We start from the raw sequence: 61,868 nt of genomic DNA, 5'->3' as shown, positions 1-61,868 counted from the left end.
CTATATTAGAAAAAGTAGAAGAAAAATATAGAAAAAATGTCTGTGTATATTTAAATTATATAAAATAATATAATATAAAAGGATATTTATAAATGTTAAAAATGTCCGAAATACAATTTTTTTTATATTTAGGATAAGTTTGCCGCATCTCCGACGAACCTCATTATTTTTAAAAAGTTCGCCTTATCTCATAGCGAACTTTAACTCGAATCCTCCATAAATACCCAGAATAAAAAGAAAGACAATAGAAAATTCATAGAGAGTACACAGAAAGAAATTAAAGAAGATAAGTAGTGGCTTTTTGAACCAACTTAGATTGGTCGAGTGGTCAGCTCACTCGTATGCTTAAGCAAGTGTCCTTGTACATGCTGGGAGACCGTTTTGTCTTTTCTATCATTTTACAACTACTTTATTTTAGGTTTTGTAAAAAAAAAATTATGTATTTATGTTATAATTTCTAAAAGCTAAATATGTTTTAAGAGTATTTTAAAGTTGTGTTATACTTATTAAAATGTCAAATATAATTTAAATTTATTTTTATATTTATGTCCGTTATTTTTATAGTAAAAAAAGGAAAAAAAAGTAATAGATAATGTGGGATGTGAGTCTTCTTATTATCTTCTTCCATTCTTTTTATGTATTCTTTATTTACTGTCTTTTTTTTCTCTTGGATATTTACTGAGGATTTGTGTTAAAATTTGATGTAGAATAGGACGAACATCTTAACAGAGATGCAATAAACTTATCTTAAATATTAAAAAAATGTTGGATCAATCATACAAGTCTAGCTCTCTAATCTTTGATTATCCATCGTAACACTAGATGAAGTGAAGAATATAATGGTGTGTTTCAACGAAGACAAATTTACATCAGACTCGACAATAATAAAGATATGTCTACTTTTTTTTTTTTTTTTGCTTTTCTCAAAAGAAAAAGGTGAAAAAGAGTATCAGCTGGCGTGGAAAACATTGTAGGGATTGAAGCACTTGCCTTTAGACAGAGGTCGATACGAAACGAGACTTTGACATGTATAACTTAGAATCAATAATGGCCTCTTTCACCATATATACTGTGTGACAAATGCATCTCATGATCTCTTTCTTTTTAGCTTTGAATCATTCTCGTTTATTTGTAGCATATTTAGTTATACAAATTTAATTTATTTTTAATATATATTTTTTATTAGTGACTGACTTTAATAACTAATTTTGATATACATATAACATAATCATTAATTATTTATCTTTGATTTTAACATAAGAGAATAAAAATAGGTACATTATTAATTAATTAATTTGTCTAAATTATTGGCCTTGGCAAACGATAATATTGTTTATTAGAATTTAACCTCTGAATAATTTAAAAAATTAATAATGTTTGAGTGATAAAAAAATTAGTGAAAAATCCAAATTTATTTTATTTAATAAATATTAAATAAAATAAATTTAAATTATTTTTTATTTTTTTAATATTATTGTTATAAAAAAAAGAGAGAGATAAGTGTGATGAGTACTAGTAGGCCATTACAAGTAGTGCGGGAAAATGGATGATTGATAATGTGGCAAATAATTATAAAAAAATTAACCTACAAAAAAAATTATAAAAAAAAATGAGTACTAGTATCCATGTGAATTAATTATAAAAAAATAATTTTCTAATAATCTAATGTGGTAAATAATAATATGCAATGCTAACGAGTTATAGCTCAAAATGACATAGTCTCTTTATCTTCACCTAAAAGTCTTGAGTTTGAATCGGAAATGGATCCTCTCCAGTTTTTTCAACACTTGACAAAATACAGTGCAATCTCTCACCTTTAATTTTAATAGTGGGACCAGAAATAAATAAGAGAGAATGTGGTGAATGGTTAGATTAAACACTGCACACCATCCAGTTTTTTATTCACTGGAGAGGATCCACTCCCAGTCCTAACTTTTAAAAATAATAATAATAATAATATGTAGCATTAATCAATACTACCATAAGTCCATAAGTACCTACAAAAATTCTTAAGATGACACATTAGTAGAAACATAATTTTAAACAGAATTATCTATTGTAACGATTTTAAAATAGAAAATGTAATCACCATCATCATATGATAACACTGATTTTGTTAGTGAATTATTTTGTTTTCAATTTACTAAAGCAATAGATGAGCAAATATCAACGTGAAGGAACGAAAATTTTTAAAGGAAAAAAAACGTACTAATTGGTAGTTGAAAAAAGTTTATTTTCAATAATCACAAATATCACAAAATATAATTAATAAGTCATAAACCATATAATAAAGATTAAAACCAAGGTTTAGGTTTAGCAGGAAGTATGATGCATTTTATTTTCTCCACAACTACCCATGCAACTTCGTCAGTGAATAAATGATTAATATGAGAGCCACCCTGCTTCTTCTCTTCCTCCTGTGTTCTCCATGCACTTTAAATGCGTTTTCAGGAAATGATGTTTTGAAAGCTGGGGAGAACATTACTGGAACTACAAGCTTTCTTGCTTCAGCTTCAAAGAAATTCATACTAGGCTTCTTTTCTCCACAGTCAAGGCCTAATGACAGTTACCTCGGGATATGGTATAACACATCACAGTTCCCTGGATCACAACTAACACTGGTATGGGTTGCCAACAGAAACCGACCTGTAGGTTCCAATAACAATGGAGTCTTTCAAATTGCACAAGATGGAAACCTTGTAGTAACAGATTCTTCAGGGGAAACATATTGGTCCTCAGAACTTGGAAACTCCTCTTCCACAAACATGACAGTGAAACTAATGGATTCTGGGAACCTTATGCTGTTACAATATGATCAAACGGGGAAGACTACTACTATGTATTAGAGCTTCGATCACCCCACCGATACGTTTCTTCCGGGAATGAACATGGACTTGGATTTGAAGCTAACTTCTTGGAGGAGTGACAATGATCCTCAAAGTGGAAGCTACGCCTTCATGATGGCTTCAGATGGAGACAACCCTTATGTGATTTGGAAGAACAACCAGCTTTACTGGGAAAGAGGAATAAAGAATCCGAGTCCAGGGTCTATGTTTGGAACCGTAGTTTTCTTGTTGAACAAAACAAGCACAGACGAAGACCCTTCTTCTGCAACAAACACTCCCCCCTACAAAAACATTGGTAACAGATTTGGCAAAAAACAATCGCCGATTACGCGTGTTCCCGTTGATGAATTTAACAAGACGAGGCTAGTGATGAAGTGCAATGGGGAGCTTCAGTTTCTAACATGGGATGGTATCCAACAAGATTGGATCGTTCGTTGGAAGGCCCCAGATAGCTCCTGCGACAAGTATAATTTCTGTGGCAACTTCGCAAGCTGTGATTATAATCTGATTAATCTCAACATCAAGGAGTGCAAGTGTTTACCGGGATTCAGCAGTGTTATTGGTGGAGTCAGGGGATGTACAAGAAATTCATGGTCATGCAGTGGAGACACTACAGCGTTCTTGAATTTAGTGAAGGTGAAAGCAAGAGAACCACCTGATGAACAACACCCTGCAGCTAGTGAAACAGAATGCAAACAAATTTGTCTTAACAAGTGTCCTGAGTGCCAGGCCTATTCGTATGATGCAAAGGCTGCAACTTCTGAAAGTGGTGATGATAATGATAGTGCCCAGAAAAGTTGTCGGATCTGGACAGAGGAATTAGTTACACTTCAAGAAGGCTTCCATGGTGATGATACTGATAATAATGAAGATAATGATGCTCATAGTTTCTATGTTCGAGTAGACATATCAGACATAGGTACTTTCATTTTTTTTTTCTTGATAAATTATTGAAACACTTAAAGCAGAACAGATAAGCAAGTAACAAAACAGCTAAGCCTTCTTAGTGTGAAAAATCTGAGCACAATTTGATATCCATAAAAAAATTTGGTTAATTCGACAAAACTACCTAAAAGACAGTTTTTTTTTTGGATGGTTTTGTCGCACTAATCTAATTTTTTATTGGTTTTTGAACTAGTTTATATTTTCATAGTTAGAATGATGAGCGTTCAAAGTTTTTGCAATTAAAAATATTTTTCTCATAAATCCAGCCTCGTAAAAAGTTAAAACCTTGGTGTTGGAATTGCATTGCAGAACCAACTCCAAGAACTTGTGAACCATGTGGGACAAACATGGTGCCTTATCCATTGAGCACTAGTTCGAACTGTGGTGACCCTATGTACTTCAACTTCAGCTGTAACCCCTCAACAGGCCAGCTTAGCTTCATTTCTAGAACTTCCAATTCCAATGCAACTTATCAGAAAGTTGCTATAGTGTATTCAGAATCCAGAAAGTTTGTCATGCAGGTTCATCCATCAAATACTCACTGCGAAGATGAGAGACCTGAAAGTGATGAAACTATGCAGATACACTCTCCGTTTTCTGTTGCGTATGATTGTTTTGATAAAGCCAAAGTAGAGGTTACTTGGGAACCACCACATGAACCTGTTTGTTCTGAGCCTAAAGACTGCGTAGGTTGGAACCATTCAAGTTGTAAAGTAGCCAGTGGTGGAAAGAGGTGTCTTTGTGATAAAAATTATCATTGGGATGGGATTGCTCTAGCGTGTACTATAGCAGATGAAGGAAAATCCAAAAGTCAAATTTCTTTGATTCTTGGGATAACTCTTGGAAGTTTGATTATTCTGGCATGTGCAATAACTTTTGCTTATCTATGGAGAAGGAAAATAACTCCAAAGATAGGTACTTTTGTTTATATATATATATACACATTGGAATTTTGAATTTGCCTTAGAATCTTATGTCTACATTAGTGAGAAATCAATAATGTTGTTATTCTATGCATTTATTCAGGCAAGGAAAGCAATGTGAAACAACGAAAACGCTTCATTGATAGTATAAGACATGTGAAAGATTTGATTGAGGATGGGGGATTAGAAGAACAGGACAATGAAGGCATAGAGGTACCTTATTTTGATTTTGAGAGCATAGTAGTAGCTACAGATAACTTCTCTGATGCAAATAAACTTGGACGCGGTGGTTATGGACCGGTTTACAAGGTGATTGAAGCACAGCTTCATCTTTATTTAGTTATTCTCTTGTCAACCAATAATTATTTTTAGATAATGTAGTTTGATGATTTTTGCTTTCAGGGTAAGCTTCAAAGTGGTGAAATTGTTGCAGTAAAGAGGCTTTCTAATGTCTCATCACAAGGCTTGCAGGAATTTAAGAATGAGGTTGTTTTGATAGCCAAACTTCAACATCGAAATCTTGTTAGATTAAGGGGCTACTGCATCAAAGGAGATGAAAAGATTCTACTATATGAATACATGCCTAACAAGAGCTTGGACTCATTTATATTCGGTTAGTTTCAAAATATATTTATCACTATGTTTACTGCATTTTAAATGTTTTATGTATGCTAAGACGTGTTGTTTGACTTGTTTCTAATGGCAAATGGAAATCTTGAAAGATCCCACACAAAACATACTTTTGGATTGGGAAATGCGATTTAACATAATCCGAGGAATTGCACAGGGTTTACTTTATCTTCACCAAGACATCAGGTTAAGAGTAATTCATAGAGATTTAAAGACCAGTAACATTCTTCTTGACGAGGAAATGCAACCAAAAATTTCAGATTTTGGATTGGCAAAAATAGTGGCAGGCAAAGAATCTGAGGCAAATACTGAAAGAGTTGTAGGAACCTAGTAAGTTAACTTGATGTTTGCAATAAAATGTTGATAGCTGTCCTAAGGTGTAGCAATAAAATGTTAATAATTCTTCTTTTTTGTAGCAGATATATGTCTCCTGAGTATGCATTAGAAGGACTTTTCTCAACAAAATCTGATATTTTCAGCTTTGGTGTAGTGCTTCTTGAGATTCTTAGTGGAAAAAAGAACACCGGATTTTATCAATCTGACCAATTTACAAGCCTTTTGACTTATGTATGTTTCAGCTGATGAACTCGTTTCCCTTTTTTCCCTTCAACCTTAAATAGTAATCTACATGTCTTATTATCATAGTTTTTGTTTTAAATCTATTCCAGGCATGGAGACTATGGACAGAGAATAGGATGATAGATTTAATGGACATGTGCCTCAGTGAAAGTTGCATTGCAAATCAATTTATTAAGTGTGCACACATTGGACTCTTGTGTGTACAAGATGATCCAAGTGATAGACCAACCGTGTCAACTGTTTTGACATTACTTGATGGTGAGATTGCAAGCATTTCAAGCCCAAAACAACCAACCTTTTCTGGGAGCAGAGGCCAATCTAGCACAACTTCTTCCACTAGACCGGAAATAAGTCTTCACTTTGAAAGCAACACTCAAGAAGGTAGATAGGGTACGGCAATATAATGTCAGAATTGTAAATAAATTAGATTTCCTTTTTATTAAGGTATGAGATTTGGTGATACTCTAATAAAAATTTTATAATTATTTTTATATGAAAATATCTTTTTTTATTCTTTGATGATGAATTGTAAGATTAGATTTTGATATGATATAAAAATATTATTTTCATTTAAAGTGTGACTAAATAAATAAAGATATCAAAATTCCTATACATTTAGTTTTCGATAAGAGAAAGTCTAAGGGGCCAGTACCTTTATTAAAATCTGGTCAGCACTTAACCATCAAAAGAAAAGTGACTAATCTATATCTTATACCATTGGATGTAATCTCACACCATTAAAAACACTAATAATAACTAATTAATGGGTACAAATCACAAAATTTATTGGTCCTAATACTCCTCTTTCGATAAAGCTATGATTTCTGTTACTAGTTTTATCAACATTATTGCCTATGCTTTGTTCCGTGTGCAGGCCTCTTTTTAATTGTGACAATTTTCAAATTATGATTTTGATTACATAAGTATAAAATAATTAAGCCAACCAAATATATATGAATGGGTTTGCTCTTTTTACAAGTAGTTTGTGTGTGAATGGTCAAAAGTAACCTCCTAGTCCGTCGGCTGAGAGGGCTCAGTGAAAGTAACTTAGTAGGTAGAAAAAAGAAATGCAAGAGAATTCATACTGATATGTTGAAAAAGGTAAGCAACTCTATATTAGATTATAAGTTTATAAATTATAACAGCCATGATTTGCAATATTGGTGAAGTGCTTTTTAGCTGATTGATGATTTCTCAAGCACATCATAGATACAAATCGAAGCAACCCTCTTTGATAAAAGTAATTTTGTTATTATTGCTGCTATCCAACTTTTGGTTGATGGTCAACTTTTTGTGTGGGACAACAAAGGCAAGTCACACCAAAAAATAAAGAAATAATGCTTTTTCTTTTCATAAAAGAAACAAAGTGAAATGAAAAAGAAAATGATCAGTTGCGTGGAAAACATTTCTGGGATGGACAAACATGGTGCTTCTACAGCAATTGAGGTACTAATTTTTTATTTTTTGGGTTAAGTATGGTTTTGGTCCCAAAAGTTTTTTGCCAGAATCGAAATCGTCCATCTTTTAATTTTCGATTTAAAATCATCCTTAATGTTGCATTTGTATTTAACATCGTCCTTTATATTTTTTTCGGACATAAATGCCCTTTTCATCGTTAGGGTAGTTAGAACAATAGTTTATAAAAAAAGGAAAAGCATTATAAATATATATGTAAACGAAAAAAAAGAAGGGTAAGTTGTGTGAATCTCGAACTGCTGCAGATACCACCGTCGCGCACGTCGTGGAGAGAGAACGTCATGGCTGTCGAAAGTTCAATGTCGTCTCGAAGTAAATCTTCCTCGCATGGTAGGTTGCTGCTTTGTTCCCATGGTGAGGAGGCTGGTGCTGCGAACTTCGGGGACGAAGGAGAACTACGTGCGCAGATTTTGAGGCTGTGTTTACTATGAGGTTTGTTTTTCTTTTCTTTTCTTCTGAATTGAGCTATTTGGGTTGAGGATTGGAGAGTGAAGACGGTGATTCTGTGTAGGTGCATGAAGGCTGCAACTTCTTTCGTTGGGCAGAGCCAGAGACAGAGGTGGAAAACCCATAAATTGCAAGAATGAAGAAGAAGGTTGCCTCCCTGAAATCAAGGACGAAAGCGGCAGAGTGGAAGTTAATGGTCGTTGCTGTGTTAGGGTTTTTTGGGTGGGTTGGGTTCCTGTATCTGCTGTTGCAGAATTTTTCTATGTCTAGGCCTAAGTGTGTAATTCCATTGAACCTGGTATGAAAAGGGTGTTTGGGTATGATGCTGTTGTTGTTGTTGGTAAACTGTGTTAGGATTGGTTTTGTTGAATGTGTTTTGTTCAAATGTGTTTTGTTGGTGAATTATTAGGTGACAATTATGAACCTGGTATGAATGAGATCTGTTGAAATGGTTTTCAACATGTATAAATGACAATTATGTAAGCATGGTTGGTTGTTGTAATGTGAGTTTGATTTCTGGTTGGTAAATACCTATTTTCCATTACTGAGTAATTCCCTAACAATATCACAAACTTGAATCAAAGACAAGCTCAACTGGATATGGTAAATGTCATAGTAACATACATAATAAAAAGTGTTTTACACCCAGAGGTAATTCCAAAAGGGTTGGCTGGTCCAATCCAACAATTAAGTACAACACATAGATGCTCATAGGTAAAATATCACCAAAAAAAAAGGAGCTAACAAGTCACACTGACATTACCAGAAAGTTAACACAAACATAACCCAAAATAAGACAACATGCACAAAAAACAATCATGACAATAGGATGCTAAGTTTTTCATTTCCTTAAAGCATTCCCCATTTTCTTAGAGGCAACTTTGCCATTAACTTCAGTTTCTTTGGAGAAATGTGAGGTGCTCCAGAAAGCCTGGCAGAGAAGTGCCTAACAGGTTGGCTTGAAGATGTGGTAAGGGTAGGCTGAGATGAAGGAAGAGTTCTGGTGGCTGGCTGTGATGAGGATGAAGAAGGTGCTGAACTTGTTGGACTGGCAACCTTGTTGGGCTGTAGATCATGTTGGGTTGAGCAGTTGGGCTTAGTAGTTTCCTTGGGCCTGCCTCTAGGACTTTTTGGCTGTGCTGCATTGTTGGATTGAGTTGAAGATGGTGGCTGTGTTGCTGAAACAGCTTTCCTCTTGACAGATTGCTTGGGAATGGGCTGGGAAGAGGCAGTCTTTCTTCCTTCCTTGGCAGCTAGATGGTTTGATTTGGTGCTTTCCTTCTGCTGCTTTTCTTTGTTCTTTGACTGCTGGGCCACACAAACATATACAAATTTATAATGGGAATATTATGCTTATGACAGACCATTTAATAGAAGGAAGGCATATAAAAAATTATACCAAGTCCTCAATAGGTTTAGGGCATCTACTTTTGTTGTGCCCAACAGATCCACACAGAGAGCACCTTTGTTTCTCTCTCTTCCTTGATAAGTGAGTGCGGCTGCTCTGTTCTTCATCTCCAGCAACTGCTCTCCTCTTTTTCATTGGCCTGTGACTAGGCCTTCGATAGGAGAGGGCATAACATCAGGGTGTGCTGTTCTCTCCCAAAGATCTACTCCATTCAAGGGCTGTATGATTGAGTCATAGCACCTCATGTACGCTTCTTTCTTATAACACCCATCCACAAAAGGTTCTAAGTCTAGTCCCTTGAACTTGATGCAACTAATAGCATGGACACAAGGTATGCCACTCATCTTCCACATTCTACATGAACATTCATGGGAGCCTAAGTCTACCGCAAACTTGTCTAAACCGTTCACAACTTCATACTTCTGAGCTGTAGACCAGTATGGCCGCCACTCCCCAGCTGACCTAGATCTCTTCTCCAACCTCAATCTAATCCTAGGTAAGATTGTCCCTGAATAATTCTGTGCAAGTTTCCTATTTTCTGCCCACCTCGTCATTAGTTTAACCCTGATTTTCTCTAACATCGTAACTATAGGCTTCTCTCTAGCATCAACTATGGTAGAATTAAAGCTCTCAAACATATTATTAACCAATGTATCTACTTTAGAGTTATAGGTGAACATAGATCTAGACCAATACCTAGGAGGGATAGCAATTAGGTACCTATAGGCTTCCTGATTCACAGATTCAACTCGGCCATGTGCCTCTCCCAATCCCTCCAGTGAGTCACCTTAGCACACTTCCACATCAGTTTCTTCAATTGTAACCCTGGAAACCTTTTCCTGAAGTTGTTGTACAAGTGCCTAACACATAACCGATTATCCACTCCTGTTATAACCTCTTCATATGCTGGCAACAAACCCTGCACTCATGAAATCAAGGAGCTTGTAATTAGGGAGAATTGAATAGTTGTAATTCATGTTCTACAATTAGTGAAGTATGCTTACTTTCTGTTGGTCAGACATGAAGGTAGCTCTTCCCATCTTCTCAAGCCCAACATCAGATGCAAGATGACTTAGAAACCAAGTCCATGAGTCCTTCGTCTCGGCCTCCACAACCGCATATGCAATCGGCAGGATTTGATCATTGGAATCCCAACCAATTGCAGTGAGCAATTGTCCTCCCAGGGGTGTCTTCAAAAAGCAGCCATCTAGGCCAATGAAATCCCTGCAATGCTGGAAGCTCTGCTTGCATGCTTCCAAGCACACATAGATCCTCTGAAAGATACAGTAACTGGTCCTGGATGATGCTGGTGCTTCAATATCAAGATCTGGGGACCTCTGCACTTGTATGCGAACTGAGGATCCTGGATTTGCCCTCATCAGCTCCTGTCCATAGTCATAAATCCTTTTATACTGCTCTCGGAAGGTTCTCTGAATTTGATCAAGTGCAATCTGCTTGGTCTTACTTGCCAATGACTTAGTGACAGTCAAGTTCCACTTTTTCTGTGCCTTCGAAACCAACTCCCTTATTTTCACCTTCAGATTAGCTTCAACCTTCTTCTTAAACGCCTTGCCGCCACTTCGAATGTAAAATCCCCACCCTGTGTGATTGTGTGTATGTGTGTGTCAAGTTCATGTTGTGTAGCTGCCAAGTTTCCTCACCTCTGATTTTTGCAGCATAAACCCAAAAAGGACAATCACCCGAACAAACAGCCCTAACCCTCTGCAAATCACACTTCCTAAACCTGATTGCCCTTGCGGTATGCACAACATAAGCAATTACAGTGTCCTTGAACTCCTCCCGAGATGCATACACTGTGCCAACTTCCCATTTGTATTGTCCCATATCTTTTTGAAGCTTGTGAACTGGAAACCTCAAACCGTCATGCTCCGAATCAAACCCATCAGCCCCAACCTGGTGATCCTCCTCTAAGTCATCACTGTTTTCTCCCTCATCATCTTCAAAGTCCTCATTTCCTACAGCATTCTTTTTCACAACCCTGGGTTCACATGTTGAAATCCACTTCCCTCAGGATCAAGCTCATCATCACTATCAGTAAAGTGCACATCATCTTCACTATCATCCTCTTCTCCAGATGGTTTATACTCTGAATCGAGACTGTCACTGTCACTAGAGTTACCATACTCAACTTCATTGTCGTCCTCTGCCCCAGAGTAAGCAGCAACTGGTTCAGATTGGTTTTGCCCCTCATCTACTCCACCATACAGAACCAGCTCTTGCCCCTCACTAATGTCACCCATCCCATCTTTCTCCCTAACATCAATGTAGCCAGCATCAGGAAACACCTCTTCGTCCTGAACCTTATGGACAACATACAACTCTACATGGTCTCTCAACTCTGCTATTCGACACATGTCAATGGAATCTGCATCAGTTTTAAATAATTTCAGATTTTTCTCCATGTCTTCATCTGCTAGATCCTTGAACCACAACGATGGGATATTCTCCTCGACGTAACCAAGTTGCTTTAGCTCAGCATAGGCTTCAAATACAGACCACCAATCACCATCAATCTCTTCTATCACTGTTGTTTCTCCACCCATGTACTCTAATGGACCGTTCTTATAAGTAAACCATCCTCCATGGTAGACCTTCACTTTAAAATAACCCATCGTATTCTACAACACCCTGAAACAGAATACAACAACACATAGAAATTAATTTAAAAGATGAAACACACGGACCTTCTTATTTCACAGCGATGCTAATCCCTAGTCTCCACACACATTGCCTCATTCCAACCATAAACAGACCACCAAACCCTAAACAATCTAACCCGATACTAACCACTGCAACGAGAGCTACCATATTGAAAAGAAGGACGAAAATCATACCTACGCAAACCCTATCAGTAATGCTTCAGTGACTTTTCACGTCCCTTCCTTCTAGTTCCTCGATCTCACCTCCTCTCTTCAGTTTCAGTCCATCAACATCTACGGTCCTTTGTGATTCTGGGTTAGGGCACAATGAAATCGGTTTGGTTTACGAAGCGTTGTGAATAAAGGGTGTTGTAATAAACGTTAAGGGTTTTCATCCAATTGAACACATCAAGTGTTTCACGCGAAACACTAACGTTGAAAAGGGTAGATTCGTCATTAAAAAAAATTATTAGAAAGGACGATGTTAAATACAAATGCAACATTAAGGACAATTTTAAATCGAAAATTAGAAGAGGGACGATTTCAATTCTGGCAAAAAACTTTTGGGACCAAAAGTCCAAAAACCATACTTAACCCTTTATTTTTCAATGCATAACAATAATGTAAAAAATTCTCAGACATGAATTTCATGATGAACTAAGTTGTCTTCGGAAACTACTCAGGTAAAGATGTCAAAAACTTTTTTTAAGATATTTTTTAATAATTAAAATTCAACACATATAATCGATTAAACTGTGTTATTTTTATTAAAATTAGATCAGTTTAAACGAAAAACTAATAAATTAAATTTTAAACCGATCTAAATTAATATTTTTTTATAGAAAATGATTACAATATCCCTATTATAAAAATATAATAACTAAAATACCTATATATATATATATATATATATATATATATATATATATATATATATATATATATATAATAGGAGTATTTTGGTCATTTTCTATAATAATGGTATTGTAGTTATTTTTTATAAAAAATAATATTAATTTAAACTAGTTCAATATTTGATTCACCATTTTTTGGTCAAATTAATTTATTTGGCCTAATTTTGACAAAAATAATACGATTTAATCGATTATATGTGTTAAATTTTAATTACTAAAAATATTTAAAAAAAAACACTTCAGACGACTTTATCTGAGTGACTCCCTTATTATTATTGGATCGTATTATTCATTTATTTGATTTTCTAATTACTCTATTTGCTTACGGTCAAATTGAGATTTTATTTAGAATTAAAAAATTAAACCATGTTAGAGAATCATTAGAATCATTTTAAATCAGTTAGTATCATTTATATTTATATAGTATATCTGTGTATTAATTGTAGGATTCTATACCTTTATTACTTTAATTCTTCTGGTACCTATATATACCCCTTGTACATTGTACTTTTGATCAACCTGAATAACATACAAAACACTTTTCTTAGATTTCTCTCTTGTTTCTATCATGGTATCAAGAGCTTAGGTTGTTTTTTTTTTTTCAGAAACAATTGGTTTCTAGTTCATTTATCTTGTTTCACCGATAGTACTTTGTCCTCAGCTTTCGACTTCTTCCCGACAACTTGGTTCGTTACCGCCGCCACCCTCGCCTTCTCCTCTTTGCAAGCTTTCCAACGAGCTCCGCCACGTCGTCTGGAACCCTCTCACGCGCCTCCACGTGCCGCCACAACGTCGCTGGCCACTCCCATTCTTTCCCTGCCCAGAAGCTTCAGCAGCCGTTAGATCTTTGCACAGATCGCACGCTCCGCAGGCCTCCACGTGTCACACCGCAGGACTCCCAGCGACCCGCCCCACGTGCTACCCGGTCCGACCCGCAACTTCGACCCGCGTCCAGCTTAGCGCCCACGTGTCTCCTCCCTCCAGGACCTTCTGTCAATACTGCTAATGGTTTCCTCTTGCACGCAACACATAAGGATTCTATCTCCCAGTCGACTCTTAATCTTCCTGATACTTATTTTATTCCCAATTTAAACTTTAATCTTATTTCTGTTGGTCAACTTGTTGATCTGGATTTTGATGTCACTTTTTCTATCTCTGGTTGTCGTGTATAGGATCGTTAGACGGGACAAGTCATCGGGACTGGACGTAAGGTTGGAAGGTTGTTTGAAGTCGAGAATCTTTATATTCCTCATGTACCAAATCTCTGTGCTGCTTCTTCTCCATCTACCCTTCACTTATGGCATCAACGTCTTGCCCACAGCTCCTTAGGAAAATTGCGTCCTCTTGTGTCTCAAGGTGTTTTGGGTCAGGTTTCTAATGAATCTTTTGATTGTATTTCTTGTCAAACTGCCAAATAACCTGCTTTATCTTTTCACAATAATTCCTCTCTTGCAAGCTCTCCCTTTAATCTAATTCACTCTGATGTTTGGGGTCCCGCTCCCACCGCTTCTATGGGAGGAGCTCGATACTTTGTTGTTTTTATTGATGATTATTCACGCTTTACTTGGGTTTATTTGATGACCAATCGCCATGAGTTACCTCAGATTTATATTAACTTTGCCACTATGATTAAAACTCAGTTTTCCAAGGTCATTAAGGTTTTTCACCGTGATAATGCTATGAAATACCGTGATTCCAAACTCTTAACCTTTCTTGCAGAACAGGGTACCTTGTCTGAGTTCTCTTGCCCTGGTACGTCTCAACAAAATGGCCGAGCTGAACGCAAACACAATCACATTCTTGACTCTGTTCGTGCAATGCTTCTTTCTTCTTCTTATCCTGAGCGTACTTGGGGTGAAGCTGTTCTTACTGCTGTTCATGTTATCAATAGACTCCCTTCTTCTGTTCTTGGTAATGTTACTCCCTTTGAGCGTCTTTATCGTACCTCCCCAGATTATAGTTCTCTTCGAGTTTTTGGTTGTGTCTATTTTGTTCTAATTCAGCCTCATGGACATAGTAAACCTGAACCTCGGGCTCGTATGTGTTGTTTCTTTGGTTATGGCACTGAACACAAGGGTTATCATTGTTGGGATCCTCTCTCTAAACGTATTTGTATATCTCGTCATGTTGTCTTCTGGGAGCATCACATGTTTTCTCGGTTCTCCTCCTTTGAGTCTATTCCTCCTACTCAGTCACCTTTTTTCACAAACCCCAATATTGATCTTTTTCTTAGTGATGATTCTATAGGTTCTATCTCGAGTCATCCTCCATAGCCTCCTGTTCCTCCGCCTTCTCCATCTCCCGATGATTCCGGACCGGACGACGCTCCTACTCCTACCGTCATTCCTCCTCCTTCCACTCGCTATTCCAGGGTGAGAAATCCACCTCCTCATCTTCTTGATTATCATTGTTTTTCTACTATTCTTCATCAACATGAACCTAAGTCATTCAGAGAAGCCTCCATAAATCCAAATTGACAACAAGCAATGCAGGAAGAAATACAAGCACTTGAAAAAGCACACACTTGGGACTTGGTTAATTCTCCTTCTAATCAGGAAATTGTGGGAAGCAGATGGGTATACAAGATCAAGACTCGCTCTGATGGTTCTATTGACCATTATAAGGCACGATTGGTTGCTCAGGGTTGTACTCAAGAGTATGGTATTGACTATGAAGAGACTTTTGCTCCTGTTGCTCGTCTCACATCTGTTCGAGCTCTTCTTGCCATTGCTGCGGTCAAAAGATGGTCTCTCAGTCAGATGGATGTGAAAAATCCATTTCTTAATGGAGATTTGAAACAGAAGGTCTATATGAAACTCCCTCCGGGTTATCCTTGTCCTTCTGGCAAAGTTTGTCTACTTCGCAAGGCACTCTATGGGCTTAAGCAAGCTCCTCGTGAATGGTTTGACAAGTTCAGCACTACCATATGCGGTCTTGGTTTCACTTGCAGTCCTCATGAGAATGCTCTCTTTATTCGTAAAAGTGAACGTGGAGTTGTTCTTCTACTTCTATATGTTGATGACATGATCATTACTGGAGATGATGCTGATGGTATCTCTGATCTCAAGGCGTCCCTTCAACATACTTTTGAGATGAAAGATCTTGGTTCTCTCAGCTATTTTTTTGGTCTAGAAGTCATATCCACCGATGATGGCATCTATCTCTCTCAAGCTAAATATGCTTCAGATCTTCTTGCTCGAGCCGGAATTACAGATAGTCACACTGAGTCTACTCCTCTTGAGCCTAATGTTCGATTTACTCCTATGGATGGCACTATTTTGGATAATCCTACTCTCTATCGACAGCTAGTTGGAGGACTCGTCTACTTAACTGTCACCCGACCAGACATTGCCTATACAGTTCATGTACTTAGTCAGTTCTTGTCAGCTCCTCGTACTACTCACTATGTGGCAGTTCTTCGCATTCTTCGCTACATCAAAGGCACTTTATTTCATGGCCTTTATTTTTCTGCCCATTCCTCTTTGTCCCTTTAGACATACTCTGATGCTGATTGGGCTGGTGATCCCACTGATCGTCGTTCTACTATTGGTTACTGTTTGTTTCTTGGCGACACTCTCATTTCTTGGCGTGTTAAGAAGCAAACATTCACTGCTCGATCAAGCACAGAAGCTGAGTACCGTGCCCTCGCTGACACCACTGCTGAGGTTATCTCGATTCGTTGGCTTCTCGAAGATTTGGGTGCTACTCAGTCGTCTCCTACTGATATTTTTTGTGACAACCGCAGTGCTATTCAGATTGCCCATAATGATGTCTTTCATGAATGCACCAAACACATTGAGATTGATTGTCACTTTGTTAGGCAACGTATCCTTATTGATGTTGTTCGTCTCATTGCTGTTGGAACACTGGATCAGACTACTGATATCTTCACGAAAGATTGAAAACTCATCACCCGATTCATTTCTGGACTTTGTTATCCAAACTCAAGTTGGTATCCTTAGCTCCCACTTGAGTTTGAGAGGGATGTTAGAGAATCATTAGAATCATTTTAGATCAGTTAGTATTGTTTATATTTATATAGTATATCTGTGTATTAATTGTATGATTCTATACCTTTATTACTTTAATTCTTCTGACACCTATATATACCCCTTGTACATTGTACTTTTGATTAACCTGAATAACATACAAAACACTTTTCTCAGATTTCTCTTTTGTTTCTATCAAACCAAATGCCAAAAACATAAAATATAATAGAAATTAAATTTTAAAATTGTCTAATTCAATAAAAATATTTTTGAATTATTTATACGTTTAAAAATTTTAAAAGGGGACAAATTTTCTATAGTTTGACTTTTACATGCTGAAAAGCGGTCAACGCCTTCAGTCCCGTGATGCTTGAATGGTTGAGGAGGTATTGAGGTAGGTTGCTTACCCATTTTCATCGCACTAGGTTTAATCCTTAAGCTGAAAGTCGTATTCTCCTAAAGTAGTATTAAGATGTTCAAATTCAATACTTATGCTTGAACATCATATCATTATTTTGCTTTTAATTAGTTAACTCCTCCTCAATTTCAAATTAAATCATGTTGTACGTACCCAACCAAACTACATTTACATGTCTATTTCCATAAAGCTCTCGTTTTAAACATTCCGGCACACCCACGATGACATTTTCCTTTTAACTAAATAAATATTGCTTTAATTTAATAATAAGCAACTAACTAGAGATCGAAAAGATGGGTGACATGCATTGGTTCGTTTCACAAATCTGAATAGAATCATACAGATGCAGTGCGTGTTACTTTTCCTGCTAGGAAACTTAAGCGGTGTTTCCAGTGCTAGAAAATATAATAAAATAAAAAAATCTACCGAACCCAACAAAAGACCGCACGAGTAACCCCTTGTGAACAATGACGTCATCAATCTTTTATTGGTCTTCTTTTGACAACAATAATCTCCTTCATCCCAATTGATGAAAGTCAATTATTTAATTTTGACCTTTTCTAAACTGAAAGCTGTAGAAAGCTAATCATGTTCATAATGAATCCGTGTGGGTGTGGCTGCACAGATCACATACGAATTACCTGCGTAAAAGCAGTGGTCATGTCTTTGTCAAAGCCTTTATGTTGACAAACACAAGTGGTGTATAATGACACAAATGCCCCCCAACCAGCTTCTAGGAAGCATGGAAGCAACTACGTCCCATTCTGAATAATAATCAAAATTGCTGTCATCTATCCCATCCCTTGAGCCTTGAGCCTTCATCAATCAATATATATACATAAACAGTTCAACAGAATCAATCATCCACCACCATTAACATACTCACATATAAAGTGATGATGGCTGCAAGTGCAGGTGCAAATGCAGAGAGAGGAAAAGGGGCTGTGGATTTCGAGGACTTACTGCCGGTGATAGCGAAGAAGCTGGGCGGGGAGGGTCTCATGAGGGAGCTGGAGAAAGGATTTGAGCTTCTGATGGACAAGGAGAAAAGGGTGATCACGTTGGAGAGCCTGAGGAGGAACAGTGCCCTGTTGGGTCTGCATGATCTGAAGGAGGACGAGATTGTGAGCATGGTCAGAGAAGGTGATATTGATGGCGATGGCGCGCTTAACATCATGGAGTTTTGCGTCCTCATGTTCAGATTGAGTCCACAGTTGATGGAGGACTCTTGTTTCTTACTTCAACAGGCTCTGCAACATGAATTACAGGCATCAACAGCATTCTATTGATTAGAGGGAATAGGGAACCAATCTTAAGTTTTCATCCTTTCTTCTTCATTACATTTCACCGGAGAAAAAACACATGTACTAAACACACTATAATTATTGAAGCTTATGCGTGCTTTCAATAAATTCTTCTTCTTTTTTTTATTTTGGACGAAATGGGATGGGGTAATGTATATATAGTTACTACTGGGCACTTCATCATTGCATTTGTTACGTTATTTGGCTTCTTTTTCTTTTACTCCCCTTTTTTAAATCTATGAATAAATAGTGCTGCACATAAATCAGAAGCTTATTCATTTTCATTGAAGCCATTGGTTTTTCAGTAGTGTAATTCCCTGCAACCAAGCTGCTATGGTGTATGAATGCTTATAATAGTATGACATGATGTATTGGGAATAAGAAATATGAAATCAATGAATTATTGTGGATTCAATCAAATCTAAACCAATTCCTTAGCTTTCTCTTCTTTTCTTTTTTTTTCCCTTTCACACGGAAAGTTATTGATCATTAATAAGAAACTTTTAAAATATGAATTGGATCTCAAACACTACAAAGTAAGAAGAGATATGGATTATTCATTCATGAAGGTTTCTTCGTAGGACTTTCCTAGACGGAAGCAAGCGAAAACATGGGTAGTCGGTGGAAATTTCCTAAAGTTATTATATTATCCATTTATAATTTGCATGATGTGTCAAATTGCATACCACCTTCTTTGATCTTCAAGTTGAAGAAGGTGTAAACCACTTCCAGATTTTCGATACCTTACGTAAGCAGTGATTAATGAAAAAAGTTCCTAACACGAAGAAATTCATGTCAAATATTTTTTATAAAATTTAGCTAATATATATTCTCAAGAAAATTTCTAATCCTTTATTTTAATAAATAAAAATGAAGTAAATTAAAAACTTAAATTTATATTTTATAAAAACATATTTAATTGATAGTTTTGAAATTTTAGATTCCATTAATATTTGTCAAAATGCTTTAATAACATTTTGAGTATGTCTTTTTCTACACACATAAGAGGTCCAATGGGCCATAAGAGAAATTATAAAATAAAGGACGAAGCCCAATGAGGAAACAAGGCCCAATCCCTCACAAGTGACTACCCTCTGTATAGTTACAGTAGCTGACCCCTGTAAGTAACCCAGCGAAAGATCTTCATCTGCAATTCTGCATCCTATCATAGTTTTGATCTATGAACGAAGCAGATTGAAAACTATTCTGCATCCTATCATAGCTCTACCACATATCATATCAGAGAGGCCTTAAATCATTCAATTTTAAAAAAGTTACGGAATACGGTATCTAATGTTATTTGCACATGTGAAACATCCTTTCTAATTTCATCATAGATATACAAAGCTAAATTTCTGATATAGGAATAGAAATAGAGAAAGAAGTTTAGCGTTACAAACAATAAGAAACAGAGGCAACTATACAAAATAAAAAAGAAAAATCAAAAGTTACATGAATCATATAAGTATGGACGAACCATATTGAAATTGAAACTCAAGCAGTAAGCTCAGGCATCTTAAAAGGTCTAGAAATGCCATGAACGACGAATCCATCAGAAGTTAACATGTCAGGTGCTACAATCTCAACGCCACTGATAACAACACCTGGCAGGAACCCTAGAACCCCATCGATTTCAAGCTCATCATCAGGCATCAGAGTCCTCAACAAGCTCCTTACCGGCAACAACGTCAGCTCCTGATACGTCAGCCTCTTCGGCAGAATGTGAAGCCTCACCGCCCTATCAAGCAACGTCGAAGGGTACCCCAGAAGCGCCATATCAGGAGGCGCGAAGATCGTAGCAGACGTCAAACCCACCGAGTCCTTCGAAATCCCTTCAAGAACCGAATGCAGGGCTATTGAAAACGACGAGTAACCTTTTGAACCCAGCAACTGCACGATCCTGTTCCACTCAATAGCGCTCTGGTTGTTCGAAGAACTACTATAGCCATTAGAGGCTTGAGCCGGAGGGTTTCTTCTTGTGTTCATGTTCACGCGACAAGTTGGTGGCTGAGCGTCGTCCAAGCCCCACGACTGGGGATCTTGACGGCGAAGAGAAGCGAAGGGTGAAAGAACGCCGTGAACGGCGAGCTGAGAATCGAGGTAGATGTCGGGGTTTGAGATAAGGACGCGGTTGATCTCGATTGTTCTTAGGTTGGGATCGATTTTGGTGACCGAGAGCTTCTTCTGGCGGAAGAGGGTGGTAAGGCAAGAGCCTAGGGTGGTGTTGTTGAGGAGGTCTTGCATGGTGTAGATGGAGGTGGCCGTGTGGTAGAGGAGGAGGTTCTTGAGGAGCCATGGGGGGAGGGAGGAGTTGTCTGTGATGGCGGAGTCTTTGATGGCGAAGATGGTGGAGTTGTTGGGGGGATGAAAGAAGGGAGGCTTGTGGTGGAGGAGGTCGGCGATGACGGTGAAGCCGGCACGGCGGAGGGCTTCGGAGGCGTTGAGGGAGACGTCATTGGGTATTGGGGGTGTGACTTCTTGGGAGGAGTTCTTGGAGCTGGAATGCACGGCGGAGGAGATTGCGATGACTCCCAGTGTCACCGATACCAAGAAGTACACTGGGAACCAGCACGAACAGCGAGGTGCCATTGTTGTAGGGAATGAAGAAGAACCAAGAAGAAGAAGAAGAAGACTGTGACTGCTTCTTTTGGAGGGAAAAGAGAGTCAACAGTGTTATGATTTCAAAGAATCTTTGAAATAACTCTTCTCTTTAGTGCTCCTTGATTCTTATTTGTGAATTTCGCTTCAAATAAAACACAATTCTCTAACAATAACTATATATACGGTACATATGTATGCATACTTCTCTACTATTAGCTACTAGCGTAAAGAATTTATTTACGTTACATATACAAAGTTCAGCTAATATGATGTATCAAAGTTGATGGGAAAATGTTATTTTTATGTTAGCACCTAAGTGAATACTAATCACTATATTACTATGTAAGTGACATGTAATTATGGAAAATTTGTTTAAAAAAAGACAAAAATTGTAGGGAAAAAAAAACGAAGTTGACACTCTCTAAGTTGACGATGTCTGGTTTGAGCATTAATTTTGAGAAGTCCAACTTGATACCAGTGAATTGCAGACAGGAGTGGGCTACCCGAATGTGTCAGCTATTGGGTTGCCAGGAGGCGACCTTGCCGGTGAAGTATCTTGGCATCAGTCTAGGAGCGAACTCGAGGCTGGTAAAGACTTGGAAGCCGGTCATAGACAAGGTGGAAGAGAAACTCAACTTGTGGAAAGCAAAAGTCCTTAGTAAGGTTGGGAAGATGGTATTCATCAAGTCGGTAATCAATAGCCTGCCAATTTATTACCCGAGTTTGTATAAGATGCCAAATGCGGTTGCAAGGAAAATTATCTCGTTGTAGAGGAGGTTCTTCTGGGGGAAGGATGATGGGCGACCAGGCATGACTCTTGTGAAGTGGGAGTTGATCCAAGCCCCAAAGAAGTTAGGAAGATTGGGGGTGGGTGATGCAGCGGTACGCAATGCTGCACTACTGTTTAAATGGTGGTGGCGGTTCTCAAAGGAGGAATGTCCTCTATGGAAGAAGATTGTGTGCTCCTGTAATAATGTGAACCTAAACCTCTTGCTATCAACTCAGAAATTACCAGAAAGAGGTGGAGCGTGGAGGGACATATGTCAAGTGCCAATAAAGGAGCAACATGTAAGGCAGAAGATGATTGATGACCTTGCTATAGAAGTAGGGAATGGTAGATCCACCAGATTTTGGGAGGATACGTGGCTTCAAGTGGGAAACTTGAAAAACTCCTTTCCGAGACTCTTCTCGATTTCAAACCAAAAAGGATCAGTGATTGGGGACTGTGGGTTCTGGGATGGGATAGAGTGGGTTTGGCACTTTTAATGGAGAAGGGAACTACGTCAATGGGAAATAGAGACCTTAGATCAGCTGCTTCAAGTCTTGCAATCTGTTAGATTGATAGCAGAAGTGCAAGATAGAGTGGTGTGAAAATTTGATAAGGAAGGCGTTTATTCTACTAACTCATTTCTGTAGGTTATGCAGGAAGAGACTTTGGACGAGGAGTTTCTGAGCTATAGGTTTACAAAAGAAATTTGGAAAGGACTAGTTCTGCCTCGACTAGAGTTGTTCACTTGGTTTGTTCTGGTAGGCCAGGTCAATACAAAGGATCAGCTATGTAGGCTGAAAATTCTACAACAGAATGATAATCTGTGCGTCTTGTGTAACAAACAAGTAGAAAGTTTACAACACTTATTTATTACTTGTGAATTCTCTTGGCAAGTATGGTGTGCATGGATCTCAAAGTTTGGACATAAGTGGACTGCACCTGGTACTTTGAAAGATCACTTTGAGAGTTGGAGATTGATGCCGTTGAGAAAAGAATTGCGCAGGAGTTGGATGGTTGGGTTTTTCTCAGTTATGTGGAACATTTGGTTACGACGGAATGACGTTATTTTTCAGAGTAAGACAACAGGAGTTGGAGACTGTGTGGCTCAAACATTTTCATGTGCTACAGAATGATGTGGTCAATAACTCAAGTTGTTGATAGCTATGTCGGAGATGACATAGGAGTTATTTTCATTGTTTTATTTTTCCTGTCTTGTTTTACTCCATTTCGATGTTGAGCTTCCTCTTTAAAAAAAATTGTAATTTCAAACATCTAAGTTAATATTTAATTTCGTTCTTAAAATTTTAAGTTGAATTCAAATTGATCTTAGAATTTTAATTAGCTCAAATTGACCTCTTAAATTTATAATCGTAACTCACGTTAATTTTTGAGTTAATCTTTGTTAATGGATGGTTGATTTGGTACGTTAATTTGTCACAATTTAAATTTTTCACTCAAGTTCTATACGATCGAAACTTATTAGAACTCGTAGAACTTAGAAGCTTGATAGACGCTCTCATATTCCCAAATTTTACAAATTGAATTTGTTATTACTATTTTTGTGAGGATGTTGGAAAGCCAATTAAGCTTTTAGGCATTCTAATAGGTCTCAATCACATAAAACCTAGGAGAAAAGTCTAAATCGTGGCAAATTAATGTGCAAAATCGGTATGACATTAACGGAAATCAGTTCAGAGGCTAATACGAGTTATTATTGTAAATTTTAGGATTCAAATTAAATCAATTATAACTTTAAGAATTATTTTAAATCTAACCTCAAATTTCAGGGGTCAAATTAGGGGTGGCAACGGGGCGGGTAGGGGCGGATTTTTGCTCTACCCGACCCCGCCCGCCATACAATAACCTGCATAGAACTCGTCCTGCTTCTATCCGCAGGTAGTGAAATATTGAACCCTAACCCGCCCCTGCGGGTATCCGCCTCGCCCCTACCCGCCCCTATAATTATTAAAATCCAATAAATTAAATTAAATTTCAAAATTTATATAACTATCATCACATACATAATATAAATTAAAGTAAAAATTTAAATATAATACAATATTATTAATCATTTACTAATTATTTTACATATATTATACATATTATATATTAAAATCATATATATTATATATATAGCAGGGCGGGTAGGGGCGGATATTACCTAAACCCGACCCCGCCTTGCCCCTCTCAAAAAACCCGCCCCGCTAAAAACCCGCCCCGATACGGGGCGAGTAATTACCCGCTCCGAGTGGGTAGAGGCGGGGTGGGTACCCACGAGTTCGAGTGGCATTGCCATCCCTAGGTCAAATTAAGTATTAACTCCACAAATATTTTAATTTATTAAATATTTTTTTCACCTTTCCGTTTTAAAATTTAAAAAAATAAATAAATAATCTCCATTTGAAAAAAGTAATCTCATTTTTTCTTCTCATTTGTTTTCATCATTTTTTCTTTTTTTTGTCAAGATGTGTATGTAGGTTTTTTTTATCTTGTTATTGATTTTTGGATTTTTTTTCCCCTTTCTTTCTACTTTTGTTTGATTGGATCTTTTTGTTTTTTCATGTATTTTGATTATAAAATAAAAACAAAGTTTAAGCATGTTAGAATATAATTAGGATCAATTAGAATCAATTAGAATTATTTAATATATCTGAATATTTATTATAGAATATTATGTCTTTATTATTACGATTCTTTTAGTACCTATAAATACCCTTTTATATTGTATCATTCTACACAATTTGAATAGACAACTTGATTACACTTAATAATACACAAATCCTTCCTCCAGTTTAGTCTCTTGTTTCTAACATGGTATCAGAGCCATGGTATCCTCCTTGAAGAGGATAGGTTGTTTTCCTTGCGGTGAAATCACCGTAGTTTTTGCATTTTTTTTTTCTATGTCATTCTTCTTTTCCTTTTGTCACTCCTTTGATACTTTTTTACCTCACCGACTAGCCTATTTTCTCTGTCTTGTGTTTTTTTCGAGTCGAATGATCAAACACCATTGTCATCCATTGCTTACCTATTCTCATGAAGAAATTATATAGTTTTCGCTCTCTTTCGACAGTTCCGTCTGCGTTCTCTCGTGGCAGTTCCGTCTACATTTTCTCGTGGCAGTTTTGTCTGCGTTTTCTCGTGGCAGTTCCGTCAGCGTTTCGTCTGTGTTTCCTTGTGGCAGTTTTGTCTGCGTTTCTTTCCGGCAGTTTCATCTGCACTTCCTTCAGATAGCGGCAGTTCTGTCTGCGCTTCCTTCAGACTAGCGGCAGTTCCCTCTGCGCTTCCTTCCGGCAGTTCCCTCTGCGCTTCCTTCCGGCAGTTCCATCTGCACTTCCTTCAGGCGTCAGTTTCATCTACGCTTCCTTCCGGCAGTTCCGTCTGCACCCGCGACAGTTTCATCTGTGCTTTCTTCCGATAGTTCTGTCTGCATCCGTTCTATTAGTTTATGTATTTTTTTTATTTCGTTATAAATTTCGAACTCAAGTTGTCACTTGAGTTTGAGGGGGATGTTAGAATATAATTAGGATCAATTATGATCAATTATAATTATTTAGTATATCTGAATATTTATTATAGAATATTATATCTTTATTATTACGATTCTCTTAGTACCTATAAATACCATTTTATATTGTATCATTCTACACAACTTGAATAGACAACTCGATTACACTCAATAATACACAAATTCTTCCTCCAGTTTAATCTCTTGTTTCTAACAAAGCATATGCTGATGATTAAAATTAAAGTGGTGATGAAAAAAATTAAATTCAATAACATTTAGACCAAATGAGATATGATTTTTATTTGAACATTCGAGAGGTAAAATAACTAGCTGAAAAGAAAAAAGTAAAAATAATATAATCAACTTGAGTTGGTTAAACAGTCAACTCACTAATCTATATAAGTAAATATCAGAGGTTTAAATTATATCTTATACATGCAGTAATTCATCGATAAACGACAAACTCTTAAATAGAATTCAAATTCCCAGATTAATTATTATTCTAGTGAGCTAAAGAATGACGTGGATAACCCAAAAAAATATATAATTAATATATATAAAAAGATTTGCATGGAACTAATAAGTTAGTCCACACTAAACTAGTGAAGTGAAGCAGTGATACACAACTCAGAAGCAGCTGGCTAGCTGGCTTTATAATCTGTTGCAAGCAAGCTGGAAGCTGCACTACCTAATTCCTAGTCTATTCCTTTTCTAGACTTTTGGCACCTATTCTCCTCTCTCTTTGACTCCTAATAACTAGTATTTCTTTGATCCTAAATTTGTTTAATTATTTTAAGAGTATAGTTAACATATTAGGTTATTTAATCGAAAACATTTTCATAGAAAATATATACATTAAGATAAATATTAACTAAATCCTTACTTTAAAGATGCATATTAGACATGGGGATCTCCCAACAAAGATCATGGAGGCACCGCCCTTTTTGTGGAAAGTAGAATTGCTTAAGATTTATACTTACCAATTACCACCCACCATCTTGGACAACTTAAACAAATTTATTTTACAGAATTATTTCAACATTTATCTTTTTGTTTGATTTTTTTATTGACGATTAAACTTATGCATACTCACCAATCAAAGTATAATTGTTTAAGACTTGGCTTGCTTAAAGGTTTGAAGAATTAAAAAAGCGTAAGAGTTGAATTATATATGCTAGTGCACATACAAATGACTCTTTTAGGATTGCAGAGGATTCTCCTTGTTCCTTTTTTTTTTTTTTGAACAAAATTGGTAAAGGGCACAGTATACACATAATCAGATACTATCATGTCCTAAATCAATATTATACTGTTGTTGTTCTAGAAAAAGAAAATTATTTGTATGATTCAATAAGACACAATGCCATAATCTCAAGCTCAACGAATGTACTGGGTCATCAGAATCTCTCAGCCACTTTTGTGCTTTCATAAGCAAAAGAAAGTGACACAATATGATTCTAACAAGGAAACGGGACACAGAACAAGTCAACAAAGAAAATTATAGTACAGAAATCTTAATCAAATTATATGGTATTCACAACAAAAACAGCTTATAAAACAACATAACACATAATCTATTGTTACAAAGCTACAATTATAATGAATGCCTACACTAACCCTTTAAAAACAAAATGGAAAATGATTGAACAAGAGATAGAAGACAGAGCTCAGTAAGAAGAAGCAGGAGCAGTGTCCCTTCTCCTTGTAACACGGATGTAGCAAAAGACAGCAGCAAAAGTGGCAGTAACAAGACCGCCAAGAATGACACCACCACCCGCCACTGACTTGTCTGTTGTGGAATGATGCTTTCCCAGCCGTCTGATATTATCGATAGGAGCCTCTGCTGCCTCTGCTTTTCCATCATCAGTTACTGGTCCTTCTGCCTTTCTTTCATCCTTCAAAGGTGGTTTCAATGGAGCCTCAGAAGTTTGTTGTGCCATAGCTTCTTGAAGTAGCAACATCTGTGTAGTAATAGCTACAAGAAAAGTAAACACAAGAAGCATGTTGCTCATTCTGAAGAAACTCAAGTAAGCTAAGTGTGTGAGGTGTTGTTCTGAAGAAGAGTTTGAAGTGATTCGATTTTTATGGAATAATGAATGCAACACCGGGGGGTAGGAGGGGTTTTTAAAGAGAGGGAGAGGAGCGGAAACAATGAATGAAGGGCCAAGATCTTTTGGTGGAGGGTTCATCTGTATGTGTAGTTATGAGAGTTTGGTTTAGGAAATAGTAGGAATGATAATAATAAAAAGGTGTAGCTAATAATGCTATTAATGTTATTAATTTCAAAAACTTTATAAAAAAAATTAATTTTATAATATATTTATTGTGTATTTATCAAAATAACATATTTTATTTTTTTTAATAGTAACTTAAATATATGCAATTTCAACATATGTTCTTACGAGATATGTTAGTCTAAATTCTAATAATAATAATAATGAAAAGGATGAGGTTAATGCCTTCCTCCTAATTCAATTTCAATCTTTTAAGCTTGCTAAATGGTCCATCATAGCTAATAGCTAAGGCCAGCTTCACAACTCCCTACCACTCAATCCCCCTCTCAACCGGAAGATTTAAATACTATTTTATCATCTCTTTTTTACCCTTTACAGTTATAGTAGGGTTGATCTTTTTTTATTTTCCTTTTTCTTTTTTCCATTTAGAGTGAAAGTTGGTACAAGTAATAAAATCTAAAGGACCAGGCTAAATAGTGTCACAAGAACACCACAAAATCAGTCATCTATCATTTAATTTATTGCAAATGATTTTATTATAATATAAACCTTTTTTTTTTCACGGTATCTTCAAGCATGGCATACCAATAACTAATTTGTTGCAATTTGGAATTTGTTACTGACCAATGAATTGCTGCATGCATAAAATGGGATTCGAACTCCCAACAATTAAACGAACTAGTGGGCTATCTAACTAATACTCATATTAAATCCATAATGAAAAAGTTCTCTTGGTATTTCTTTTATTGTTATGTTATATACACTACTTTTACATACATAAATAGTGATACACTTCCTTATTTTGATAATAAAAGTTATTGGTGGGTACTCCCATGAAGATATTATAATTATCTTCATGTGATGATTTTTCTTTTTGACCCTTAGATGATGGAGTGTAGGGTTAGATTTTGATATGTTATAAAAGTGTTGTTTTTATTTAAAGTGTGGCCAAATCAATAAATCACACTTTTATACAAAGCATCTTCATAAAAAGATGTTTTTTGCATCTTCATTTGAGTAGCTCCCAAAGTTATTACTTATTAAGTTATTTAATGTTTTCAAAAAATAGTTTTTAATTAGAAAAAGGATATACACCACATTACCACTCTTGGTGTAAACTAGAGTGATGCATAATTATTTATTTTAATCACACTTACATAAGTCCCTATCTGCCGAATCTAATGAAATCTCATCAGTTTATTTATTTTCTAACTAAAACATACTACACATATAAGTTATATATATCTCAATCTAGGAATCATGATATCAACACATCCAACATAATCACATATAAAGAATGTTAGAAAATCATTAGATTAATTAATCATTAATATTTAAAAATATAAAATAACGTATGTTTTATTGGATTATTAGATTAAAAAAACTAAACTAAAGGAATTAAGTTGATGACTAATTGATAACAAAAAATAATAAATTCTAATAGCTTCCAACATTTCTCATCTTATATTTTTGGAATAACGTGAAATGTGTTGGAGTTGAACATTTTAGGAAGTATTCATCTTGAAAGCAAAATATATAGTTTTCTTAAATTTTCCTTTTGCCCACAAATTGTATTATCAGCGTTTGCATGCATGGAGATTGAAACTAAATGACGCATTGCATTTAATTTCCCAAACTAATTAGAGAATAGTTATGCACATATTGAACACACAATCCCTATTCCTAATTTTTCTCATCATATATGGTGTTCCAAAGATATATATGTGGAAGAAAACAGTTGGCAACCATGTGTAGCTGGAAATTAGTAGATAGCAGGTCAATGTGCATTCATCTCATGTATCACTTTCATCATTGAAATAATCGATTCCAACTTTTGGGCATAACCAACTATAATAAGATAGAGGACTCTCTACCTATATAATCACCATGGCCATTGTACTATGTAAAGCTTGTAACTTCAACTGTTTCCTCACCTCATAATTAACCATTATTCCACGACTTAGTCAAGGGTATTTATAATCCCATTACTAAGTCATCAAATTAAATTTTCAGAAAGGAACCGCGTAAAATAAAGCATGTAGTTTTTAATTTATTATTACTATTATTATTTGGATCATATTATAACAGATTACACAAGTTTAATTTGTACGAAAAGCTTCGTTAAAATTAAAAGGTATTAAAAAGTCAACAATGCTAGGGAACAAGAAGGTACCAGCCAAAAATCAGCCAAATGCCTCTAGATGAATCCAAAACCTCTACGTGTATAGTACTTATTATGTTAAACATTATTCAGAATGTTTCTTTTTTCATACTAAATGAATGTTCTTTTATATATTTTATAAATTTTTTTATATATTAAAAATCAGGATTGTTGGAAGTTCCCTAATCCCGCCCTTATTTCTCTAACGTATCATTCAGAATTTTAATTTGGAATGAGAAACAATTAATATCAAATATTATAAATTAAAAATAAATAAAATTAATTAATATAATTATAAATTAATTAAGTTGTTTACTTTTTAGCTGATGTCCTCTTGTTTCATATACTTTTCCTTAAGTCGGTTAGTAGCTACTAGCTAGCCAGCAGGAGCCAAAATGATATGATTATTCATGTGTTACAATTAACATATTATAGGAGCGTTAAAATGATATGTCAATCGTACCAAAATAGAAACAGAAATGTGCCCCCCAATCTTCGGGTAGTTAATTAAGCTATCAAAGGAAGTTGAGATTAAGCAAATAATAAGCACCGAAATAGTTGGAGGCTACATATAGCATACAAAAATCTTATTACATACTAAAATTAATTATTAAAATTAATTATTATATATATAATTTAATTTATTTTTAATATATATTTTATATTCTAATATATATTCTATCTCAACGCTGAATCTCTTCAATTTTACATCCAGTAATATAGGAGTATCAATTCAACAGTAGTATTAAAGGGTCAATATAATTGTACAACCAATCTAATTACACATACGTATCTTAGATAAAAATGGAGAAAATAGATGAGTAAATAACATGTTAAATAGGTTGCACAATTAATTTAAGGAGACCACTTACATAAAGACACAAAAAATGTCTTTATTTAAAGACGTTTATAGGTGTCATAGTATGATTGGACATCTCTATTAAACCGGTTAATAAGCTATTTTTTAATAATTCATAATAAAATCGGTTTATTAAAGAAAAATAATAAACCTAATTGTCCATATTATAATGATTAGATTCGGTTTGTTCCGATCAATTTACACAATATAAACCGAGTTATATTTAAATTTTTTATAAAAAGACAAATATATCCTTAATTTTTAATTTTACAAACATTTAAATTCCTAATAATTTAAAAATACAATTAAACCCCTATAAAAAAATAATTCTAACCCTAATCCATTATCCTGTCCAAGCCCAAATTCAAGCCTATCGGTGAAATGGTGAAATAATTTGCAGCCTTCTGAGATTCCCCCAAACTCACTCGATCATGCTCAAACCTGGAAAGAAGGGATGTTCTCGGTAATACAATTCATCAATTCCCAAATTCAAAGTCGCAATCTTTCGAGAATTTACAGGAACTTAACTTACAGCAGGTAAAGTGGCTACTAATCTTGAAAGGCCCAGGTCTGTGATGACTCATTGCAGTGCTAATAGAGTTATGTTGAGAAGGCATTCCTCAAGCCAAGTTCTTCCTTCTGGAAGTAAGAGACTCTGGTGGAAGATGTTACTCTGGAGCCATAGGAACATACATAGACATATTTCAAGCAAATCAACACAGGTGAATCCTGGTGTGGCTGTAACGCACAATCCATACGGGTACTCTTCCGACACCCTTGAACCGAAGCACAAGCAGTCACCAAGAAACGTGGAATGGTAAGTATTGTATTCCATTCATTACGATTAATCACATGAAACCTTACTAGTTACCGATTATGAACGCGAGTGTGATTCAGAAGAGAGACGAGAGGATGTTTCGGTTGAGTAAGAACAAGGCTTATTCGAAATCTGCAGCTGATACAAGATTTGATTTCTGATTCTCTCATTTTAAGGCTCTTCAGATAATTTAATTTAATTTTTATTTTTCCCTTATTCTTCCATTTACGTTGATAAATGCTAATGCAATAGTGTGTGAAGTAGAGTTCTATTTTTTTTTTTCACGTTAGCTTAATACGCTTCGTATGTTCGCAATTGTTGATCCGCGGTGATGAACTGATTATGCGTTTGGTGCGCAATTTGCAATGCAAGCCTCAGAATCTTAGATCCTACTATTGTAATTTAGAAACAGCGAAAACTAGTGCTTTATTTGTTGAATTTTATCAAAGATGATGAAATTTATTATGTGAAGAAGTTTAGTATTTTGGAAATGGATGATAATTAATTAAGGTGAACTAAAGTGAAGTTGTTCTGTTGAGCTATAATATAGAATCCTTGAGACTTGAATGTTTTATCAAATGCAAGTAGCGGATCGGGTTGTTGGTTTGATATGAATAACAAGTGTTCATACATATTTTTGTTCACATTATTAATAAAATAATACTAAGCAGTGGGACAAATCATAATATTGAATGACTACAGTGACATGTTAAAAGTAAGCAAAGATGACTTATCTTTAAGTTCTAAAGTAGTTGTAATCAAGGGGGGAAATGTTTAAATCACCAAAATTATACTCTTTATATCCAAATTTTGCTGCTAAAAAAGTTGTATGTTGATTTTAGAATTGTTTTAAATAGTAATTCAGTGTGCGGGAAAATAAAGGAAATAGATGGTTCTGTTAATAATAACAAATGCTGATTCTCTTGTTTGTAGGTACCCAAGGGATGGGAAGCTCTTTGTTTCTGTTGTTTCGGTAGAAAGTGGTAAAGCTATTGCAAAGTCAAGCAAGGTGCTGGTGCAATATGGGAGTTGTCAGTGGTCAGATTCTTTTTCAGAATTTGTATTGTTTCCAGGAGATAATTCTTCCAAGGAGATTGATGAATGTCTCCTCAAGCTTATTGTTGCCTTGGTGCTGATACTATTGCTGTTTGCTTTTCCTATTGTGTATACTCTACTTTGTAGTTAAGATGTTTCTTTATCAGTTAGAAGTTTGTTTGAATTATGATGTGGCTTAACAGGGACCATCAAGGTCTAGTATCCTTGGAGAGGTCACTGTTAATATGGCAAGTTATGTGAGTTCAAATGCTGAATCTCCACTTTCACTCAAGCTGGGTAAGTGGCAACCATGGGACAGTTTTACATGTCAGATATACAAATAAAGTTGTCTTACTTTTATTGAGTGCAGAAACCTGGATGGTTGTGTTACTGTGGTTGGTTACGCTGGGATTAATTGTAGTCAACTTTGGGGGAAAAGTAACATTGGAAATCTGGAATATATTGCTGAGTATTGAATGTATCTTATTAATTCCAATTACTCTTGTTAATCGACAACTTGTTTTCTTTGGGTAATCTCTGTTCATTCAAGCGGTATTCACTGTAATTTTACTCTCTGATATACAATGTTGCATAGGATCATATGGAATTATATTTCTGCCCAAAGTTTTATAACTTGTATTCAATTGAAGTCTTAGCCACTAGATTCTGTGAGAGAGAAATGATAGTTAATTAGTTAGAGATTTGGTTGGAACGGCATGCATCATTCTCTTGTAAACAAATTTTTCAAGATTACATCATTGAGATTATAAACACATAATAAAGTCATAAAAAAGTTAATTACAATTAAAGACTTTGTTAAATTATCCATTGAAGCTGTACTCTATGATTTTTTACAATGAAGCAAAGCTACAGATTTGTACTTGATTGATTCTCATATACATATCTCTAAATGTATTTACACAGCATGACTCAAAACCACGACGAAACAAAGCCTCCTTCTAAGCAATGGGTTTGTCAAAAAGCTTAACATCCATGTTCACATTCTAATACTTCTTTCCTCCTATTTGCTATCATAAACCAGGTTCATGAGCCCAAAAAGCATCTGAATCCGGACAAAAAGAGAGAAAAATCTTGGATTTCTCTATTTGCTATGTGCCAATTGACAAAGCGAGCTTGTATCGACTTGAACAGAAAAAGGATGACCAGAAAAAGACAGCATTTATCATCTTCCCTGCAAGATCGATCATATCCAAACTTGAAAACAAGGACCAACATAAAATATACTAGAAGCAAAGCAGAAAGCCCATCTAAAAGCAGTTTCTCAAAGGAATAAATAAATGGAGTTATTAAAATTTTTCTTTTTTCATCACAAAGACAGTGCTTTATCTGTGATAACTCAAAACTCCAGGAACAAAAAATTATGAGGGGCATCCAGCAGTTATTGGCAAGTGGTGGGCTACTGGAAAGAAATAGATAGAAGCTACAAACCCAAATTACCTAAAGTGGATGGGACCTTGGAAATTTGGCATCTCAAGTATTGCTCTATGTTAAAATGTCTATAGTGGACAAATGAAGATGGCACCAATTTACTCAGACCATGCTTACATCAGTACTGTCATAAGCTTACATCTTAGGATTATGCTTTATCTATTAGAACATGTTGTTCATTGGAACCTATATAAATTTTGAAATACCATCCTTCTTTTCCAGAACAAAAAATAAAGCATACTCAAAGTTGTTAGCTATTTTCATTTTTTTTAGTAGATAACATTCTGTCGGTGAAGGTTCTTTACTTGTAGAAAACAACAAATTAAATGCACACAAATTGAGGATTCACCCAAAATTCAAGAATTATGAACATAGAAATCCTATAGGTGTTGACAAAACAACAAAATCAATGTGCTAATGAATTGTAAGTTGAACAAGCATCAAAATATAGCCAAAAGTGTCTCATCCAAGAACAGTGTGCCTAACATTTTCGCAATTTAATCTTTATAGTAGATACAACACATAAATAAAATGCAAAACATTACATAGGCATTCAATCAAGCATGTGGTGTGCAATGCTGAAGAAGCCCTTCATGGACATACAAACTGAGACCAAGAGATTCAGGCAAACAACACTTGATTTGATTTTCATTTTTAGCATTCAGCAACAATCGTTACAAATCAGTAACAAGTAATCCCTAATCACACTAAACCTGAAATCAATAAAGCTAAACAAAAATTTCAGTAATGATTTGATTTCTATTTTTAGCAGCAGCAAGAAAATTTCAACAAAAGCTTCAGGAATTAAAAAAAGAGCAACAGCACAAAATCAATTATTTGATTTTCCATTAACCCAGTCACAGTTTCACATTCAAAAATCAACAAGGTCACATTCAAAAGCCAACAACAGGGCATAAAAGGAAGAGAAGAACCGAAGTGAAGGCAGTGCCGCTAACCTTCGACGACGACATGGACGGCGCCCGGCGAGACGACAGCGAGTGGCAACACAGCGGCGAGCTGCTCCAAGTTCGAGAGAATCCAGTGAGGACGGGGACAGGGGGAAGGAGGACGCCGAACTACGAGAGAGGAAGCAGAGGCGCCGACAGCACGGACGGCGGCGGCACCGCGACAGAACAGTTGCAGGGAGAACTTAGGGTTTTGGTAGGGTGAGTTTGGAAAGTGCTATGGGTTCAGACTTCAGGTGATAGTGATATATGATTCACGTATTGGGGAAGGAAATGGGCGGGTGTTACTTGTTAGGGGAAAGGGGTGGGTTTGGAAAGTGGACCAGATTATTTTTCAAATCGGTTTTTTATTGAACCGGTTAGACCGGTCGGTCTGGCAGGATTTTAGAATATTAAAATTGGTTTTAATTTGGTTAATTAAAAAATTTTAAAAAAATCGGTTCACTAAAAACGTCCAATAATATGATGCCACGTAGGCGTCTTTATAAAAAGTCATTTTCAGTAACTTTATGGGAGCATCCCCCTTAATTTAAAACAGATATATTTGAGTGTATATATCTCTCTTCTTAAACAACAATCATAGTCATTGACTCATTATTGATTGTCACATCGGGTTTAGATATCCTATTATGTGTCTTCAGTTTGAATATGTAACGTGGACGAGAATACTCCTTTCAAGTAAGCTCGACATAGTTTAAATTTTAAATCATACATTCTAAAGATTATTATCATTATTTTGGACAAAATAATCAAAATAGTCAATTTTTAGTATTATTTTGGTCCGGGTTACCAACACAATAAACAGCAATATATACTCATCACAAAGGGCAATTAAGCTCCTATATGCAATTTAAGTTTTTTGTCAGAGGATTTTTTTTTTTTTGGACCTGGTCAGAGGATTTAAATCTCATACAGAGAGACAAACGTAGGCCTAACAAACTCTTATTAAGGCCCAAAGTTATCTGGATAGCATACGCTCACCCAAAATCATTACCACCTTTTCTAGTATATATGATTTTTGACCATTGACCCAAAAACTAAAACAAAATTCCCCAAGAAAAGGGATTAGACCCAAAAGTTAAGAAAAGGAAATATACTTTATTGTACCATTAAAATACACCTCAAGTCCTCAAGGCATTAAAAACGAATAAATAACTAACGCATGAAATATGTACCAAGTACTATACACTTTTTTATAATCTTTCCTCTATCTTTGAAGCTTGCAAAGTAATCATATCCTGGAGGTTAAGTAAAGAAATAAACTTACAAAATGTAATTTGCTGAGTGATAACCTATGTTTTCTACACCAAGACTCCAAGTGACATTCTACAGATAAACATCTTAATTGATCAGTAATGTAAGAATTAAAATTCATTCATCGACACTGTCAAAAAACGTCTAATAACACACAATTTGCGGTGAAATGTAATAAAGCATCAGGCTAATGACAGTAGTAGGGCGTAAATATTCACATATTATGTTCTCAAAGGATGTTGTTGTATTGTTTCTCATCCACACTCTTGAGTAATGAAAACTCAATACTATTCGATCTGTATAACCAATTTATAACCCAACCACCACCATGGATAGAAAATCCAGTGTACTAGACATAGATATTAACATGAGCAACGGAAGCAAGATTAACAAACCACATTGGCACATGCAGTGTTCTAACACAATTCTAGTAGAATGCACAGCATTTTCCACTACTTCCAAGTAAACTATATATGACAATTGTAAGTCAAAACTGGACTAGGATGTCCAGTGTGGTGCATTAGCCCAAAAGCTGAAGAAAAACGAACACTTTCCAAGCAAGTTCCAAGTCTCCTTCCGTCTAAATCTAAATCATTACAAACTAGAACCGGCTAAGAGTTCTATATAGCCATGAACAAAATGTACATACACATCAGGAGGAAGAAGGAGGGGAGTTACTACCCCCAGATTCAGCCTCCACAGCCTCATGCTTTACACTTAAGGATAACGAGATGACATCATCATCGTGGTGGTTTTCAGGTGGAGAAGAAGAATGGTGGGAGAAACTGGAGACAGAGACGTTGGGGAAGTTGAGGCGGGCACAAGAACCGTACATAGCGCGGGCAGCTTCGTCATAGGCAAGGGCAGCACCAATGGCGGTCGGGAAAGTTCCAAGCCAAAGCCTGCTGCCTCTGTTTGGCTCTCGAATTTCGGCAACCCATTTTCCCCAAGTTCTCTGCCTCACTCCCCGGTAGTTACACCGCGAATTCTCAGGTCCCCCTTTTCCCTTCATACACCCCTTCTTCGACCCCTTCGCCGGAACCTTCCGAATCGGTTTATCGGCGTCGCTGCTTGAATCAAGCTGTGCGTTGTACTCTTTCCATTTTGCAAGTATTTTTGCTACCGACTTCGATCCACCATCCCCCTTCGTGTTCCCTTTCCCCAACATTTCTGCATGCAATGCAAACCCTAATTTTACAACACTTTGCCTTCATTAGATTCGTTACACCGAAATTGACCGAAATAAAATCAGATTTAAAGAATTCTTTGAAACTAAAACGAAATGAAGAGAAGGATAAAGAGGGAGGAGGAAAAGAGCTAACCTGAGAGGAGGCCCGAGTGTTTTAGCTGTGTGATCGGAATTGGAAAGATTAGGGGCACATGATTGGGGACAATGAAGAATAAGAAGGAAGAAGGAGGAAGATGTTGAAAACAGAGATGAGCACCGACAAGACAAAGAAACTAGGGTTCACTAGCCGCCTGCATTTTGTTCCTACCACTATACTCCAAACTAGACAACAAAATAATGAGACAATTATTTTGATATTCTTTTATAGTTAGAGAAATTATTTTTGTATATTATTATATAATAAATTTATGGATAATTCACCTAAACAAATAGAATTGAATGTAATATTATATGGATGTTCTAAAATCAAACTATTTAAATGTATGTTCGATTTTTATGTTCATTCTATGTAAATTAAAGTTATTAAACTCAATTTAAGTGTTGGACAAATATTTCGGTTATACTGCCTTGTCTCATAAGTTCAGATTGGTGTGAAGGTTCAAGGGAGGATATGATCTTTTAGATGTAGGTTTTAAGTATTTTATGGTGAAATTTGATCTTTTAGAAGACAGAAATAAGGTGCTTTTCGACGGTCTGTGAATGATTGTTGGGCACTATCTTCCTGTTAAGCCATGGACCCAAGATATTCGACCATGCGAACCTTCCTTTGGATCAATAATGGTGTGGATCTGCATTGTCGGTCTTCTGATCTGGTGCTACTAGGAGGAGGCGATGTTGCGCATTGCAACTGCTATAAGAGTCCTGATCAAAGTTGATCTTGCCACAAAATCAGCAGAACGAGGCAAATATGCACGATCCTGGGTTCAAATCAATCTCGAACTCCCGGTGATTAAGAAACTCTTAGTTGATGGCTATGAATATGAGGTTGAGTATCAGAGTCTCCATTTGATTTGTGAGAGTTGCTCATGCTTTGGCCATGGCACAAAAGATTGCAAGCACCAAGGGAAAGTAGCGGCATCGAAGGTGGTTCCGCAAGAGCAGGGGTTAGCACAAGGGAGGCCTCCAAAGAAGATCTTTTCCACCATCATCGGTGGTACCTAACCCTCCAAATTTTCAAATTGAAAAGGTTTTTGAATTTGGCGAAAATCATGGGCGTAATCATGAGGAAGATATCTTACCATCTATGGAAGAGAATCTCCTGCATGCAAATCACATTATTCACGTAGGTCATGGAGATGATGAAAATATTGACAATAAGGAGGAATGGACCACTGTTATAAGGAAGGAAAAAAAGAAATTAGGCCAACAGGATCACGAGCCCATAATGAATCATACCAAGCAAATGAATAAAGAAACTGGATTCGGATCTCCATCAATCAATGTTAAAAAAAAAAAGGAACTCAGGGTCAGGTAAAAGTCTAATTCTCTTTCCAGATTGCCACTTTATCAAAGAGCCAAGGGCCTTTGAACTTGCAACAGCAAACTCTCGCACCGAGGTCTGTTCGTAAAAGGTTCCGGCCAGCATCACTCCAATCATCTCCGGAAGGGGTAAATGAGAGAGGCAAAGCAGGCATTTCTCAGTGTTAGAATATAATTAGGATCAATTGGCATTATTTAGTATATCTGAATATTTATTATAGGAGATTACGTTTTTATTATTACGATTCTCTTAGTACTTATAAATACCCTTTTATATTGTATCATTCTAGACAACTTGAATAGACAACTTGAATACACTCAATAATATACAAATCCTTTCTCCAGTCTAGTCTCTTGTTTCTAACATGGTATCAGAGCCATGGTATCCTCCTTGAATACTCACAAACATTTTTTCTATTGCTCTCTCTCCCTTTTTCTAACATGGTATCAGAGCCATGGTATCCTCCTTGAAGAGGATAGGTTATTTTTCTTACGGTGAAATCACCGTAGTTTTTGTACTTTTTTTTCTATGCCATTTTTCTTTACCTTTTGTCACTTCTTTGATGCTTTTTCACCTCACCGACTAGCCTATTCTCTCCATCTTGTGTCTTTTCGAGTCGAATGATCAAACATCAATGTCATCCGCTGTTTTCCTATTCTCATGAAGAAATCATATAGTTTTTGCTCTCTTTCGGCAGTTCCGTCCGCGTTCTCTCGTGGAAGTTCCGTCTGCGTTCTCTCGTGGCAGTTCTGTTCTCTCGTGGTAGTTCTGTCTGTGTTTTCTTGTGGCAGTTCCGTCTGCATTTTCTCGTGGCAGTTCCATCTGCGTTTCGTCTGTGTTTTCTTGTGGCAGTTCCATCTGCGTTTCTTTCTGGCAGTTTCGTCTGCACTTCCTTCAGACAAGCGGCAGTTCCGTCTGCGCTTCCTTCAGACAAGCGGCAGTTCCGTCCGCGCTTCCTTCAGACTAGCGGTAGTTCCGTCTGTGCTTCCTTCAGACTAGCGGCAGTTCCGTCTACACCCGTTTTAGAGAATTTATGCATTTTTTTCTTTTTTCTCTTTATTTCGTTATTTTAAATAAGTTTCAAACTCAAGTTTTCACTTGAGTTTGAGGGGGGATGTTAGAATATAATTAGGATCAATTAGGATCAATTAGCATTATTTAGTATATCTGAATTATAGGAGATTGCATTTTTATTATTACGATTCTCTTAGTACCTATAAATATCCTTTTATATTGTATCATTCTAGACAACTTGAATAGACAACTTGAATACACTCAATAATATACAAATCCTTTCTCCAGTCTAGTCTCTTATTTCTAACACTCAGGATGGCCAAGGTGGGGCCTCCTCAACCAAAGAGGTCACATCTCAAGCCCCATGGTGACTTAGATGTTGCCGTCTCTGCTCCATGACTTCTATTTGTTTGTTATGGATTGTTGCAACATTATTATGTGGAATATTAGAGGTGCCTCCAACAAGATGGCACGAGTTCACTGCAAGGAGTTGGTTAGAAAATTTAATCCCTCATTTTTTCATTTTAGTTGAAACGCATTCTATTTTTTCCAATTTAAAATCTTTTTGGAAAAATCTAGGTTTTCATGCTTCTGGTGTTGTGGAAGCCATAGGGCACAAAGGTGGAATTTATTTTCTTTTCTCCAATCCTAGTCTAAAGTGTCGAGTGATTGGTCAGTTTAAACATTGTGTAACTGTGGCTATTAGCTCTGGCTCTTCTGAGGGGTATCGCAGTGCTATGTATGCTAGTCCTCAAGTTGGTAGGAGATCTTATCTTTGGAATCATTTAAGCAAGTTAGCAAGCCAGATTTATGGCCCTTGGCTTGTTTTTGGGGACATCAACGAGGTTCTTAGACTAGAAGAGGTGAAGGGGGCTCTTTTTTTATCCATAACAGACTGAGCGGTTTGCCTCTATTCTAGATGACTGCAATTTACTAGAGCTGCAAATAATCAACGGGAGGTTTTTCTGGTATAGACGTATTCAACACCATAAAGACATTACTAAGAAGCTTGATCATGTCTTGCACAATGCGGAATGGCTAGATTTTTTCCTGAGGCTTATTCAGAGATTCTTAATAGACTTTACTCTGACCACTGCCCGATTCTTATTTGATGTAATGGCTGCCCTCAAAACAAAGCAAATCGTCCCTTTATATTTCAAGTAGCTTGGTCAACCCATCCCATGTATAGGAATGTTGTTAAGGAAGCTTGGCATCCCGAGTCTTCTTGCTTTTCCTCCAAGCTGCAACATGTTCAGGATGATTCTTTGGAATTTAATTCGAAGGTATTCGGTAATATCTTTGCTAAGAACAAGGATTTTGAGAGACATATTAGTAATATTCAAAGGCGTCTAGAAGAGGTTGATATTCTTTCCCTAAGGGTTAAAGAAAAGGAGCTTAATGATGACTATAATTGAATTTTCCTGTAAGAAGAACTTTTTTAGTTTCAGAAATCTCGGAAGCAATGGGATAAATTTGGAGACCGTAATAGAAAAATTTTTCACTTGCAATCAGTGATTAAGAGGAAGAACAACAAAATTAAAGGGATGTTTGTGGGTGATGGTATGTGGTCTTCTGACTCTTCTGTTCTTCAAGCTGAAGCTGTTTCTTTTTTCAAGAACCTTTTTTGCTCTGTGGAAGATATTGATTTGGACTGCATGGGTGATATCCCTCTTCTAACTCTTAGCCCGAATGTCTGTGAGAATCTCACTGCTCCAGCTTCTTTCTCCGGGGTCAAAGCAGCTGTCTTTGGCATGAGCTCCTTTAAGGCTCCAGGGCCAGATCGCTTTCAAGCTTATTTTTTCAAGGAATATTAGAATATTATTAGAGCAGATGTCTAGCATTTGGTTAGAATGGCCTTTACAGTTGGGTACCTTAACTCGAAACTTATTAAGACTCTCACTATTTTGATTCCTAAGATAGAAGCGCCAACGTTTATGAAGGATTTCAAGCCCATTAGCCTATGTAATGTGGTGTACAAAGTCATTATAGAGGTGTTGGTTAATCGCTTACGACCCTTCTTGGAAGAGATCATCAGCCCCCTCCAGGGTGGTTTTATCTCGGAAAGGGGCACTCCGGATAATATCATTATTGCCCAAGAAGTGTTGCATTTTATAAAGCATACAAAGTCAAAAAAGGTATGCTAGCCTTTAAGATTGATTTAGGAAAAGCATACGATAGAGTTGACTGAGGGTTTCTTGAGCATTCCCTGATGAGTTTTGGTTTTCCCTCCCCCTCGGTCAGGCTTATTATGTCTTGTGTCAAAGCTTCTTCTCTATCCATCATTTGGAATGGTTCTAGACTCGACATTTTTTCTCCTAACAGAGGGCTCTATCAGGGTGACCCCATATCTCCATATTTATTTATCATTTGCATGGAGCGGCTTGCCTGTTATATTTCGAACTTAGTGGACAATGGGTGTTGGGATCCGGTAGCTATTTCTAGAGGTGGCTCGGGAATATCGCACTTTTATGTTCGCTGATGATCTGCTATTGTTTTGTAAAGCAAAAAAAGCTCAAGTGCAAGTTGTGATGAACACTCTTAGCAACTTTTTTAAAGCTTCAAGCATGAAGATTGTTTCGAGGGTTACCTGAAACTGTAGGCCAATCTCAGATGAGATCTTATGTGCTGATCGGAGATGACGGGTCCGACTGTGAGTGGAGGCCGGAGCTATCGTATCCGACTTGTTGAGCTTGGCTACACTGCTGATCCTTCATCACCGGAGGGTGGGGGGCACCTGCAAGGGACTCCAATGCTTAAGTTAGCAAGGGTATTAAGCAGGTTTTTAGTAGAATTAGAGTATGAGTTATACCTGGGTGCTCCAGTGTATTTATAATGGTGTGGAGTGACCTTTTTAGATAAGATAAGTTAGTTATCTTCATCTTATCTTATCTTTGGGTGAAGTCATCTTATCTTTAAGGGAACCGCCCTTATCTCTATAGGCTTGGGCTGCCTTTGGATTTGGGTCGTGTTCCTCTATTTGGACCCTTTATTGGGCTTTCCTGGTGATTTGGCCAAGCTCTTTGAGAAGAGGTCGGATAGTCTGACCTGAAGAGGTCGGTCGCTTTGTCGCTAAACATCCCGGGTCGGATAGCTCGACCTAGGGTATGAACAGTGCCCCTGCTCGAGCTCGGTCTTTCTTTTTGAGGTCGAGTCTTAGTTTTAGGACTTCGATCTTTCTTTGGTGAAGCCGAACTCGAGCATCTTTGTCGATTTCATCTTTGTAGCGTCCTCCTTTTTGAATATGGAACGTTTTCTTTAGCTTCTTCTTAAAAGCGCGTGCTTTTGCATTAGCGCTCTTAGCCTTGGGAATATGCGAGGGTTTTAATACCCTCATTAATTGGTTTTTAATTGCCCCATTTCTCTTAGCCTCTCTATTTTGAATTTCACACTCAGAAAAAATGGTTTCTCTTCTCCGTAACTTCCCTTTTCTTTCTCTCTTTCTGTTTCCTGAAGTTTACGGTTTTTGCATTTCTTCCCTACGACGTCATCTGGTGATTTCTTGGTGTCTTTCTTTGCTCGAAAGGCGATTCTGTCTCTCCGCCTTCAATCTTCTTCGAAGCTTCTTCCTTTCTTCAGGTTGGTTCTTCTTTTCATTGTTCTCATCATTTTTTCGGGTAAAGCTTTGATTCTGACTGAATGTATGTTGGAAAGCTTGAACCTTTTTATAGTCTTGTGTTTGCTTGTTACTGTGATGTATTTTTTCTGGCTTCCTTTTCGTCTTTATGCATACTCCTGGTATTTCTGTTGAGGTTTTTTAGGGCTTTGCATGTTTTTGCTGCTTGATTCTAGTTGTTCTTTACTGCTTGAGTTTTGCTAAAAAGATTGCCCCTTGATTTTTGCCCTGTTGATAGCTTTCCTTGCTTCTGAACTTTGTAGAAGATAACGATGCTTGTTTTGATTTTCTTTGTTTGTTTGGGGGGATTTTATTTCTCTGAAAAAGGGTTGCGTCTTCGATGATTTCTTCTTGATACATTTTGTTGCTTGGTAGCTTCATTTGTTAATCGAACTGGGATGGTGAGCCTGGGAGGTAGTTTATTTTGATGGTTTTATTTGATTTGTGGCTTGTAGTCTTCTTCTCAAAATGTCGCTTTAGTTGTAGAACAAAAACGGGGTTTATTGTTTTCCTGTTAGGATGTGTCGAGATGTGAGCTTGTAGGTTTTCCTAAATCCTTGTCCTGTTAACTGTCTCCAAAGGATGCCCCTGGATATTTTTAATGTGGGTCCTGTGGTTTCCTTTTGTTGCTTGTACTGCGCTGGGTTATGTTGGCTGATTTGTTTTGGTTTCGTTTGAGATGTTTTTTAGTAATCCAATCTTCTTTTCTTGTTTGTAAGACTAGTTGGCCATGTCTTCTCACAAAAATATTGTCGAGGCGTCTTCTAAGGTTCCTGAGGGGATGTCTGATTGGTTAGACTCCCTTGTGTTGCTGTGTGTTTCCTTAGCCAATTCTGAATTTTGCGTAGATCTTAGAAAACATCACCGAATTTATAGCAATGAAGATCAGGAGAACAATTACGAGTTGGTAGCACCTGATTCTGACGATAGGGTTTGCTTCCCTGTCCTGACTCAGGAGGAGTGTTCCTTTTTCTATGCGTATGATTTCTTTTTTAGCCAAATGAACATCACCCTTCCCTTTACTTCTTTTAAAACTGACCTGTTATGGTCCTGTAACGTTGCCCCTTCTCAGCTTCACCCAAATTCTTGGGGTTTTATCAAGATTTTTCAGTTGGTTTGTCGAGAATTTGCTGTTACTCCTTCTTAAACTCTCTTTTTGTATCTTTTTGTGTTGACCAAGCCTGGGACTACCAAGAAAAAGGCTTCTTGGATTTCTTTTAGGTCTGTCCAGGGACACAAAGTTTTTTCTATGTATGATGAATCCTTTCAGGATTTTAAGAATTACTTCTTTAAGGTCCGGGCTGTTGAAGGAGCTCGACCTTTCTTTCTGGATGAGAATAACGAACCCCGCTTTCCTTTAGAGTGGCAGAAGAACGTAGTGGTATCCCGATACACCGGGAGATGTTGGACAAGGTCGAGCAGGCCTTTGTAACTGTTTTGGAGGACATTTGGGGGGAACCTCCTCATTTGGACACTGAAAAATCTTTGGGGGATCCATCCCTTGTCCGAACTGTATTGGGTATTTACTTGATGTCTTTTGTTTCTTGTTTTTTCTTTGCTGCCTTCTTCTTTTTCTGGTTTGTAAAGCTGTTTGTTCTTCATTTTTCAGAGATGGCCAAGAATAATGAATTGATGAAGGCTTTCAAGAAAGTGAGAAAGGCTACTGCGGCCCAGAACATCTCGACCAGGGCGGATGGGGAAGGGTCCTCTCAGGTTCCATCGAAGCCATCTGTGCCGAGCTCGCCCGAACCGAGGAGAATGATCCCTACTCCTCGAGTCCGTGTAATTGATCCTCCGCAGTCTTCTGCTGCTGTTTCTTACCCTCCGGTCGTTCCTCCTTCCAAAAGACCCCGAACTGTCGAGCCCTTCAATCTGGATGCGCCTGATTTTGACGTTGTTGGCTTTATCGACCAACAGATCGGTCCTTATGGTGCCCTCCCTATGGATGATGTATCTCTCCTTCGCCACTTAGATTTTATAACTCGGAGTAGTATTAAGATGGCGCATATGGGAGCTGCCCTGTACCGAACTGCCCAAGATCTTCCTCTTCATGCCACCAAAGCCTCCATGGAGGAGGCTAAGCATGAGTTCGACCGGATGAAGGGTTTGAAAGAGGAACTCCAAGTGAAGGTGACCAAGCTGGAGAAGGAGTTGGAGGTCGAAAAGGCTAGTTCTGTTGCCTTGGCGGCTTCTGTGAGGTTGGCTGAAGACACGGCCTTGAGGCACAAGGACAGCTATGTCACGACCTACAGGGAAGTGATGCGTCTTAGGGAGGAGTTGGAGTCTGCCCGGGTTGATTATGCCGAGCTCCAGGGTCACCTTATAGGCAGCGTAAATGCTGCTTATGAGAACCTGAAGGAGCAGGTTTGGGTTCTTGCCCCCGAGGTCGACCTTGCTCTATTCAGTCTGGATAATTTTGTAAAGGATAGCAAGATTATCCCTGACGACCCTGATCATGACGATGTTGAGCCTCCCTCTGTGCCTGCGACCAAAGCTTTTGTTATGCCGACTTCTTCAGCTCCTTCTTCTGAGGTCGTTCATCCTGAATCAGATCCTGATTGCCAAATCTTGAATAGGGATGATGGGACAGTGGATGCAGTGCCTCTTCGGACTCGCCCTCCTTCACCCCGTGTTGATGTTGCCGAGAAGCCTTCGGGTAAATAGTTTTCTAAATGTTTGTGTCGATAGCCCAGCTTGTGGGCTTTTAAACTCTTTATGATGTTTGCTGACTGTTGACACTCTTTTAGTTTGCTTGTTTAGCAACTCTTTTTTTGAAAAACAAAATAGTTTCCAGGTTCTTGGGGCTGATTTTGGTAGCCTCTTGAGCTTGTTATTATTATAACTTTATGCTTTTCATGTCATGTCTGTTTGCATCTGTCTTGGTATCTTTTTTAGACTTTTTGGAGTGTTGGAGCTTTGTTGACCTCTTTAGATTGCCTTTATACTTGTGGCTTGATTCCTCTGAGGTTGTAGTTGCTTGGATCCAACTTGTATGTCGGCTTCCTTATGTTGGCTTGAAGTCATTTCTAATAACCCTATTTGTTGGGACCTTTGTGAGGTCTCCGTTAGTAATTACCTTTATAACGTTAAGGTTTTTGGAAAGCCGTCTTTGTCATTTCAGTTACTTCTAGTAATCCTTTCTTTTGGACCTTGTTAGGTCTTATTTTAGGAATTACTCTTGTAACTTGTTTGGGGGAGGCCGACTTCTTTATGTCATTCTTACCTAAGTTATTTCTAGTAACCCTCTTTCTCGGACCCTCATCAAGTCTCTTTCAGGGGTTATTTTTTATAACTTGTTGATTTTGGAACCGACTTCCTTGTGTTGGTTCCTTCTAAGTTATTTTTAGAAATCCTCTTTCTTGGACTTTGTTCAGGTCTCTTTTAGGGATTACTTTTATAACTTTATGTTTTGGGCCGACTTCTTCATGTCGGACCCTTCTAAGTTATAGTAATCCTCTTTTATAAGATTGGTCAGACCTCTTTCCAGGGATTTACTTATAACTTTGGTTATTGCGACTGGTCTGACTTTTTTACGTTGGCCAGTCTTTAAGTTATTTTTTAGCAATCCATTTTATTAAGACCTCGTCAGGTCCTTTCTATGGATCACTTTCGATAACTTCTTGCATTATTCTGTTTTCATCTTTGCCGATTTTGTAGAAATTGGGTTTAATCCTCATTTGGTCGACCTTTTAATGAATTTGGTTTTCATCTCTGTTGGTCTTTATCGTGATCGTGTAGTGAATTTGATTTTCACTTTCTGCCGATCTATAGCTTTATAATCGGACGATGAATGTTTCAGATTAATGTGGCTTGAGAATTTGTAGAAGATCTAAACAGATTTTATTCAAAAGAAAATGCAAATATATACATGCGGGAGTTTTATCCTTTTAAGTTGGCAGTTTGTAAGTCTTGGCTTGGCGCCTCATTAAAAAACTTTTTCAGGAAAAAAAGTGCGCCTTATCCTAAGATCCTTTACCATCCCTAACTATAGTACCTTCTTAGGTTGCAAGTGTGCCATGACCTAGGAAGCTCTTGCCCATCGAGTTCGGACAGTCTGTAGTAGCCCTTTCTAAGTACTTCTACGACTCGGTAGACAATGGGTGTTGGGATCCGGTAGCTATTTCTAGAGGTGGCCTGGGAATATTGCACTTTTATGTTCGCTGATGATCTGCTATTGTTTTGTAAAGCAAAAAGCTCAAGTGCAAGTTGTGATGAACACTCTTAGCAACTTTTGTAAAGCTTCGGGCATGAAGATTGTTCCGAGGGTTACCTGAAACTGTAGGCCGATCTCGGATGAGATCTTATATGCTGATCGGAGATGACGGGTCCGACTGTGAGTGGAGGCCGGAGCTATCGTATCCGACTTGTTGAGCTTGGCTACACTGCTGATCCTTCGTTACCGGAGGGTGGGGGGTACCTGCAAGGGACTCCAATGCTTAAGTTAACAAGGGTATTAAGCAGGTTTTTAGTAGAATTAGAGTATGAGTTATACCTGGGTGCTCTAGTGTATTTATAATGGTGTGGAGTGACTTTTTTAGATAAGATAAGTAAGTTATCTTCATCTTATCTTATCTTTGGGTGAGGCCATCTTATCTTCAAGGGAACCGCCCTTATCTCTATAGGCTTGGGCTGCCTTTGGATTTGGGTCGTGTTCCTCTATTCGGGCCCTTTATTGGGCTTTCCTGGCGATTTGGCTGAGCTCTTTGAGAAGAGGTCGGATAGTCTGACCTGAAGAGGTCGGTCGTTTTGTTGCTAAATATCCCGGGTTGGATAGCTCGACCCAGGGTATGAACAAATATCAACCTTGAAAAGTCTAAAGCTTTGTGTTCCAAGAATGTCAGCAATAGAAGAAAAGATTTGTTCACTGGGGTATCTTCCATCCAGTTCACCCAAGACTTGGGGCAATATCTTGGTGTGAATTTGAGTCACTCGAGGATGACCAAGGTTACTTTTAATAATATCCTGAATAAGATTAGAGGGCATCTTGCTGGCTGGAAAGGTAGGATCCTTAACAAAGCAGGTAGATTGTGTCTCATCAACTCAGTGGCCTCATCTATCCCTATTTATAACATGCAAGTGTCTCTCTTTCCAGTGGGTATTCATAATGACATCTCTTCCATGATGCGCATATTCTTCTGGAAAGGGCAGGTTGATGGAAGAGGGATGAGTTTTGTTAATTGGAAGCCGATAATCACCCTTAAAAAATATGGTTGTCTTGGAGTGAGGGATCCTCGATGGTCTAATATTGCCCTTTTAGGTAAGCTCATTTGGCACCTTCACAACTCACCGGAGAAACTTTGGGTTCAACTTGTCACACATAAATACCTTTCGAATAGGGAGGTAAAAACTCTCCCTTGTTCTAATAATGCTTCCCCTTCTTGGAAGGGTATTTATAAAGCCTTCCAAGTCTTGCAAGATGGCTATTCCTAGAGTACTGGTCCTCCTCACCAATCGTTCTGGTATGATGATTGGAGATTTGAAAGGCCCTTGTAGACGTTCTTCCCTATGTCCACATCTCGGATATTGAGCTAAGACTTCAGGATTTATGGAAGAATGGTACTTGGAATTTGAATCGGGTTTGCACCATAATTTCTGGACCTTCAAGTTGGAAGTAGCACTGGTTGGTTTTGGAATGCATCCTCTTCAAAGGTTTACACCTCAAAATGGGGCTATTATCAGGTGTGCAAGAGGAACTTAAATTGGGATTATCAAAGCAATTGGTTGTGGCTTTGGCGCCTGGAGGTTCCTGAAAGGTATAAGTAGGACCATCAAAATGGATTAAACCCATCGGACCAGCCCGTTTATCCATTTAAATGGGCGAGCTTTACCTCTAAAATAAAGCCCATTTAAATTTCGGGTTAAACAGACTGAGCCCGATTAACCCAAAAAAAATGACGGGTTAAACGGGCTAACCCGCGGGCTAAACGGATGGCCCGTTTATTTTTTTACATTTTTTTCAAAAAAATAGCACTTTTTTAGCCGATATTTCTCCCGATCCGACCCAAAAATTTGACCCATCAACTAAAAAATATATATATATTTTTAAAGGTTTTTGACCTAAAAGTGGTATTTTTTGTCAAAATATTTTTCAAAAAATAAAATAAAAGAATAAACGGGCTAGCCCGTTTAACCCATCGGGCTGACCATAAACGGTCCGGACGAAAAAAATTATAGCCCACGAATAAAGCGGGCTTAAACGGGCTAGCCTATTTAACCCGCGGGATTAACGGGCTGCGCCTAATTGGGCCGGGCTAGCCCGTTTGACAGCCCTAGGTATAAGTTGTTAGTATGGCTTTCTCTCCATCAAGCGTTACCTATTACTTCCTTTCTTTTTCGGAGATATTTGTCCTCGGTGCAATTCTAATTCTGAAACTGTGCTTCACTACCTTCGTGATTATCCTATGTCTCACGATATTTGGCAAAGGTTGAATTATGATCAGGTGAACCTTGATTTTTTACCTTGGATTTTGAGAGATAAGAATCGTAATGCTTATCGCTTCTTCTCTACTCTTTGGTGGATATGAAGGGAGAGAAACAATGCTATTTTTAATCCTTTGGATCCTTGGACTCCGGGTAAAGTGGTTGCTCTAATCTATGCCTCTGAGAATGAGTTACACAAGATTTTTACCTTGCAACAAGCTTCCTGCATGTCTCCTTTGATTCTGAACTAAGTCCCCCCTGCCCATGGCTCTATCACGGTCAATTGTGATGCTGGAAAACTTGATGCTGATGGTGCTATTGGCTTCAGTTGTGTTATCCAAGATTGGAATAGTGTGTAGACAGGTTGTGCTGGTATTATTCTCCCTTCCAGTATTCTTCAAGGTGAATTATTTGCTATTTGGAGAGGATTATTGTTGGCTTGGGAGGCTGATTTTAAAGATGTTTGTTGCGAGACTGATTGCCTTGAGGCTTTCCTTTTATTGAGAGATTTTTCTGCTCATACTAGCAGTGAGGTAAGTTTCTTACTTGAGAAGATTCATGACATTACTCGACGTTCGTGGAGGACAAAGCTGGTGTTGATTCAGAGAATGGCGAATTGTTTAGCTGACTCCTTGGCGAATCATGCTATCAAGGAAGGTGTTTACCATGCTGAATGGCTGGTGCTGTGGGAGGGTCTTCAATTACTTCTTCTTCAGGATATGATGCCTTAGTTATTTTAGGGTTCTTGTTCCATGTTCCATTTGCCTCTTCTTTTTCTCTTTTAGTTACAGTCACAAAAAAAATCGATTTAAGGTTCCTCTATGTAAATTGAATGAAACAAATTAGATTTACATGCATGAGTAGTAAATCGAATGAAGCAGATTCGATTACAAGAGAATGAACTTTAGTGAGGTAATTCAAAACTATTTGTTTCGATTTACTACATATTACTAAAACCAAGTAAATCAAGTCTAATAGATTTGATTTATTTAACACGATGAGCCAAAACAAATCGAGTTCAGATAATTCGATTTAGGGTACGAGTCTAAGGTATGTAAATATGAGTAGAACATTGAATTTCATTATACTGGCATTCACAATGACTAGTGAGGATAGTTTTTTAGTTCTTATGCACTACAGAGGGACCATTAAGAAAAAATGCAAGAGGAAATAAAATTTTTACAGATAAGGATCCATTGAACGTCTTTACCAATCCTTCTACGAGTTTTTTTTTTATTTTTTGAGTACTATAATCCAAAAAGTAGAACTGCATAGCATGAAACATGTGAAAAAGTCATTTTATAGAATTCTAATTTTTATTGTTTGAGATGGTGTGAAGTGCAACTCATTTGTAATAGACAGTGACGAAGATTTGCAAGTTTTATTTCACTATCGTCATCAATTTTCTGATGTGAGGACCCATGAGATATTAGCCAAGCTTGGAGATGTGGTCTGTAGATCAGGAGGATCGAATCAGAATCCTTAATCTGTAGTCATGTCAGGAGCCTCTAGTTCAATGTCTGTTGGTGCCTCTTCATCTATGTGCTTGTCATTGCACCTGGGAAAGTTTTGGTGACATCTCCGTCCTTCACAGCTGATCTAAAGCGCGATGGCGATGGACAAATAGATGATATTCGATCTTTCGGTCAGCTTGCTATTGTGATAGTGGGTATTCCTTTTATGATCCCGGTTTCAGGGGAGGGTGGAGAACCAGATGCCATCAAAGATGTACTGCGGGATGACGATAATGTGGAGCCCACCATGATTGATGAGGATAGCAACAATGATCTATGGAGGAGTATTCCAGTCGGGGGTGGTGTAACATCGAGTTCGAAAATTCAGCAATACCCCTCACACTTTTCGACTTTAGACTTGGAGGTTATGACATAGCAGGGGGTTTTCGAATGTAGAATCCAAATTTGGGGCCAGAGATATACATAATTCAATAGGTCTAACTGAGTTCCAAGCTGGTGATAAACCCTATTTTTAGGGTTTATCTTGTGTTGAATTTAGTAGATTTTATCAAATTTTCTCACATTTATTCAATGAAATAGTATGGTTTTGTGAATTTCTCCTAAATTGTGCTTAAGAGTGAAAACATGCTTTTTAGGCCTTAAAATTGCTAAATTTAATTCACTTTAATTCCATTCGATACCTTGATATGTTTGTTGAGTGATTCCAGGTTTATAAGGCAAAGATTGGATTGAAGGAATGAAGAAAAAGTATGTAAAAGTAGAGAATTCATGAAGAAATGAAGTTTGAAAATCTGCCATGCGAGGCATACGCGTGACACCCAACACGTGACCTCATTTAATGCTATACGCTAGGGGCGAATTCTAAGCCTCCAAAACCCAATCCAACTCATTTCTGAAGCTATTTCAAGCAGAATTCAAGAGGAAATAAGGGAGAGCAATTAGGAGTAGAATAGAATCATTCTTTAGGTCATATTCTAGAGAGAGAAGCTCTCTCTTCTCTCTAGAATTAGGGTAGATTAGATTAGATTTCTATTAGATTTAGGTTTAATTGTTGCCTTGATTTAGTTTTCCTTGCAATTTTACTACAAGAAAATGGAACATTTGTAACAAAAAATTTGTATCAAATTTAAAATTGTTACAAAAAATAGTATTTTGTAATAATAATTAGTGATTGTTACAAAAGAATAATATTTTGTAACAAAGGAAACAAGTTGTTACAAAACATGATAATATTTTGTAACAACCTGTTTTTTTTTTTTACAAATTATGTTAGTTTTTGTAACGAGATGGTGTTTTGTTACAAAATATTGTAATATTTTGTAACAAAAAAAAACAAGTTGCAAAAATTTAAAATATTTTGTAACAAAACAACTTTTTGTTTCAAAAACCCCAATTGTTTTGTAACAAAAAATTAATTTATCACAAAATTTAATATTGTTTGTAACAAGTTAATTATTTTTCACAAAATATAAATATATTTTATAACAATTTTTTTAAGATATTAAACACTTTAGGAATAAAAAAATTGTGTATATATTCTTTTTAAAATAATTTTATTTTGTTTCAAAAATTAAAATTTTTTACATAATGTATGTATTCATTAATTTTTAAAAATTTTAAATATTATTTTATATTTTTTTAAAAAATTAATACATAATTTTTATTAATAATCAAATTTTTAAAATTAATTAAAAATTAATTCATGTAACTTAAAAAAAATTTATTAAATTATAAATATAAATAAAAGTAAATAAATATAAAAGAAAAAAAACCAAAATACTAAAAGCAGGGGTGTAAAAAGTAATAGAGTAGTGCAGTAAAAAACTCTAAGTCCCCACCCCCTCAAGCCTCACTCCACGAACACTCTGTTGCGTCGTCTACTGTAACATCCCGCATTTTTTGAAAATCTAATTATGAATATATTGTGATTTTATCTTATTAAGTTTAAACTTTGTAATTTTAGAAATTACTTTATTAAAAATAATTAAATAGATTCGGAGATAATTTTATTTTTGACCAATTAAGATTCTTAAGCAATTTTATTATAATTGAGTATATTGCATATTCTTAGTAGTTGAAAAATAAGAAAGGATTGTACATTTTAATTTAAGTAACTCCTATTATGAATAAATTGTGACTTATTTTATTAGTTTGAACTCTTAGAGATTAATTTATTAAGAATGATTAAATTAATTTTAATAAATACTTTAATTTTAAGTCAATTAGTATTTGTGCACAATTTTCATTATAACTAGTTATCTTATATAAATTGAAATTAAATTTATGATGAAAAAATAATGAAAAAATAATGAAAGGTCATATACTTTAATTTAAGTATTGATATTTTGAGTTTAACCATATTTTATAAAATGCGATTACTACGTTTACTTTATAATTTAAATTAGAAATAATTATTTGAGCTCGTTAATAAATTGATAGATAAAATCTTATACGTTTTAAAAGTAATCTTTATATTATATTCAAATTCTAAATTGTTATTCTATCATAAATATTTTGTAAAATTGTTATATTACTCGTATATAATTAACCCTAACTCTAAAATTCCTAAATAAAACCCCAATTCCCCAATCCCTAAATCAAACACAACGCACATACGTTCAGGAAAGGAAAGAAATGAGAGAAGGGGGGAACTCGAAAGGGGAGAAGGAAGGACGGGAAAAATAGCGCAAGGGAGAGGAAGGCGCCATTGCACACGGAGAAAGGAGAGGGGGACGCGCCGCTGCTATGTGTCATTACCGCCTCACTAAGAATCCCAAGACAGAGAAGGAAGCTCGCGACCGAGATGAGATAGGACCATCGCCACTGTCGCGCGTTGCCATGTGCCGTCACTGCTGCCCGAGACGTCGCCATTGCCGTGGGTGGAGTCCGCTGGTGCCGATTGAACAGGAATGAGGGAGAGGCGTCGAGAGAGAGAGACGCGATGGAGGTAACAGGGAGGAGTTGCCGTCCCGTCCATGGATCCCAAGCTCGCATCTCTGAGTTTCAACGCCGCCGTCGCCGGAGTTCCTGGCCGCTGCTGTCGTTTATGGTGAGTTAATCGTGCCTAGCTACCATAATCACCACCATTTCTGAACTCTTATTGTTCTGTAACACCCTGTAATTGCCCTTGATGTTCTTGGCTCTGTTGGATTTATTGGAATCGTTACAGCTGAGACTTGTCACCAAGGGAGAGAAGCCACTACACCATCCTCTCCGTTTTGACATTAAACCTCTATTCATAACCCTGTAACGCTCTCGCTCTTGTTCTGTTTGGCATCTTATTTCTCTGTTAAATTCTTATTTTAATTATGATACCCAATATCCCTGTTTTAGTATTGTGCATCCCTGTTTTAGTACTGTGCTGTTATGCTGGAGCTGTTAAAATTGTTATTGCTGCAAGCGTAATTGGAGTTGACGCTTTCGCTGTTCAAACTAATGCGGCTATATATGTCCCCGGTTGCGACAGAATTACCATCGCTGCTGCTGCAAAATTCAAAATAAAGACTTATCACGATTAATTCGTACGGCTTCGACTAAATCGAGGTAGGGGTTTAACTTAAACGGTTTTAATTTAAGAATGCCCACAAAGTTTATTGGGTAACGGCAAATAGGTATAATAGTTGTGAGTGATTGATTGATTATATGAAGGTTGAATTGTGGCTGAGATTGTGATCGGAATGATTGAGATTTTGGTTGGAACTTTGATTGAATTTGTTGATTTTGTGAAAATGATTATGCGTGGTTTATGAATTGTTTGATGAGAGATTGTTGTGAATTCTGTATTTTGATGGATTAAATTGAAATTATTGTTATTAAGCTGGTCATATGATTTTTGTAATGGACTTAGTTGGTGATTGATTGCAGTTGGATTTAGAGAATATTTGGAGGACTGAATCTTGAAATATTGAATTGATTGCTGAGAATCTGAGTTTTGAAATTAAATGGAAACTTTGGAAGTAAATTAGATATTCAACAGTAATCGAAATGATAAGAGAGTAAAAGCTAAGTAAACTAGGATGAAATTCGTTGTTGGAATTCAAGTTTGAGAAGTTTGAATTAACTGGAGAATTAGTTGTGATTTTCAAACTAGGATGAAATTCGTTGTTGAAAATCGGTAACTTTGAAAAACTATAACTAATTATGTGATGATCGGAATTGTGTGAGACCAAGTTTGGATTAAGCTTGGGAATATAAGGAACTGGACTGGTGAATTTAAGTCCTTTTTGTTAAGTATATGATTTATGGTAAATTTTTGAGTTATGGTTGTGGAATCTGATTTTTACTGCAGAATTTTTAGAACAGTAGTAACTTGTTAATGAGTTTGGAAAACTCAAATTTATTTTGATGATGAACAAACATTATTGAAATAATTAATTACAAAATTATTAATTTGATTTTCACTTAACATATGTTAATTAATAATTTTGTGATGCAGGTTTTATCATTGGGCCGAATATAAAAGCAGAATTATTGCAAGCCCAATATGCTTAAAACCATTCAGCCTTGTTTAATGTTTCCTATATTAAGTGGCTGAAGCAATTTGTGATTATTTGGGCCAGAATTCAAACATTATCATAAGCCCAAATTGTTATGCATACTTTATCCGAAATCAATTGGGCCAGAATTAGTTTTATTGCTACAAGCCCATAATTGTTGCTCCAATGCTTGATCCGAAACTTATTATGAAAGGAAGCAAAATTGCTTCATGCCTCCAACGGATTCCATTCCTTCCTTTGGGATGGATTTCAAATTTTAATTTGCTAGCATTGGAAACATGAGAGAGATTGTCATTGATATGATTGATGGCATTGAAAGCTACACGCTACTCAGGGAAGTAAAAGCAACTCTTTAATTAATTTGCTTATTTCATTTAATTGCTTCTCTTCCAATTATTTCTTCTCTCTCATTCTTTCTTTCTTCTCTTTCGGACAATACCCAGCAAACCATGGAAGCTACATTGAGCTACCAAAAAGAAGGAAAGGCACGCCAAAAGACCATCACAATGATGGCAAGAAAACATAAAAAATGTAGTGGCTAAGATTTGCAACCATGAAAGGAAAGATATGGTGATGAGATCTTGGCTTCTCCATACCAAAAATGGTTGAAGGAGATTCGGCTAGCAAGGAGAAGATCCTTGGAGGGATGGCTTGTCACTGCTTTTGGGTTCACTCATCACAGAAGGTAGCTAGGGTGGCTACGTGAGAGAGGAAGCAAAAGTGGAGAAGAAAAAGCCATCATCATCATGAAGCATCAAGGGCCAAAAATCCATCTTGGAGAGCAAGCCAAGGATGGAGTGCTCGGATTGATGAAGAGTGATGGCCAAGGAAGGACTAGAGGTAATTGCATGTTGGATTTTGCATGGATTATCTCTTCTCTCTCTCTGGCCGAACCGGTTCTAATTCTTGGAGAAGAAGAAGTTGGCTTGGTTTTTGGCTTCAAATGTGGAGGCTTCCCTCTTCTATAAAAAGGGAGAACAGCCACGGTTTGGAGCAAGGAGAAAGTGTGAGAGTGCACGGCACAGAGTTCTCAGAGCTACCTGAGCTAACAGATTTCTCTTCTCCTTCAATGTATTCTGTTTTGTAATTTTTTCTGTTTAATTTTGTCATGTCTTAAGTCTCATGGAAAAAGGCAAACAGTGAGGTTTGTATGAAAAAACCATAGAGCGGAAAAAGGCAGAGAGTGCAAAATTAAAAGAAAAAAGCCATAGATGTCCTTAGAGTTCTTTTGTACATCTATATTGTGTTTCATGATTCTGTGGGAATCTCCTTGTAAGTTGGGTTAGCACTTTACAGTCTGTAATCAAGAAGATTATAGTGAAATTCCATCATGGTTGTGATGGAGACTGGATGTAGGCTGCACTACACTTAGTAGCTGAACCAGGATATATCTGGGTGTAATTTTCTCTCTTCTCTACTCCATTTCTGTTTCTACTGCACAGGAGCTAGAACTGAAAAATATCTCGTGCCAAGTGATGAGACAAAAATAAAAGTCTCGTGCCAAGTGACGAAACAAAAATAAAAGTCTCGTGGCTAGGGACGAGACAAAAATCAAAAAGTCTACTGAAGTTATTTCAAAGACCAGCAAGTGTTACTGAGCAAAAAAAGAGGGCTAAGATTCAACCCCCTTCTCTTAGCCACTGAAAACCATCAATTGGTATCAAAACTTGGTCTCAAAGAGATCAAACTTTGCAACTTGGAGAAAAGATCCAAATGGCAGAAAGCAGTGGCTCTAATCTGGTGTCCTACAACCTTACAGAAGGACAATCAAGTAACAGACCGCCTCTTTTCAATGGGAAAAATTATACCTATTGGAAAGAAAGAATGAAGATCTTTGTGCAAGCAGTAGACTATAGACTATGGAAGATCATCCTGGAAGGTCCTCAATTTCCAACTAAAACAAGTGCTGAAGGAGTAGTCACTCTTAAACCAGAAGCAAGCTGGACCGAGGAAGATAGGAAGAAGGTGGAACTAAATGCCAAGGCTGTCAACTTACTCAACTGTGCTATCAGCTTCGAGAAATACCGACGGGTATCACGATGCACAACGACAAAGGAAATCTGGGACAAACTGCAAATCACTCATGAAGGAACCACCATTGTAAAGAAGACTCGGACAGATATGTTGAACAAAGAGTATGAAATATTTGCAATGAAGGAAGGAGAGTCCATTGATGAACTGTTTGAACGATTCAATATCATCATTGTTGGCTTAGATGCTCTGGGAATTACGTATCCTGATTTTGTGCTTGTGAGGAGAGTGTTGAGATGTCTCACAAAAGAATAGGAAACAAAAGCTTTAATTATTTCTGAGAGCAGTAGCTTAGATTCCATGACATGTGATGACTTGAGAGGAAACCTTCTTGCTTTTGAAAATACTTATTTGAAAAAAAAAGATTCAAAAAAGAAAGGAATTGCCTTTTCTTCTGTAACTAACCCTCTGGATGATGAATCCAGTGATAACTCTTCTAAAAATGAGTTTGTGTTGTTTGCCAAAAAATTCAGGAAAATGGTAAAGCTCAAAGGCAAAGGCAGCAGCTCAAGAAAAATGAAGAAAGACCTTAGCAAAGTAACTTGTTACAACTGCAAGGAAATGGGACATTTCAAATCTGATTGTCCCAAGTTAAAAAAGGAGGAGAAGCTAAAAAAAGGAAAGAAGAAGGGACTGATGGCTTCATGGGAAGATTTAGAAAATGACTCAGATGATGATGATGAGGAATCTGAAACAAAGTCTTAACCATGCCTTATGGCTGACCTTGTTGAGCAGGTAATTATTCCCAACCCTGACACTGAATCTCTTCATCTTATGATAGATCATCTTTCTGAAAAAATAAGATGCTTTTTGCTGGATAATCAAGAACTTGAACAACAAATTATCATCCTTAAAGCAGAAAATGGTTTTTTAAAAGAAAAGCTAAGGGAGGCCAAAACTGCTTGTGATCTTGTTGAAGAAAATAAGCAGTTAAAAGCCCAACTTAGGAGCTGTGAAAGTGACCATTTGGTTGTTGCATATGTTGATTGTTTTAGAAGGAATGAAGAATTGCTTAAAGAGGTCAAAAGGCTTAAAGAAGACTTAGCCAAGTTTACACAAAGTTCTGAAAATCTGAATCAAATTTTGGCTAGCCAAAAACCTCTTTATGATAAAGCTGGCTTAGGGTTTCATAAATCTGTTGAAAAATCTAATTTTGAAAATATTGCTTCATCTTTCAATGATACAAGATTTCAAAACCCAAGATGCTTTAACGAAATAGCACCTCCAAGATTTTGTAGACTATGTAACCGAAATGGACACTTTTCCATACAATGTTTTTTTGGTGAAAGGATGATAGGTGATAAAGTTTACAAGGTTGTTTTTTATTATAATGGCTTAGGACATAAGAGATGGTTTAACATGAAAGGATCCAAGAAAATTTGGATACCTAAGGTCACTTGAGCTTGTCTTGTAGGTGTGCCTAGCATCCAAACGGAAGGAGAATATGTGGTATATGGATAGCGGATGCTCTAGGCATATGACCGGAAAGACAACCTTCTTCATAAAGCTTGATGAATATGATGGAGGACTTGTCACTTTCGGTGATGATGCAAAAGAAAAAATAGTTGCTATTGGGAAAGTTGATAATGATTCAGATGGTGAAGAAGCTGGAACAAGTAAAGAAAATTCCAAATCTGCTCAAAATGAGGAATCTGCCAGTCCAGTTTTGTCTCGTCATATTGAAGGAGACATTTCCATTTTGTCTCCTGAGCAGACACGAGAAACTGAAATAGTGAGACCACCAGAAACTCATCAAAGCTCAACACCACTTCGGAAGCCTAGAGAATGGAAGTCTATGAGGGGTTATCCTCATGACTTTATAATTGGTGATCCCTCTCATGGAGTAACAACAAGATCCTCCACCAAAAGGCAATCCGAACCAAGCAATTTTGCCCTCTTGTCACAAATGGAGCCTAACAATGTCAAACAAGCTCTTGAAGATCCATCTTGGGTCAAAGCAATGTAAAAAGAGCTTGCTCAATTCGACAAGAATGAGGTTTGGACACTAGTACCTCATCCGGATGGTAAGAAAGTTACAAGTACTAAGTGGGTGTTTAAAAATAAACTTGGTGAGGATGGACAAGTTGTTCGTAACAAGGCTAGATTAGTGGCCCAATGTTACGATCAAGAAGAGGGTATAGATTTTGATGAGTCTTTTGCTCCGGTAGCTAGAATGGAAGCAATTAGGTTGCTTCTTGCCTATGCTGCCCATAAAGGTTTCAAAATGTTTCAAATGGATGTTAAATATGCTTTCCTTAATGGCTTTATTGATAGAGAAGTGTATGTGGCACAACCCCCCGGTTTTGAACATAAAGCTTTCCCAAATCATGTTTTTAAACTATCTAAGGCTCTTTATGGTCTTAGACAAGCTCCAAGAGCTTGGTATGAAAGGCTTAGTGCCTTCTTGTTGGAAAATCAATTTCAAAGGAGAACCACCGATACAACTTTATTCATTAAAGCATCTAATGATGATATTCTCCTAGTTCAAGTTTATGTGGATGACATTGTATTTGGTTCGGCCAATGAGTCCTTGTGTGAAGAGTTTGGAAAACTCATGACTAGTGAGTTTGAGATGAGTTTAATAGGAGAGCTTACTTTTTTTCTTGGCCTCCAAATTAAACAAACTCCTAGTAGTACCTTTATTCACCAAGGAAAGTATGCAAAAGAACTTATCAAAAAATTTGGCCTTGAAAGTTCCAAACCAATGGGAACACCAATGCATCCTAACACCAAACTTGAAAAGGATGATGATGGCCAAGATGTGGATGAAACAAGGTATAGACGAATGATAGGTTCACTTATGTACCTTACCTCCTCTAGACCGGATATTGTTCAAAGTGTGGGTGTATGTTCAAGGTTTCAATCTCACCCAAAAGAATCCCATCTTTCGGCCATTAAGCGCATCATTAGATACATTAAGGGGACTAGTGATTATGGCTTATGGTATCCTAAATCTGATGACTTTTGTGCGGTAGGATTTTGTGATGCAGATTATGCGGGAGATAAGGTGGATAGACGGAGTACATCCGGCATGTGTTGCTTCCTTGGAAGCTCACTCAACATGTGGTCAAGCAAAAAGAAAGCCACAGTGGCTCTATCCACAGCTGAAGCTGAATATATTTCCGCATCTGCATGTTGTTCACAATTAATTTGGTTAAAAACGCAGTTGGAAGATTACAAATTAAAGATCAATAGTATACCATTATTTTGTGACAATATGAGTGCTATTAATATTTCAAAAAATCATGTTTTGCACTCAAGAACCAAGCACATTGAGATAAAATATCATTTCATTAGAGAACATGTGCAAAAGGGTACTATTGATATTCAATTTGTAAAATCTGAAGACCAACTTGCTGATAGTTTTACAAAACCCCTCTATGAAGACAGATTCTGCACATTGAGAAAAAGTTTGGTAATGTTTGATTTACGTTCTATTGATAACTTATGAAATATTGATTTTGCTCAGTTTTATCTCGTAGGAATGGACGAGATAAAAATAAAAGTGTTGGAATGGATGTGATTAAGGAGGAGTCAGCGCCAAAGTTAATTCTCATGAGCCCCACCAAATTTTCTTGACCCCAATCTGACCGTTTTGTTAGTTTCTCATTTTTTTAAAATCACAATCTCTTGGTTGTCTTATCAAATCTTGTTGGAAGAAGCATGGTGTCAAATCAAATCTTTCCTTTCAACTAATCCCTTGATTCAAGGAAACTCCTTTTTTAGTTTTTTTTTAAACCTCCTTGGTTAATAACCGCGCCCTTGATGGTCATTAACTCCCTCCACTATCTCTTTTCAATCAGCATTTAATGTCCCTCTAACCTCCCTCCACTCACCTCACCCTTCGGCCTTCTCTTCAACTTCCATCACCATTCATCTTCTTCATAATGAAAAATAAGACAGCACCGAGAAAGAGCGAAAGAATTCGTCTCTCTCAAAAGCCTTCCACTCCCCAAACGCAC

The 61,868-nt window shown here is 37.0% G+C and overlaps 5 protein-coding genes across 10 annotated transcripts; 3 read left to right on the top strand and 2 right to left on the bottom strand.

The window, feature by feature from the left end:
* The first annotated feature begins 2,277 nt into the window (after nucleotides 1-2,277).
* On the top strand, nucleotides 2,278-6,438 carry LOC107612579 (G-type lectin S-receptor-like serine/threonine-protein kinase At4g03230). 4 transcript variants are annotated; one of them, XR_015896841.1, is made up of 7 exons: nucleotides 2,278-3,765; nucleotides 4,101-4,706; nucleotides 4,818-5,023; nucleotides 5,117-5,327; nucleotides 5,437-5,674; nucleotides 5,764-5,911; nucleotides 6,013-6,438. XR_015896841.1 is itself a non-coding variant. In XM_016314267.3 (7 exons), the coding sequence occupies exons 1-7, from the start codon at nucleotides 2,883-2,885 to the stop codon at nucleotides 6,310-6,312; spliced, it is 2,595 nt and encodes an 864-aa protein (XP_016169753.1). In that variant the 5' UTR covers nucleotides 2,278-2,882; the 3' UTR covers nucleotides 6,313-6,438. The 4 variants fall into 4 exon arrangements, 3 of the variants coding, with proteins under 3 accessions (XP_016169753.1, XP_020964448.1, XP_088353627.1); XM_016314267.3 differs by having other exon boundaries at nucleotides 5,761-5,911; XM_021108789.2 differs by having other exon boundaries at nucleotides 2,297-3,765; nucleotides 4,818-4,927; nucleotides 5,761-5,911.
* Nucleotides 6,439-18,036: 11,598 nt separating this feature from the next.
* LOC107614531 (calcium-binding protein PBP1) lies at nucleotides 18,037-18,828 on the top strand. Its single transcript, XM_016316721.3, has one exon. It carries the CDS (start codon nucleotides 18,132-18,134, stop codon nucleotides 18,522-18,524), a length of 393 nt encoding a protein of 130 aa, XP_016172207.1. The 5' UTR covers nucleotides 18,037-18,131; the 3' UTR covers nucleotides 18,525-18,828.
* Nucleotides 18,829-20,033: 1,205 nt separating this feature from the next.
* LOC107610455 (fasciclin-like arabinogalactan protein 21) lies at nucleotides 20,034-21,152 on the bottom strand. 2 transcript variants are annotated; one of them, XM_088495210.1, is made up of 2 exons: nucleotides 20,534-21,152; nucleotides 20,034-20,494 (listed from the first exon to the last, which is right to left on the bottom strand). In XM_088495210.1, exons 1-2 carry the CDS (start codon nucleotides 21,126-21,128, stop codon nucleotides 20,034-20,036), a joined length of 1,056 nt encoding a protein of 351 aa, XP_088351336.1. In that variant the 5' UTR covers nucleotides 21,129-21,152. The 2 variants fall into 2 exon arrangements, with proteins under 2 accessions (XP_088351336.1, XP_016167991.1); XM_016312505.3 differs by having other exon boundaries at nucleotides 20,034-21,128.
* A 420-nt stretch (nucleotides 21,153-21,572) lies between these two features.
* LOC148547127 (uncharacterized) lies at nucleotides 21,573-25,172 on the top strand. Its single transcript, XM_088495312.1, has 3 exons — nucleotides 21,573-21,815; nucleotides 21,912-22,254; nucleotides 25,030-25,172. The coding sequence occupies exons 1-3, from the start codon at nucleotides 21,573-21,575 to the stop codon at nucleotides 25,170-25,172; spliced, it is 729 nt and encodes a 242-aa protein (XP_088351438.1).
* An 11,439-nt stretch (nucleotides 25,173-36,611) lies between these two features.
* On the bottom strand, nucleotides 36,612-37,714 carry LOC107613759 (putative dehydration-responsive element-binding protein 2H). Of its 2 annotated transcripts, none has more exons than XM_016315892.3 (2): nucleotides 37,511-37,714; nucleotides 36,612-37,358 (listed from the first exon to the last, which is right to left on the bottom strand). In XM_016315892.3, exon 2 carries the CDS (start codon nucleotides 37,354-37,356, stop codon nucleotides 36,841-36,843), a length of 516 nt encoding a protein of 171 aa, XP_016171378.1. In that variant the 5' UTR covers nucleotides 37,357-37,358; nucleotides 37,511-37,714; the 3' UTR covers nucleotides 36,612-36,840. The 2 variants fall into 2 exon arrangements, with proteins under 2 accessions (XP_016171378.1, XP_016171377.1); XM_016315891.3 differs by having other exon boundaries at nucleotides 36,612-37,376; nucleotides 37,511-37,713.
* Between the last annotated feature and the right edge of the window lie 24,154 nt (nucleotides 37,715-61,868).

Source organism: Arachis ipaensis, chromosome B8 (assembly GCF_059453495.1).
Source record: "Arachis ipaensis isolate K30076 ecotype BB chromosome B8, ASM5945349v1, whole genome shotgun sequence".
Lineage (NCBI taxonomy): Eukaryota > Viridiplantae > Streptophyta > Magnoliopsida > Fabales > Fabaceae > Arachis > Arachis ipaensis.
This window is presented reverse-complemented; position numbering and strand designations above follow the sequence as displayed.

Coding starts and splice junctions, on each gene's coding strand:
- LOC107612579 (XM_016314267.3), top strand. CDS start 2,883: ATGAACATGGACTTGGATTTGAAGCTAACTTCTTGGAGGAGTGACAAT. Junction 4,707..4,817: donor GAAAATAACTCCAAAGATAG/GTACTTTTGTTT, acceptor GCATTTATTCAG/GCAAGGAAAGCAATGTGAAA. Junction 5,912..6,012: donor TTACAAGCCTTTTGACTTAT/GTATGTTTCAGC, acceptor AATCTATTCCAG/GCATGGAGACTATGGACAGA.
- LOC107614531 (XM_016316721.3), top strand. CDS start 18,132: ATGATGGCTGCAAGTGCAGGTGCAAATGCAGAGAGAGGAAAAGGGGCT.
- LOC107610455 (XM_016312505.3), bottom strand. CDS start 21,128: ATGGCACCTCGCTGTTCGTGCTGGTTCCCAGTGTACTTCTTGGTATCG.
- LOC148547127 (XM_088495312.1), top strand. CDS start 21,573: ATGTCTGGTTTGAGCATTAATTTTGAGAAGTCCAACTTGATACCAGTG. Junction 21,816..21,911: donor TTAGTAAGGTTGGGAAGATG/GTATTCATCAAG, acceptor ATCTCGTTGTAG/AGGAGGTTCTTCTGGGGGAA. Junction 22,255..25,029: donor TGCTATAGAAGTAGGGAATG/GTAGATCCACCA, acceptor TTCTCGTGGCAG/TTTTGTCTGCGTTTTCTCGT.
- LOC107613759 (XM_016315892.3), bottom strand. CDS start 37,356: ATGTTGGGGAAAGGGAACACGAAGGGGGATGGTGGATCGAAGTCGGTA.